Raw genomic sequence first — 72,089 nt, 5'->3', positions numbered from 1 at the left:
CTCATTGTCAGTGTTGCAATTATTGTTGCAATTATTTGAGCCCATTTTAACAAATAAAACCTTCAATAATGAGTCTAGCTGCCTGATAAGCTCTGTGTCTTAAAATAGTTTGGAGAAAAAAATTGAGTAAGGGATATTTTAGAAGTTTGGTCAATTTTTTTTACAGATATATACCTTACACATTTTTTGGGTTTTATGACCTGAAAAAGGACATTCATGGGGTTTGTATTGCTAACAGGTTTTGGATACAGAGCCTCAAAAATAAAGCTTTCTTACTCTGGTTCTTCCAGCTTTCAAGGCTTCCCCCTCTATCCCAAACACTGGCCAGATGGCCGGAAAGTTGACTTTATTTAAATCTGGTAATTCCGGCTCTTTTCCTACCCCCCCCCCCCTCCCCACAAGGCCCTTCTCCCACCCCACCTCACTCCTTCGCTTCGCTATCTTCTCTCTAAAGATCACGGCAGTGGTGTGCCAGCGGGTAACAGCCTCAGCTTAGAGTGGACATGTGAGAATGACACAGTGATGACATGCTCCTGCAGAAGAGATTAGAGGGTCACAGAGAGAGAGAGAGATGTGAAAGAAGTGAAAAATTGAAAACAACAATTGATTCACATAGTTAGAGTTATTTGTTAAATGATGAACATTTGTTGTTTTCTGCATAGGAATTCCAATGTACATGTTTTGGCCATGTTAGAGGAGGATGATTATATTTTCCCAGTGTGAAGAAGTAAACTGCATCTTGAAACTGCAAAAAGATCTGAAACAGAAACAAAAATATGTATTTATCATAGTGTAAACAACTTGTTTAAGGCTTCTTTGCCTACTGTGCTACTGTGTCTGTTACATATCATCACTGCACCTGCCTCATTGTCTATTTAAACTGTCATCCCACCTGCAACTTACACTTGAATAGGTACCTTTAATCTTGCCATCCTCCTTTGAGCGAGACCCCACACTGACAGAGTAATGTCCCCTATTAAAGCCCTCATTAAAATAAAGGTCATGGGTCAGCCAGCAGGCCACAGGACATCAGGCTATCATTAGGGCTAATTGTTGGCTTGTGATCATCCTCCTTCCTCTGACAAAAAATACTTTTCAGTATTTTATACCCTGTAGTAATTTTTGTTTTTTATTTTACTTCACATATTCAACACCTGTAACCTGTAGCAAATTGTTGTTAAAAGGCTTGAGGTCTGCTAAATGAAATGGAAAATCCAAATTTACAACAACACCTCTGACATCACTGCTGTGTGCCGTAAGAACCCCTTGTGCTAATCATATATCCCAGTTCTTCCTCTTCTATCCTCTCACAACACTCCCACCTTAGAAGATCTGTCTTTTAAGCGACCCCTTTATTGAAACGAGAGTAGTCCACTTCAGTAGTCTTCCACTGTGTGGCCATCTGAGAAGGAAACTGAATATAAATCCCTAACAATAGGCAGGGTGCTAGGGGAATAGGCCGAAACGGCCATTTAGCAGGTGCACCTTCATGGCCTCCACACAGTTCCCACACATATCACCGAGACTGGTGGCCTGCCCTAGAGAGTACCCCTGAATCACCATCCAAGATCAAGTAGCGATCAATTAATGGGAGAACAACGCGTCCGCTGGGGGGATGTCCAGTGTCCCACCCTCCCCTGCTTTGACTCATAGAAGTGCCCATTTGCAACTCTATCTGTGTGGCTGCTCCATGTCAATGAGTGTGGGGCTGGGAGGACGAAGATATTATCGGGGTGACTGTGAGAACCGGCACTGGCATTTTCACTGGGCCGACCTTTTGTTTTGCGTGAGTGAGGGCCGATCCACGATGCTGTGATGAGGTCACCTGGCAAAGCAGCAGGGGGTCCCATGTCTATTGTTAACCTGAGACACAAGGATGAGAACTGGGGTGGGTGACAAATAGACTCTGCGGCTTGGTAAACCCATATCAGACAGGTAACTTCATGAAGGTTTTTTGGTCAGACTACATGGGAAATAATTAATATTCTCCTCTTACGTAACAGCACTCCAACATATGCAGCCAACTATTTGGACATCAGGTAGTATTTGACATTCCTTTCCTATCTGTTCAAAAGAAAAACCTGTTTGCTCATGGTTGACTGCTAGTGATATGCCAGCATTGATCAGTGTGACTCTGCTAATTGCATTCTTGTCGAGAGGCAAATAGACTTCATCCTGAACACTGATAAGGTCATGAAGCTAAATTATACCAGGAAACACTGTCTGCTAGGTTACGTTACTGCTGCCCTGATACCAACTGATAAATCATGATGGTTAAGACTTGATTATCTGAAACAGTTACTACAGATACAGTGTGCCTGCTAACATGTTTTCTTCCTGTGTAAAAGTAATGCTTGGTTCCTATTGGTTTTGCCGTTAACTCTCCAGAACACATGCTGATAAGTTTGTGTCTATATTGTGAGTTTTCTTTATAAGGCTGTGATTGTGGTAAAAGGGTATTCATAGGTTTTCCAACTCAGGCAGCTCCCCATTGGCAATATAGCCACCTCTGAGAGCCCCAGCAGTGAAGAAAGCCATTAGTTATAAACAGCCTTATATAACTTCACACCCTCAAATATCATTGGAACATTTTCTTTACCTTTAGGTAACCAGTGAGCCTCGTTAATGCAATGATTGATGGCCAAAATGTTCTCTTAAGGATACTTTTTTTAGACTGGGAGTAAAATCACAGTGATTCTGCCCGTATAGAAAAAAATATAAGGATACACATATTGATTGTTCTGTAAGGATTGGTGGTTCATTTTACTATCTAAAAGCAACACATAATCCTTCACAGCAAGGTGAGGAGCCCGTTCATGGAATTTGACCCAGTTGATTCAATGGATCCTTTTTAGTTCTTTGTGCTCTCCTTTCCCTTCACCACCGGCAGACCACGGAGTGATGGGCAACTAACCAGCAATTATTGTGACCAGACAACCCCAACAAACTAGCCTATAATCACTATCAACCAAAGCGGGAAGGGGGAAAAAGGTCCTGAGTGGAAGAACCCCACCCCCTTTGCCCATCACTACTAAGACCAAAAGGTATCCTGCATCAGTAAACACAGGAGGTCTTTAGGGGGCTTCCCTCTCTTTTCCGTAGAATCACATTGTTAGGAGCTCGTGTAAGCTCTACCCATGGCTGACAGCAAGGTAGATACTCAAACCACCTGTGACACCTAGCCCAAACACAACCTTTTAACCTAAGGTCATATCCACTGTACCGTGCTGAGACCATGACATCAGCCTCTTTATATTAATAAATCATAGAAATCATGACATGCAATCTAATAATAGTCCTGATGAATAATTTCAAGTGCAATGAACTTCCCTTAAAATGTAACTTGGTATGCAAATCAGATTTGAGATATATTAGATACATTTTGTGCCTTTACATAACACCACAAATCCCAATACTTTGGGTGTGGGAAACACACCCAAAGTATTAATCCATGGATAGATCTTTACAGTCACATGCCTAATGTATTAAGCTTTCTGTTTTTCTTTGGAGAGCAAACTTGATTCCTTGGTTCATTTAAATTTACAAGAGTCAAGCAAATGGAATATACATATATGTACTTTTTTGGAAAGGGTAGTTTTATGGCAACAAAAACAGAATCTGTGGTCTCAACAGTCCAGGTTTGATGCAAAAGCCTGTGGAACCTTTTATGCAACCCGGCGTCCAGGAGATTTATACAAATATTTTGCTTTCCACCCTTTTTGAGCCTTTTAGCCCTTGCTAAAGGAAAAGCTAGCTCCAAAAAAACCACACAGAAGAACAAAAAGTCCACAGGTTCGAATGTCCTGAGTGGGCCATTTGCCAGGTCTGTTCCACGTGCAGGATGCTCACACACACAGACTGGCTCCAGCCTCCCAATCCTGCTGAAACATATGAAAACAGAAACAAATCCCACCACGAGAGCCAGCACCAGTGGTCAATGAGAGTATAAGAGGCTGTTTTAGTGCAGTAACACCGTAGATCACCCAAGAAGATTAGCCTCAGTGCTACAGGGCCTTGTGTAAATCTCCTTCTAATTGGCAAGGGAATTTGATTTGACTCATGCACTGTTAGAGGCCAGTGCTCATTATTGCTGCCCAGTTAATGCATAAACAGAGGTCTCAGCAGGTCCCCACTAAGTGGTACCAATGATCAGATAGCAGCCTCTTGGTCTGAGAGGCGGCCTTGAAGGAACTTAATTGTTCTTATTGCAATAAGCTCAATCTTTTAGAACTAATTTTTTGTTAAATAAGGTCAAAGTTAATCCCCTCAGAAAGCACTACATTTTAATGTGGGTCAATTACAGTGATGATAAACAAAATATACAATTTAAATAACATCAAATATTTAAATTTGTTGGATAAGGTATATAAAAAGCTATGATAGAGTATTTAAGGTATAATTTAATCTGCTACACATGTCTGTATATATAGGTACTACAGCTATAAAAGTGAATGTGTCATAATCAAACTGTAATTTCTTTTTTCTTTACCTCTTCATGTGCACATCAATACTCATTAACTGATAATAATTATATTTTGCACGACATTATCTTGCCTTTTCTTTCTACATGAAATGATTGAGAATTTTAGACAATATGATTACAACAGCTTCCTTCCAGTCTTAGGCTGAAAGAGTGTTATATGTGGGACGAGTGTGAGTGCTTTTGTTCCTCTCCATCCCCCTTTATTGGGAAAAACAGGTCCGTCATTGCTCTCAGTGGGATTATGGGTGCTTCCAAAGAACAAGAATTAAGATTGGTTACTAATTTGACTCAATTGAGGCCAGTAAGTAGCATGACACAGCAGGGTCTGACTCTCTAGTTATTAGCTATCATGCTGAGACTGCCTGCAGGCAACAGTAAGGGTCACAAGGAAAGACGTAGGCAGCTCCTGGAGACTGTAACGGAGCCAACCACCCACCTGTGCGCTCTGCGGGGTGGAGGAACAAGGGCAGAATAATCCAGGATCCATTAAAGTGTGACTGATGCCATTCCTTTTGGGTCTTATGACTGGACATCTTGCTTATGGCAGCCTGGGGATAGCTGTCTTATAATGTGGGATAGACAGACCCACAGCAGGCTGCTAGCGATCCAGATCCTGGTCCTCAGACACTGACCTCACAGTGGAATCTATTTTAATGCCGAATTAATTTTTCCATTTCACTAATGGGTGATCTCAGTGTGTAGCAATAACATATTTAATGTGACAGCTTGTCAGGATAGAAAATGAAAGTCAAACTTGGAAGCTCAATCAATGTGTGTGTGTGTGTGTGTGTGTGTGTGTGTGTGTGTGTGTGTGTGTGTGTGTGTGTGTGTGTGTGTTATGTTCATTTGTACATTCCTTGAATACATTATCTGGAATTAACTGTTCCTAAATACCATTACAACATGCAATTTATTTTAATAGTGTAAACAAACTTTGCTGGAAGTGCTGCTTGTGGTATGAACAGCTCATGATTAAATCTGTAACTAACAGTGGGTGGTATATCCAACCTTTCATCACTGGCCAATATTCTATGCCTGTCCCCAGATTTGCCCCAAGATGAGGGGTGACAGGAATTAGGATAAGACTTGCTGACCACTAGACTGAGAACAACGTCCCGCAGAGCCAAATGACCTTTTTGGAAACCAAACCCTGGCTCCTCTTTTCTCCTTGTAAAAAAAGCCATTTGAATAATAAGTGGTTGGAAACTATTAAATTATCTAAAGTACTTGGAAGAGATGCAGGACTTTGACACTATTTGTATGTGCATTATGGTATTCTTTGTCATTAAAAGTGTGAAAGCATTATTTATTCATGTCTCAGTGTGACTTATTGGAGCAAAACTAGTGTGCACTAATACCGTACATCTTTCTCAATAGACATTATAACAGTTTATAATACAATGAAATTTGTTGCATAATGCAACATTAAATTGATGTCTTTACTTTTATGAGAATTCCTCCCAGCAGGATCACAACTCAGAGGTCTGCTTAAGCAGCTATGTGGTCTTATCCTTGTAAGCCCTGATAAAGGGGTTTCTCTCCACAAATCCTGTTAAAACAAAGCTGTGCTGAGTTGCCCCAGATGATCATTTCAAGCCCAGAGGAAGCTGACAGGTCTGCTCAGCAGAAGTGTCTCTTTAATAGTTAATGTGATCACCTGTGGTGCCCCTGCATGAGTCAATTGTTTAGGTCCTGGTCATATTGAGTGGTTATCTGGTGGGAAGAGCTGCTCTAGGCTATGGCTGCTGCACAGGCTTGTGATCCTTTTTACTAGAGGTGTGACACCCCACTGATCCAAGGCTAACTGGCTTTAACCTATAAAGCACAGACATTGATAGATTGAATTATGCATCACATGGAAGTCAGTCAAACTAGTGATTTATGCAACTCTCCTGTGCTGGTACTAGAAAATGAGGATAACATGGTATGATATGGACTGTGAAAGAGAGACTTCTGTTGAGATAGTTCTGATACTTGCAGGGGTAACTCTAGTAGTCTGATCACATCATTAGGTCTTGACCCTCCTGACCCCAGACTTTGGGAGACTGAGCTGTAACCAAGGGAACTGATGCAATGATGAGAACCTGAGGGGACCCAGTCTGAGAGCTGAAGCTACTGGTGTAGATAATGCTAATGAACAGGCATGCAGTGAAACAAAATGGCTTAATTGTACTGGACTCATCTCGTGCTGAGCCACAAAGGCTAGGGGGAGGTTACGCTTCCAAACATAGATTATTGTAATCCTCCAATAATTACTGAGCCACATCTTCTCATGGGAGCAGTGGGGCACATGAGAGGAGTGGACTCTGCATTCTTATTCATTATGGCACCCACTGATGACAAACCAAAAAGCTGCACAAATCACATTTCGTGTCACTCAGACAATGCATATGTATGTGGTCCAAAGAGAGCCGGCTGAGGAGAAACGCAACTGTGAAAGTCCATGTCAATGGAGCTGAAAGCACTGACTTGTTGTATTACGGAAATTTAGAGCTATAATGTGTTTTTATAATGCTTGCCTGTGTCACAATGGCCTTCGTTTTAGGCCTTTTCAATGCCTTGAAAATGTTACGCTTCTATTCTCCCTATGAAGCCACAGAAAGCACACTTGGCCGGGCCTGCCCTTTCTGGCTTTTGACGGGAAGCTCATGATTTTAAATGTACGGCTCATGCATAATGAATGAGACTGCACAGGATGTGAGGGCAGTGCATCCAGAGAGCACCTGGGCCAAACAAAGATGCCCTTTCTGCCATGGGATTTGTGCCCTGGTACCCGCTGTCACCATCGCCCGGCTCGCACCCAGCTGCGAAGCATTCAAGCTCACCACGCACATTCATCTCATCAAAGTTGACTCAAAAAAGTGACACTGTCCACTCAGACATAAAGACCTCTTTATGGGGTTATTAATGATAGGCTGAAAGCTGTGGACAAATGTTTTGGGAACAAGTTTGTTACTGTGGCGGAGCATCGCTTTGTTTTAACCCTTGGCAGTTCATTCGGGTGCATTCCACTGCTATGGTGGCGCGGTCTTCTGGGTGTTGAATATGTCAGAGGTTAGGAAGCAAATCTGATTGTCACAGAGTTGCAGTATGTGTAGTATCTTTTTTGTCTCTTTTTCAAAAGTCATCGTCCGAACAACCTTATCTCAACAACTGCAGAGTTGCAAGAACAAGGAATAACTTGTAATTATTCAGGCTGCTGACCTTTAGTGACAGATGATCATCAAAATGAGTCTTGGAGTTGACCCCTGCACATGACACAATCTTGTCTGGTCCTTTTCTGTAGACAATGACAATGAGACTGAAAGGAATAATTAGCATCGTCTGTGCTTTCATTTAGCCTCAGACTGAACAGATGATAAATGATTAATATATGCATCCCACAAGACAAAAAAACAAAAACGCCTTGGTAGCTACAAACAACCCCACACAACAACAATTTATTTGTGAGCATGTGCGTGCATGTCTGTGTATGTGCAGACCCAGCCGACTTGGCATAGAATGACCCATTGGCATTGTTGCAGTGTTTGCAGCCTCAAGCATGGCAGGATTTATGCCGATGGGGGTGTGTTGGAATCCAGTCTCTCTCCTCCAGCCCAGCTGCATAGAGAACAAAACCAAAGGCCCAGCTGCAGATATTAGCATGGGCAGTCTCTCTCTCTCTCTCTCTCCCTCTCTCTCTCTCTCTCTCCCTCCCAGTCCATGTACCCCCATGCCACAACTCTGTCACATGCCGTAGGGCTTTTGTGCCTGACTCTGTTGTTATGGTAATGACTCAGCCCACAAGAGAGAAGAAAAAAGAGAGATGTTAAAAGTTGATTGCAGACAAAATTGAAAGAAAGAAAACCAATAGGAAACAAAGAGGGGACAAAATATAAAAGAATTCTTAATTAATTATTGAGTTCCGCTTAGAAAGTCAAGTCAGTGTTGCCGAACAAAAGCACTAGCATACTAGCATTAACACACAAACACACACGTACACACGCAAACACACACGCACACACACACACACACATGCACAGATAAAGCCCCACATGAAATACAAACAACCCTTTGTTGCTGGCTGGACCTGTTTTAAATGTAAATAGTATGAAATGTGAATATGTTATTGCGCAGGTATGCTCATTTTCTTTTATTTCTCTACAAAGCTCTTGTCCGCCTACCTGGCCGTGTTCTTTAGATCTATAGTACAAATTATATGTGACACTGACCATATGGCATCAGTTACCTGAGAAAAAGCAAAAAGAACCAAAACAAAAATGTATTCAATTTTCTTTGTTTTTTTCCAGAGCTTTGTCAGCTGTGACAAAGTGAAGTGTGTAGCAATAAAACACATGATCTGTAACAGGAGCAAAAAAGTTTAGTATCAATTTAGCAAAACTGCCAAAGTAGTGCAAAGTAAATGAAATACACTCCCGCTATTATTATCATTCCCACCTTTTCACAGTGTTTTTGTCTAGCCTCAAAGACCATGATTCCAATGGTGCTTTACATGGTGAGACCTGCCACAGACTTGGCATGTGTGTGTGCATGTTTGAGGGTAACAGGCAAGGTCTCCGTTAGGTCTGGAAGCTATCACTGCAGATCTCCACACTCTGTGGTCTAACACATAATGTTCTGCTTTGCTGGAGAGCAGGTAACTAAGATCTCTCTGACCTAGCTCCTTTATATAACACACTCTAGGCCCTAGGTAATGCTTTCTTTTGGCAGCATAAGCAATATAGTGCTACCAACCTAACCAATCATGGGTTTAAGCTTGACTCTGTCTATCCACACACACTCAAACACAGAGAGTAACTGCTTTTTCCACTGCCCTATCAGCCGCTGATAGTTGGCAGGTTGGACAACTCACTTGTGCCACTGCAGCCCTGCTGTATTACAACGATCAGACAGATGGCTGTATAAAAGGGGTCTCCCTCTGTGTGGCCTACCAAAATCCTGGCCAACTTCTAGATGCCATGATGATGAAGGGATTGTTTTCAGTCTCCTGACCTCACTTATAGTAAATGTATGCAAAGTTTCACATGAATGTGATGTATATGCACTTTTGCCCAGACATGAGGAAAGATTTCCCATTTGTTCAGTCTGACCTTTTCACCAGAATGAGTGTATTTGAATGTGTGTTCGTACTCCTGAGGACATTTTTTTTATATGAGCATGCTATGTTGCATGCTATGTATGTATGTGGCACAGGCACATAAACACACTCATGCACCAATGCTTGCTTGCATGCACTCATACTGTACGTATTTCCCCTATATAATGTGTCAATGATTAAGTGTTTTGACAGCAGTGTGGACCTTTATTTTTTGTTCTCTTCCTCCTGTTTCTATCTGTTTTCTTTCTTTCTCTGATTTGGGAATTCCCAGCCATTTTCTTTTGTAAATAAACACTGACACGTTTTTAGCTAACCTCTTAGCCTTAATGTACAGTAGTCAGACATTTAAAGCAACACAATTAAATTAAGCAATTACATGTGTCACTCATTGACTGTTTATTGACCTTAGATAGGCCACAGGGATAAGGAGAAATCCATGTTTTAAAAGCATACCTTGGCTAAATTCAATCCATTTCCTAATTCAGAGGTATTTATCTGTTGGCGTCAGCCAGGGACACTTAAGTCTTGTAGGGCAACGTTTGTCAAAATAAATTTCCCCATACATGGCTAGTGGAGAGTGACAAGTGTGTATTTAATAAACCCTGATTTGTTTACCGGCTGAGCACTTAAGACCATAGGCTCCCTGAGCAATGACAGCTCGGACAACAGTCAAATCCATGTTGGGATGCAATGTTACTCCCCGTGTGTACATTGGAGTAATGAGACAGTCTTGAACATTCATTTTATTCTGTGCAATGTTTAGATGTGGGGGTGAATGCAGCTCCAGTGGTACCTCATCAATAAATTATAAAAGCTGATGCAAGAGACCTAGCATATTTGGTTAAGTGCTAGAAGTTACAATGTTGGTTTCGTATTTACAGTCACTTCCCCTCTTCCTTTGTTTTTCAGTGATACATTTTTGACTTTGGACTTTTTTCTCACACTGTTGTTGTTCTTTAGACTCTCAGGCCATAGCACATATATCTTTCAATACTACAATCACTGATAAGAGAACATACCATAGAAGTGTCCCATCATTTATTTCCCTGTAAAAAATCATCTGGTGGGTGAATATTACATGTCTGAATACACAATCTTAGTGGTAGGTCTATTTCTTTAAGACCTTTACTTGGTCTGTTTAATTAACTGAAGCATGTTTTTGGTTTTCCCCCCAAGCATTTTCATGACACTACCTGCTGTGATTCAACAGTTCTCCTCTCTCTTGGAAACTAAATCAATGCCTCTTATTATTACCAGATTGAGCCCATCGGATGAAAGAGAATAGGATGTCTGCCGACTGCTTCTCTGCTGCATCAATAGGATACATGCAGGACTATGTAGTTTAAAAAAAAGTTGTATCATGTTCTAAAGCTATGTTAACAGGCTCGTTGTGACTTCCTAAAGGGCAGCATTTGGTTGTCAGTCCTACAGCCTGCTGAGGCATTAGGAAATAGATGCTAGAATAGTTTTTATTGACATTTTAAACTTTTTACCTAAATAGCACAGCTAAGTGAAAAAAAATGTTTTTTACCAATTATTAACCTGCACATTTAAATAGTTCTAGTCATCCACTTAAAAAAAGTAAATTACAGTTCCAGCACTTGAAATGTTCTATGTATGTATGTATATATATACATATATATATATATATATACACACACACTAGTGTTGGCCTAGTTAAAGACAGATACTATTCAGCAACATATGGAGGGCTGACCATTAAGCTGTCCTTTCACTCAGGAGGACAGACAAACAGGAGGAAATTTACTGCTCTAATCAAAGCCCTGCCGGCTGCTGGAAATTGAGCGTGAATGACGTCATCAACCTGTCCTCACAATGATGATTTGATTGGTAAAGTATGCAGGATGCTTGAGCAATGAAAAAAGAAGCACTCCCCCTTCCAAGTCCTACAAAGAATGGGCAGTGTGAGAATTTTGATCTTGTGTTTGGTTTTTGTGCTGTCGTACATTAGGTATGGGGATTCTTAGCTGAATTTCTCTTATTTTAGTAAGACAAAGGAAGAAGGGTTTTAGCAGAGAGGTATACAAACTTAGCAGCACCTTATTTATTTGCTCTTATTTTATGCAAGACAAAGACAATTACAAGTTCATCCTGGAATAATGGAATTAGACATTTGTGGTAACAGACTGAATACACAGCTCATTAGCTTGTACAAGACATGCTCTTATTGATGGAGATTTCATACACTTTTGGTCAAAATGCCAAGAGGTGTTGTAATATTTTTGTAGCATGGTTTTTCTACGTTTGAGGTTAAGCAAGTAGGGTTGTATGTGCCCTGTATGTGATGATGATGGTGTTTACATGGTGTCTGTGCAAAATCAAACACAGGCTCTCCGAACACCTTTATCCCCTCTGAGCATAAAGTAAGTCAACTGTCTTCAAGTCCCTGGGTGGAAGAAGACTAATTTGGTTACTTGCTTCAGGATGATGGATGGATTGTGTTTAGTTTGCAAAAACAGTCATGCTTTGGATTTTAATAAACAACTTGGACCCTGGAGGATATTCCAGAGAAAAAACTTGAGAAGTGTAAGATGTGATGAGGCCCCCTTTTGCCTGATGCAAGCACGTTCTTGGATTCTAAGAATTTCAAATTGACCTTAAAACTATTACTGTAAAATTAATGGTATATTGCATCCTAAATTATGCACCATGAAGTAAACTCGCACTAATTATAAAATGCTCTCAGATTGAAAATGTGCATTTCCAAACATTTGGAGCAATAGTCAAAGATGTCCTGAGGTGGTAATGAATGGAATGTAAATGGATTTTATGGGACTGTAGTGGTGTTGGACTTAGAGCAAACTAAATACTGGCCAAGTTTTCCTGGCAGGAACCTTTTATTGGTATTCAATGATAATTAAAAACTCAGACTTATGCAGAGGCTTACTTTGTTTTTTAGAGAGAAACATATTCCAAGTGTAAACAAAGAGAAATTAATTAAATGTTAGACAGTTTAGTGTGGCGCCATGGAAAGAGTACACAATTTCAAAACATGCCAAATTCTCGATGAATCAAGTCAGGTGATTTGTCAAATATTGCCTCGTTTTGACAGAACATATACAGTTTCAGTGACGGGGCTGAGCAATTGAGAGAAATTGGACATAGTTCACTAAGTAAACACAGGACAGTCCCAGGACAGTTTTTGTTTTTGTTTTTAAATTGCTGCATTGCAAAGTAGGTTGACTTGTATTTTCTGTAAACAAATGGTTTCATGTTAGAGTACTGCTTTTAAAAGAGGAAGTCTTAGCAATGAAGCAAACCATCACGGTGCCTTACTACACATCAGGTCAGTTCAGCACTGAAGAAACATTAGATAACAAATTATAGAGAATACACTATTTAGAATGAGCTTTTTACTGTTTTTTTAGCTCCTCTTATTGTTTACTTTAAATTGTTTTTTAGCCTCATACACTGTTGAGTAGCATTGGTATGTCCCACGAGACAGGTACAATAACTGCTACCAGAGTTTTTTCAATTATAAATTGTTGTATATTGTAAAGAAGATTTTTAAATTTGTTACATAGGACATGCAATTAAACATACACAATCAGGTATAGACAATTAATGATGAGCTCAAATAAATGGCAATTTCTGGCAATGTTATAACAAAGTCTGTGAAAATGAATGAAATGGATCATATTTAAAATTGTCCCATTACCCTCAGAAGTGTAAAAGAGAGAGGTAAAAGGGCTTGTGGCTAGAAGTGTCTGATTGGGCCCTCAACAATGATTGTGGTCTAAATGGCTTCACAAAGCCCAGAGCCAGTTTGTTTAAACCAAACTAATCCAAGCGTGGAGGCAGGACACTGAAATTGCAGGCCTCCTGAAAGGTGATCTGGCAGCAGAGCTATGGTCCAAGGGCTAAAGTTTACATAGGATAATAAAAATAATGAAAAACAAAACTGGTTGCCCAGTAACCATAGATTTATCTATGTTTTATCTATGCTATTTTGTTATTGTGCATTTATCTGCTGTTGCTAGTACACCTACAGTGTACATACTTGTGAATAATAATTTTAAATCTAAAAAAAAATTTTTTTAAATATTTTATTGATAAAAAATAGAAAATAACCATTCAAGTTTTGAGAGACCAAATATAACCATAGTAGGCATTCTTTAAAAAAAAAAGATGTCGACTGCATACCAATAGTGGCAAATTAATGAAAGGCTGAAAGAAATAAAACTCTCTAGGAATTTTTCATTATCGGGGTGAATTCACTCTCTGTCCATTAGGCGATTAGACCTGACAACCTTGTCCTGCACGTCTGCACCAGCAGTGTGGTAATCAGCAGTGTCTGTGCAAACCACAGTATGGATTTCAACCATGGACTGCTGAGGACTTCCATTGCGCACATGTGGCGCAGAACACCTCTGCCAGGCCTGTCAGTTCATGTTCCAGGCCACTGCTGCCTAAATGGATCCTGATTGGCTATTTGGACAAGGAATTGTGCAAAAGGTTGACATATGAATCAATGTCGCTCCCCTATTTTACACTGTAAAGAGAAACATTAGGGGAAATAAATGATATCCATGTAAGCTACATGAAATCCAATATGCTGTTTTCTTCATGTGTAATCAGTACTCATAAATTAGACTATAAATCATTATTTCTATCATGGATTATTATGAGATTTTGACACAATCAATGCTACTGAGAGCCTGGAAATTGGGTTGTTTTGTCTGAATGTTTTGTACTGTTAAGTCTGGTACATGATGGATGAGTTTTGGCATAATGCCTTCAACCTTCCCAAAGTTTTGTCTTCCTGGCATGCAAACTCCTGACATACAACAGTCATCAAACCACACATGTTCAGGAGCAATTTCTGTATGAGCAATCTGCAAATGATGACTATAGCTGTAACAACAACGAGGGGATATGTGACTCTGACGCAACCCAATAGACTTGTTGTAAGTTGTCTGCACTGCATGATCGCAAATTCACAAACTAATCTCAATCCCAGGTTACAGTGAAAGGCCCAAACAACCTAGTTACCCAATGTCTGTTGGTGCAATGTTTTGTTAGAGTCATTTTCAGCCCTAACCACCCTACCCTAACCTATTGTTGAAAGAAGTTTGACCCACAACCTCATACACCTTCCAAATAGCATCGCCTATGCAATGAGCTGCCAGTGAGCTACGGCAATGACTGACAACCCAGCAATGAACAAGGAGAACCAAACACATAGATGGCAATTACAGTATTAGCCTGCAGAAGCAATGCAATGGAAAAAACAGCCTTGTTGCATCTCCTCCCAGAGTCCAGTTTTTGTGCAGGTGGAGCATCATTTGGATAGGCGTGTTGGTCATTGTACAGACTCATTGTGTGTCTGGTCATGTTTGTAGGAGCCAGAGGAGAGATGATAGTACTGGAACATTGTCACCTTAAATGCTGGTATCCTGTTGCAAGGGAAGGAATGTAGAAATACATGTTTGGTGTCTACGAATTTCATTCATTTGCCAACAGACATATTCCTATAGTTGTTACGTGATCAGAATGTAGAACTGCCACTCTGAGGTGTGACAGTGTGGAACATAAACTGTCAGGTACATGCTTTGTGATTTCTTTTCTTTTTTAAAGATTATTTTTTGGGGATTTTACCTTTATCATAGTGACAGTGGATAGACATGAAAGGGTGAGAGAGATGGGGGTGGACATGCAACAAAGGGCCGCAGGTCGGATTCAAACCCCGGCCGCTGGAGGAGTCAGCCAGTATGGAGCGAACGCTCTTACTGGGTGGTTAGAGGCCACCCCATTCTCTGTGATTTCTAGATAAAAGGAAGTAAGGAAAATGATGTGTGTCCCAAGTCCCTCTGATGGCGCCAATCCTCAGAAAACAAGTTATTGCCTTGTATAAGCGGTCAACAACAGCTGCACTGATGGTGGGGTTGAGGAAAAAAGAAAAGAAAAAAATCTAAAGCCAAATCACTTACCCCAAGGGAGAGTGACAGACTGTTTTAATTGTATTGGCACAGGAAGTGGGTGGCCAGTGATGGCAAGCTGAGGCAGACAAAAAAAAAACCTTGCCTGTCATGTCTACCACTACATGTCAGCAGAGCATGGTGAGTCATACTTGTGAGAGAGAAAATGCATGGTTGGCATATGCAAGGCAAAATTCTCTCCCACCACTGCAAAGACCCTGTACTGGGTTGGTTGACTCGACTGGCAGCGTTGGGTGGAAAGCTGGTGAGTCAGTATGTTAAAAGCACCCCTCATTGGTGTTAAAATTCATGTGAGGTAAATGATTGACAAAATGTTCTCTCAAGTAGATTTTTTTAGTAGATCTTTCTCAGGAGTTTTCTCCAGTATAACCAGCCTCCCCTACCTGTGTACAGTCACCAACATGGTTCCTGACAAGCTTGCCTTGCAGACATGCAAAGGTCAGGTCCCCATTTAGGGCAAATAAGCTGCTTTACTGTAATGGCATTGTTCATTCTTCCCAAAGGCTTGTTTCTGAAAAAAATCAACATCATTGTTCTCTCGAATTCACATTTCACGAGGAACTGACTGGCAGGGTGAGAGTACACATCGTGAGAGTTCTGTTTTTAAATGTCAAAAACAGTTTATCATTGTTTAGAGGCTTATTGGCCAGCAGCTGGAGATATTACAATGTTGCATTTTCTACTCTGAACATAGCCAAGGTCAAGGGAGTGAAACAGGAGCAGAAAATGAAACTATGTTATAAAAAGTGATAAAGAGGGAATCCTCGGTTTTTCAAAATGTTTAGAGCATTTTGTATTCATTAAACCAAATATTTTACTACATATTGCATTTTTTGACGATTACTTACACACTGAAATCAAAAGTATTACACAATTAGCAAAGCCTCACTTTCAAGGAGCAAAACATTGGCTCCAGATGTGCACTACTACAAGCCCAATGTCAGCCTCACGCTTTTTGCAAAACAATACACACCTCTAAGTCTCCAAAAGTCCAAACACATATTCTGCTTTACACACATTTTGCAATTCAAAATGGCACTTTTTAAATGCACTGAACACAGTTCTATGCAACAGATAACAATCTGACATAAAGTTACATTTGCCAGCAATTCAAAATAACACTACATGAGCTAATTTGGGCAATACATGGCCGTACACTTTGTTACCACTTCAATCCGGAAGTAAGCACTACAAAAAGACCACAGGTGAGCACTTTTTTTTCAACAACAATGGAATATGTTGCAAAGAGAGGAAGAGAAAGAGGGAAGGTGAGAATGAGAGGGGGAGGAAGAGTGAGAAGTTGGGGTAGGAGTAGAGCTAATAGAAAAGTTTATGGCCATAGAAGACAACAACTTTCTTATGAAATCAGAGAAACCATAGTTAATCATGTCATCAACTGACAATGCGAGAGGCTGGACAGAGAATGCAGCCCAACTTGAGCCGTTTTACTGTCGCCTGTGTCATCTGGACATTTAGACTGGAGTACAGGTGTGTAACCAAAATTTCTTTCACACTATGTAGTGCACCTCATGTCACAGTGTATCAATTAGGACACCTGTTTAGTTTATGAATGGCTGATGTCACACACTAACTGTACAAGTTTCCTGTACTATTTACTCTACTGTGGGAGAAATTTCTGTGGGGTGCATTGTCCATTTGTCCATATATCTTAGCAAAGACCAGAAGAAGGGGGAGAAGCATCATTGGCAACAGAGCCATTAAAGATGTTCCTGGTCAATGTGGTGGGAACATCACAATGTGTACTGTCATCTCCAATATGCATGGTGTCCTCCACGTTCATGCCAACCTTGGACCATACAACACAGTCCATAATCTCACATTTCTGGACAGACTCCACAACATTCTCATACCACCAGAGTGTGTGAATGATGCAGACCATCAAAGAAACCTGTACGTTGTAGTATGGGACAACATGTGCTTTCATCATGCAGCCCCAGTCCAAAACTGGTTTGCTGACCACCCACCATTTCTTGTGCAACACCTCCCACCATACTCAGCCTTTCTGAACCCCATAGAAGAGTTCTTTCGGCAAGGCGGTGGAAGGTATACGGTTGGCAGCCCTTTGTGCATATGCCTCTCGTGCAGGCTATGGAAGAGGCATGTGATGAGATTGATGTGGCAAGGGAAGATATTGCCTGGGATGTGGACAAGGCGTTGTGGCCACACTCAGTTGTGCGGCAAGATGCTTTCTAATTATTTTTCTTGTTTCTTTTTTTCTATATATTTTACTGTATCTGCAATTTTGTTTTGAGTTTATTGTTTTTTTGTGAGCATTTTGTTGTTCAGTCTAGTGTAAATATATCTGCTGTGCATATGTTGCACTGACTTGTTTGGTGAAAAAAAAAAAAAAAATGTTTTAACAGCATGTGTGTATCTCCAAATGTTTCTGTGCATGTGAACAATCTAAAGAATTTTCTACAATTTGAACTATTTTAGTTTTACGGCAAGTATTATAATTAGTATTATGCTTTTCATTATGCCCAACAGTGTGTAGTTGGTTAGACAAAAATCTGGTAATATGAATGAAGTGGGTTCCATTTGGTGCAAAAGTTTGATTTTGATAATGCTAGTTGTAGTGCTTCATTTTGTATGTGGTATTTTGCATAAACCCAGCCTAGTTTGCAAAATTGTGTTTTAGCAATTGGAAAAAAAAACTGTATGCACTATACAAATGCAGCAGGTAATTTCAGTTTTTTGTTGTTGTTTTTTACGGCAATTGTAACCTGTAGTTGATACAGTATTGTTTGTCTGTTGTTTGCTGAGTACTACTACTGTAGTACTGTAGCATGAAAACTGGGACATGTTTTGTTGTAATTCTACATGTTGACTGATGTTGGTATATGGAAAGAAATAAATTATACTTTCCTGTCTGCAGCACTGGTCTTGTGTACTGTTTGGTGAACTTATTGTATATTTTTCTCTATGTACTTCATATTCTGCACAATACTCTAGTCACTGAGAAGTAGAATTGCCTAAAATGTTTTCGGTTAGCAACAGCAGTGTGTAATTGGTTCAAACTGAATTAAGTCATGTGAAATGTTTCATATGGTAACAATATATCTTTTTTTTAATTATAAATGGTATAGTTGTTGAAAGAGTGTTTCATTTTGCAAAGGATCTGATAGGTTCTGCTAATTCGATGTGTGGTTGTGCTAATGGTTTGCAGTGTTTTAAAAAAAACGGTCCCTGTTTTTAAAAAAACTGTATGGGCAATTTTTTGTCAGTTTAATGTCACATGATACAAGTATGACTTGCAGTAATGTTGCTTGTTTTTTTCAGTGCAATGCCTTACTACCGCATGTGTACAGAGTGATTTGTGGGTCCACTCTCACACCAATCAGGGAGCATATTCATTAATTTGTATATTTACGGTAGGCAAACCGAAAGGGTGCCCCATGTTAATTAGTCACTTACAACAACATTGCTTTTTAATGAAGCATGCATCCACCAGTGTTCTTCAGGCTACTGTTTATTTAATTTCTTCATTGTAATGAAACTCAGATGCCCCGTGTTTACACCAGCAGAAGTCAGTGAATGCTTTTCTAATTTGCTTCAGCTAGAGGTCAGGTGAACCATATATTTTCGTACTGTTGTTCTACTGGAATAAGTAAGACTTATTACTATAATTAGGCTGAACAATTAAGTTTGCAATTATGTCATGTCCACTTAATGTACAGTAAAGGCCACATTGCTTCTAGGGGTGATGGCAGTGACATCTAATTGTAAATAGAAGTAGTCAGTGAGTTGCTGACATTTTAATCAGTGTGGCCTTGTGAACAAATGTAAAGCAGCATTGCAGATTTCTATTCTTTGCAAGTTAAATACATTGAATATACAGTGGGAGTGTGGAAGGGAAATACATTTGATGTTATGCTACAATATAGATGTTAGAGGTTGGGATTTATTTGCTCTATTCTTTGTAAGTAGATTCCAGGGACCTTTCAGACTTCCTGCCACCAACGCTGGTCGGGTTACGCCAAGGGGCGTATGAAGATTGTTATCATCCGGTAATCCATCAGAGTAAATAGGACATCTTCTATACACAGGAAATGCATGCATTCCACACAACTGAATGGTCAAAACGTCCAGGACAGCTGAAGATAAGTGGTTCATTCTATGAATGGAGAAATGAGGGAAAGTGAATAAGTATTGTTTGGTCTGCAATCTGTCTTCGAGAGAGACAATGCCCCTTTGATTGTAGTCTCCGTGGCCCCAAGATTCAAGTTCAATGCCAAGGAATCAATAGGCTATGGCGCAGGGGCCCCAGTTGTCAGAGGTCAAATGAGTGGGATGGTGCATTGTGCGTGAGGGGGAAAATGGGAAGTAGATGTGTTTTAAGGTCAGACGGAGAGATTTCCCATTGATAAAAGAACACCACAAAGCAACTGAACGGTGTCTTTTCTGACCTTTGACCCCAATCATGAAACATGCTTGTGACCATATCAGTTTTGACCGCTGTTTAAATTAGCTTCAATAATTATCACATTCAGGTGCCGTTCTGCCCAATGGATTAACTGTGTAGTAGCTTGACACATTGACTTTTTGCTTCATTATCAAAGCACACCCTTAATTATTTCAAATGACATTGTGGCACCCCTTTATGTTACCTTGAATTCTCACTGGCATTGTTTCTGCCTTTTTTGTTGTCTTTTCTTCCTTTCTGCTCCTTGTTTAGTATTTTATTAATGTGCACACATATTCACATGGCCCTTTGCACAGATTACATTATGCAGCAACGGTTTCATTGGATATTGTGTGCTGACGTCTGTCTTGCCAGGTGTTCTCTATCAGTCTCACTCACTGTAACAGTAGGCTACTCGTCTAATCTAGAAGTCAGGAAGATTACTTTGTGTAATTTATTGTGCTCCACATGACAAATGTTTCAGAAAGCATAACAAAAAAAACAATGTTAAGTTTTCATGGCCTGTTTAATTGTAATTATGTGCATTATTTATGTAAAAAGATGCTCCATACACCATAGCTTCTGTGGGATGAATCACTTGTGGTCTGCAGGATGTATCGTCTGAGTATTAGCTGAGACAGCAGCCTGATACTGTCTGTGTCTGAGATTGTTGGCCTCCTGCCCACTGTCCTACTGTCTGGAGGACAAATATCAGAAAGAAAAAATTTAACATTTGAAAACTGTGTGTAGGTGTGCATCTGTCTGTGTCTGTAATCCTGAATATGTCTTATTTTACGCTGCATAATTTTTCTTTACCTTTTATGTTATATACTGTATAAATATACAGTATGATTTCATATGTAATCGTGCTTAATAAAAGACGAAATGAAGATAACCACAAATTCAAAATAATGTAATCAGATTTTTCACAGTTAATTGTACAAAAAGAGAAAAAGACAGCACATACATTTTGAAAGGCTTTAAATTGTTAATTGTTTATAAAACCCTTTAATCAAAAAATTCTGATTGGATTAAAAAATAATGAATCTCTTCCATGAACGGTGTTTTCCCTGATAATCAAAGTTGACAGGTGAGAGATCTAATTGCACTTACTTACTGTACAGACAAAGGTATGTGAAAGGGTGGGTACATTCATAACACAGGTTTAATTATAGTGTATGTGTAATAGTATGTCTATTGAGTCACATGCAGTGTAAATGCAAGGATTGGCCTACGGGGAAATTAGTTATTTTTTCAACATGATGTGTGATGTGTGACAGGAAGGATTTGCGGCAGGAAGCTGCCAGTGGATTAAATTTGTGCTGGGTAAAAATACAGGGTGCATTTTATATTTTCCCCTAAACATGGTGTTGCCACAAAGGAAGCCACAGTATAGCCTCAGCACACCCACCTTGTAACTTAACGCCGGGTCAGACTGTAAGTCTCCACAGAGGCAATGTCTGGTTCAAAGGCTGAATCTGTTGATGTTACAGCACAAAGACATAAACCTGCATACATGTCCAATTGAGTCATGACACTCACAGTGGATCAGCAGCCTATCAGCTGAGAATGGCAAATATTTGACTACCATTGGCTGTGTTTATTTTCCTACATTAACAATGAAATGAATGTTACAGCAAATACATGTGTTTGTCATACTTTTGCTTTGGTTTACAGTTGTTTAGAGTCATTCTTGTCACCTTTCTATATGGCAAGCACTCTTAGCTTTTCTGTTCTCTGATCAGCAGATACTCAGATAATAGGTTAAGCCTCCAAACCACACTTGGATAAACTTTGTGGGACTTGCGGAGGAATGCTTCATTGCACTGTCATCCAAAAGAGGAAATGTTAAACACATGAAACATGAAAAGGCTGTAATTATTGTCTGAGAGCTGTGGTGAGGTTGAGGGAGGTACACTTTGCAGTAGTGGTGAAGAATAGTGTATTTACTGAGCTCTCTGTAGATTCACTGGTTCAATTACGGAATTAACATTGTAATTTGTTTTTCTAAATGAACTGAAACATATGTCTTATTGTAAAACAAATTTTGATCTTTGTGACTAATAGTTTTTGCATTGCATAACATGTTATTAACTTTTCCATAAAATAACATTGTAACATTAACATTACATTGTATTTTCTCTTACTTTCTCTCTCTAACAAAGTAGATTAATGGCCTAGCCCATGTGCTGACATGTTAATTATACCAAAAGGAAAACACAACTTGTGCTGGCACCAAATGTGGAGAAAGTTGTGAGTTGCTAAGCAGGAAAGTCAATTCATGGACTTCCTAGATCAACATGTATTCCTACTGAGTGATAGATGATAGACGGGATAGCAGTATAATTACTATTTTGTAAACTTTTAAAATGGTGCAACATTTCCTTTTTATGTGTAATTTAATTTTATAGTGCATTCTGGGCGAAGTGAAAGCTCTATCAATGAGAGCTTGAACTTACCCTAACTATGAAGAATATGTTTGTCAAACAGCCATTTGAGGCTTCAAATGAATGAAAAGAGCAGTACCAAAAGTCATAATAATAAAGGACAATTATTATTAAGCACTGACATGGCACTATGTCTTACAGCAATCTGCATCCCTTGACTGAGTGACTGAAGAGAAAACCGGCATGTGCCTCATAATTTTTCTTTATCTGACTCACCCTCGCCCAGGAATGCAAGAGCCATTTCGTCAGAGGCGGTGGAGACCAAAAGCTTTCTGAGGTTCATGAGAAGGAGCTCTGTTAGTGAGAATCTGTGCACCAAAGGTTATTTGATGGAGCCCATACTGTGGTGTCAGACAGGAAATGGGTTGTATCTTTTATCATGTATAGTATGTAAAGTGCAGTCACTTCAATGGGAACCTGTTATTACAGAATGTGGATCATCAAATTATAAACCACACTCTGTTCAGACACCACTCTCATAATGATATGTCCATTTTTTTTTCAGCTTTTATTGATCTAGAGTTATTACAGCTCAGTTCCACCATGCATTATCAGCTGTTGATCAACAGGGTCACAACTACTGCAGCAAATGAAGTAAAGAGAACAGTTATGACAGCATGGTCTCACAGGAGGGGCCAGTAAAGTAAAGCCAATAGATGGAGGGAATTCAAGACCTAATGGGTTACTTCAGTGCATAGTTCAGTGCACAGCCAGCACAGCGCTTTGTTTTGAGGTCACTTAGATGGCATTACTTTTACAAAGGAATGTGCCTCATAAAAAAACATTACTGATTGCTCAGTTTTGTCACAGGACATTTACTTTACTGTAGAAGTAATCTTGTAAAATGGTACTTGTAAGTTGTAAGTAGTTGTAATCCTTTGATTCTGGCGATTATGTGTATAGTTATTGTGTTTGATCAGGTTTGTACTAGTTTGTAGTTCCATTATTAATATTACTGTTGTTCTACTGTCTACTACCTTTTTTGATAAATTTAGGTAGAGAACATAGACTTTGCTATCGCTATAATATATAAGGGTAATAATTATTTTTAATTTTTTTTTTAGGATTTTAACATGTGCAAAACAACTTTAAACTCTACTGCAACTTTAGGGATTATTTTGTTTGGGTGTATTTATTTTTTGTTTTTGATGTGAGTCAAAAGTCATCCTGTTATGGGGTGAAGGGTCTAGCACCAAATAAAACACTATCATTAATATTATAATTGTTCATTGCACCTAAGTATTAAGCTTGTTATTATAGTTTTCAATTATGAAAACCAACTTTTGCAATTAAGGTCTAGAAAGAAATATTATCTCTACAGGGATAGGCTACTTTTACTTATGCATAGCTGGTATAGTATTTCAAATTGTTTAATCCTTGCTAAGGATCCATGCAGGTGATACGATCTGCATATCATGACAGATAGGGAATATATCAATAGGATCTGAGGGGCCCCTTGGCTCAAAGAAGAGCAGATGAGCCATAATCCAGGGATCAAAGAGGCACATTCCAGGACAGCCAGACATGTCTACAGACACACTCTCTGACCAAGTAGCCTATCCACCTGCCAGCCCTGTGTGTCACCACTTTGTGTGAGCTCTAGTATAAATATGCATGACATGAAGGGTAAACAGTGATATCTGTGGTACTGTATCTACATCGCTGTGCAAAGTCTTATGTGTTGATATTTTCTTTTGTGATTAGCACAGAAAGCCTTTAAGGCCTGGTGGCTGCCATGGTTTAATCATATACTGGTTTTTGGAGATTGAAATGTGACATGAATCATTTGCTGCATTGCTCTCTGTCTCCCAGTGTGCAGTGTTTTTATCTCTACCCATTAAAGGTTTTTATTTATTTATTTTATTTTTTAAAAAGGGGGCTATAAACTAATAGAAATCTAAAACAGAAAGATAAAAAACTCATGTTAAAATCATAATGACGACGACTAACTTTGATGAGCCATGTTTTGGTATTCATTGGAAAGCTATACAAAATTACAAAGAATACACCTTTACTTGAATACTTACTTTCCCTTGAAACATAGCCAGTAATTCCTTTGTTCCATTTGTAAAAATAAATATTAAAAACTCATCACAGCTGATGCTGAAGAGTACACAAATTGTAAAAACACAGTTATAAAAACACAGGTGCAGAGAAATGCCTGTTGACTGTTGTTCGCCTCTGCTGGTTTAAATAAGCAAATCAGTATATTCATATCCTGAGCTAGAGCTCAAAGTTAACCATAGTAATATATTTGCTTAGCTATAAATCAAATAAGGATGTTATCTGTGTTTGCACTGTCCTGGGTCTTTTCACACCTTGTGTTTCCTTGTTTCAGAGAAACCACTGAGTCTTTTCCTAAAAACCATTCAAATCCAATGTTATTCAGTTCATCATGTATGTAAATCAGGTATGATAACTTTTAGGAAGTTAACCATACAAAACATAAATTGTGTTTGCAACTTTAAAATAAAAATCATTAATACATCACTGTTTAAAGATTAGAATAAGTGATTACATGTGAAAGCTGAAATATTAACAAAGCTTTAACACTTTTCCATAGCTGAGAAAAACAGGCATGCCAAACGAACATAAGTATATTTACATAGACAAATGCGGGGGACAAACAAATCATGCACCTGTTTCTACATTCTCTTACTGACTCTCCAAAACGATCAGGAAAAGTAATAGCCTTTCATACTCTGACTGGTTTCTAGTTTAATTTAATATCTACACAGTCAAAGAATTATGAGCTCTTGAAGCTGATGATCAGTCCTGCAGGTCATCAGTCATTCTTGTTGTACAAGATAAGTAGACCCTGGAGAGCGAGAAGCAGGCTGCAAGGTGAAAGTCAACACTAAAAACATTTTGGAGGGAGGGAACCTGAAAGTCACCTGACACAAAAGTGGAGCAAAACTCCTCATTTATCCTTCTGACCCGGCTGCCCTCGCTGAAGATGATAAAAGCCTTTAGGCTGTAATGCTTTGCAACCTCTAATCTATAAGCCAGTTATGGAACTCTGTTTTTTGTTTTCTTCTTAATATCTCATCCCTTTCGACCAATGAAAAATCATCAGTGACATGGTGGTGTTATTCTAGCACATTTCTCTTTTCCCTAATGTGGCATAAAAGGCTCTCCTGCCTGAGCACTCACTGCTGGTGAAAGATGAGCTTCTTTTAACTTGAGATTTACCTGACAATAAATATGTTTACAGGAAGTTTTTTATTATCATTCCCATTATGACTGTCTAACTAGTCTTCTAGAGTAAATAGATAGCACAGTCTCACAAAGTCAGTTTGTAATATGTCATCACATTATTTTATGGGACCCTTTTAAAAATATTTGAAAAAGAGGCTTTTCTGGTTAAATGGAGGTTAAATAATACAAAAAGTAAATGCAAAAAAGAAAAAGGATTTTGCAAAAATAGATGATGTGTTTTTTTTATTAAATTAAGATTTTAATTAATTTGTATAAACCATTTACTCTTACAGTGATCTGATTTGGTATTATAATCCAACCAGACCACAGAAACAAATCTGCATACATATAGTGTACACACAGCTTTTCATTTAAACTCATGTACTCTGTGTTCATACAGGTGGGGGAAGAACATGCAGAAAGCATGTAGCATGGTAGTCTATCAAGGTGACTTTATGTATGATGAACTCAACACAGATCCATTCATGTAGTTAAACACATATAAATATACTACAAATTACTGTCCAGGCTGATATTGATATTTAGATGTATAAAAACAAGTACATTTTTTAAAATTGTATTTTAAATGAAGTATTGTGATGAAGAGTGGGACAATTTACAGTTGACAAATTTGTAAGTACTCTCTAGATAACAAACAAGGTGTTTCTAAATCACCACACATTTGTTTTGTCATTTCTTTCTGCAATTTCTTTTCAATATCTGCTAATTTCAGCTGATCTATCGACCTAACAGATTTATTGGCCTAGATCTAAAACAAACACATACACACTATACGCACAGAGGGCCTTTGTTTTACACTAACATACAGTTTTACAGCAGCTCCCATCTGGGTCCGAGACAAAGGTTTTAAGGATTCAGGGATTTGCTGCTGTTGCTCACCCAGTGTGACTTGTATTTCAACTCTTACACAAAGATCCTTTCTCAGCTCATCCTAAAAACATGCTGTGTTCACAGCTGTTCTGAACTGTTTACACTCTAACAGTTCCATTCTTATGCTTTAGTCATTTTAACATCTACTCATCTCATTTGCTCACAAAGTCAACAGATCTTGAAGATAGCAGTTTTCATCTGTGTTTGGTGGTTGTGTATTAATGTTGACCTGTCATTCTGTGACCATTATGCAAATGTTTCTATGACAGACAAGGGGGATTCACCTTATTTCACACCGAACAAACAGAGTTCTTTCACACCGTTGGGCAATAACCTCCTGTGTTACTTTAGCTTCCATGAACCAGCTGGGCTATACAGTAGTATCATCAAAATCATTTTATCAAATTACATTTACACTGTCAAATTCACTGGCTATTATAAATGTGTTACTATGTATTTCTTGGCAACCGTGCAGTCATTTGCACTTCCAAAAATGCATCCTAAGTAACATCTGGCATCAGTCCAGACATAAATTGATTTCTCTCATCAGCCTGCTTTTCCTGTTCATTAAATCTGAAGTTGGGTTTGTTTGTTTAAAACTGGTGAGAAAACACACGCAGCTTGGCAACTCCCTCCAAGCTATGAGAGCAAGATGCAGTATGCCCCGACCCATTTAAAAGGTCTTTTGAATCATGACTGTCGTTTTTGATCTCTCTCATTCCTTCTCCTAATATTTAGATGGATTTGCAGAGATGCTGCATAATGCACATTTGACGTAAGCTTTAGTGCAAAGGGCACGTCTGAAGGCACACCAGTAAAGCCAGTCTGACCACACGTTCAATATACAGTAAGTCAATAGTCATCTGGAGGGCATGATGGCAGCCCAATTAATGTCAGCTGACAGGGATATTATTTTGTGCTCCGTAACATAGAGCTCTTTCTGATCCTCGACCATGGACTCAAGTGCAGGGGATATTCTTATTCCCATTTTTATTTTGGCACAACTGCTGATAATGAAAAAAGCAGGAAACATACCACAACACCCTGCCTACATGTGTAGGTCCCTATCCCCCAGCTCTGACCGGGGTTGTAAATCTCGGCAAGTGAGACTGCTTGCTGTAGGAAAAAACAGACAGGATGACTCTGTGCTCCGAGTCTGTTTGCAAAGATGTTTTAAGTCTGCAAAGCTCCTGTCAGGATGAACTCGAAAAACTCTGCTTCAGTGACTAAATGGTGCCGTGGGCTTTAAACCAATAAAGTGTTTAAAACACTCCAAGCAGAAAAGTTTGTTCCTGTCAAAAGTTGCTATGATGATCGAAAAAGAAAAAGTACAGCAAACAGTTTCACAGGAACCAAAAGATACCTGTTTGCACTATAATAAATATTTTCAGTGGCAGTTTAAATTGAGTTGAGATATTTGCATCCTACAGGAATTGTTAGCTTTGTAGCTGCAGTACCTAACAGGCATGAGAAATGAGGCTGTGGCCCCTGGGCGTTAAGATTTAGAAGAGGTGTTGTGGTCCCGCCTGTCAGCTGGCATCTGTCACCGAGTGGTCAGCTACTGTACAGCTTGGCCATTATATACACGCGGCTCTAACCCGCAGAGGCCTGCAAAGTACACATTGTCGTACAGTACAAACAGCCCACTTCCTACAGCACGTCACCTACTGCATTACTGTGCCATCCACTATGATTTACAGCAGTGCTGTTTAGGATATTATGTAACGGTTACTGTATACCAGTTACTTTGTCTCTAATATTTTTTAATTCAGCCTTCATCTCTAAAGGCCCAGATTATTATGTTGATTTCGTCCTGATGGACAACAGCAGTTTTCACCTTGGAGGGCATAAAGTAGTTTAATTTAATTTAGAGAATCTTTGAGAAAATAATGTATAAACTGCTGCATTTCAGACATATTAATTAAATAACCTATGTATTCACACATGAGGTACTATTACTTGAGGATCTCACAGTAAATCCAATTAGTTATAAATTAAAATTATGTCAGATTTAAAAGATATATTATATATATTATTATATATTATATTAAACTGGAACCTAAAAAAAATGTAAAAAATGGTAAAGCTTTAATATTATTATTACCAATCTAGCTCGGGTGTCAGAGGTCTCTGAAAAGAATATTTTTATTTGGTGCATTTTTAATATTTATCTGTATTATCATATTTGCTGTAAGATAGTTGTTTACAGTACATAAGTAATAGCAGTAAAGACAAGGGTGAAACTGACCTGAATTTTGAAATATGATCATATGATTAACAACATTCTTGTTTCTTTTATAACTCAAACCTTTCAATTATGTAAATGTGTCTTTTATTGGTGAGCTCAAAAAATTACAGAACTAATGATGAGGCCTTTAAGCCCAATCACGTGTGTGTGTTCCTTCACACATGCTCCTGCACTGAGCTGTTCACTCAAACATTGGGAGTGTGTGTGTGTGGTCCATTCCATTGGTGTTTACAGTCTTTGGTCAGAGTGGAGGATGTCAGTGGTGAAGAGTGTGCAGCATGGCACTGGGTGTGGGCTCAAAGGAGGCCAGTGCCACGGGCCAGAATTGGTGCCACGAGACATGACTTTGTGCCAACCACAGTCACACAAGAATCCACAGTGCACCCTGGGAAGGAAAACTTATTCAGCTAATCTAAGCAGAAAGAAAGAAAGCCCAGAAAGCCGGTGACATATTTCTGCGCCTGATGCTACAGCAATATTTATGTACTTCCTTGTCATGTCTGCACGTATTCAGGAAGCAGAAAATTTGTTTATCATCAGACACAGCTTTGTGAGACAAACACCACTTGGGAGAAGTACATGACATTAGAGAAGAGGACAGAAAGGGTGCTTGGCCCTTCTTGTTGGTGTCCAGAGCCCAGGCAGTGCCTGTCTCCATGTATTGTGTGGCAGGACAGAGTGTTTCCTGGCAGCAGAGCCAGTACATGCTTTCAGGCAGCTGACCTGTTCATGCTGCAAACTATTATGATCCTCTGCTGCACTTGTTGTTTGAGTTTAGAGGGTGGACAAACAAGAAAGGGAGTGTATGATGGGGTGGGGTGCAAGGGGTTGTCAAATAATCTCTGATAATTGCCGGAGTGTCCACAGGTCCTGCCTAAGTGTACTCAGCTAAGGAACCATTTGACCGGTTTTATATTTAAAAGAGCAAATATGGGGAGGGGGTTAGTGAAGCAGCAGTTGTCTTCATCAGAATAAACACCTGTGTTTAAACAGTTCCATCAAAAGGACATTTGTCTTCAGGTGAGACTTGGTGCAAACCTCTGGAAAAACACTGTTGGTACTGTTCATTCAAAGACAGATCAGTACAATGATAAAGATTTTGTAATAAATATACAGAGAACTATGCACTCTGTTAAGCATATATTCAAATGATATATGATGGTAAACTAATGTGGCAGACCTCGTAAACAGAAGCATTTAGTTGTGAATGACTACTTTGCCATATTAAATATCTCTCTGCTTCACTGGTGATGGTTACTTAAACACATTACAGATCAATTCACCATATTATGACAAAATTATTTAGAATTAAGATCATGAACGACAGGAGCATTTTTTAATTGTGAGCAGATGTTTAAGCTGAGGTCCATTTTGTTATCTAACTGACTGAGCTATAACGTGCCATTTTGAGTTTGGTCTACTATTTCATAACTTACAGTCTCCAGTGGGTTTAATAAGTCAAGTCACCTGAGGAAAGATGCTTGTTTTGCCACCTCCATAAAATTGGTAGGGGATTTTGCTGTTTTTCCAAGCCTCTCTCAGGCCAGTTCAATACTTTGGGGAGACCTAAGCTACTATTACTACCACTTTTACACATTTGCTTTGCAAGTGATGTGGCTTGAATTAAATTGCAACATTATAGCTTCAACTCAGGGCATAGCTTATATAATGGGGAGCCCGTTACTGGCATTTTCAGGCTCCTCAATCAGAGTAATAAATTGAGTCTGATGGCTAATTTTAGCTGAAATCCAATCCTCGACAATAAGTTACGAGCCTTGCGGGACCTTTTAGTCAGAATGTGTCTGGCACAGCCACAGTTGAAAAGAGCCTTTTAAATAAATGTCTTTCCCAAAAGTTGCATGTTTTCAAAGCAGTGCTCACTCCAGATACAGGGGTCACACAAATAAAGTGAAGTTTACCATGTCTAACACCTATGTTGATTTGTGCATTTTGGGTCACGTCATTCTAAAACTCATTCACTACACTTCTGTTTAATTTCACATTTAATGAATTTTTATTCGTTATCACAGCGTAGTTCTTGAGTCAACCTGTCTGTGCCGACCCCCTCCTCACGAGGAGACAAGCGTCTAGCTCAGTGTGATTTCACTGTATGGGCCTCAGTCAGTGCACTAGCAGTGACGTGATCATGATTAATGTTAATCATGCTGGATTTACTGTGTGTTTATTTTATGGTGCAGTTGGCAGAGTGGAGCTCAACCCATCTACGAGAACTCCTGCTGGCAGCCCAAGGAGGTGGACTGGGGGATTTGGACGATGTTTGCCACGATACTTGGCTGTGACGTTGGCTTGTCTGAGGACCTTGCGGCTGAACAGAGGTTGTGTTGTCAGTCATGAGTGAATGCAAACATTTCCTGCCTCCTAAAAAACTCAGTGATTTCTCTACAGAGGCTATCTGCTTTGACAGGAGAAGTGATTACATCTCATATGATTAAGCACACTTGCCAGTTTCTGAAATCAAACAATTGTGTATTGTCTGTGCTTCTATAATCTGCAGCACAATTAAGCTGACATGTGCAGAACACTGTGCATCATGATTTGGTCAAATCAGCCTGTTGATCCACATGGCTGCTTCATAATGAGCAGCACTGTCTCCAGCTGCTTGGTACTGGGTGGCACCGAGGGCTTGAGTTGTCCGTAAGACAGTGCAATACTGCCACCATGTTGAACGTGTGTACTACATTGTCACAACAACTCCACCTTTCCTAAGCATCACAGCCTTTTTGCACCACATTTTAAGAAGCAAATGATTTATATTTTGCTGTGAAGAGACAACAGTTTGACTGAAGAAGATGAAATTGAGAAATTAAGTATAAACTCTTCACCCTAATGCATGTCAATCCAATATCTCTAAAGATCCAATTCTAGCCCTGAGTGGGTCTTATGTTTAGTGAAGCCGTAATTGAGAAAAACACAGGTATGTATGGGCAGTTGAAGACTCTGCGTCAAACGGCCTGTAATTCATCTCACCAACATCTTTAACACACGTACACTCCAATATTTGCTCCAGCCCTGCCCTTAAAAAACATAGAATAACAGAAAAGGCTCAGATAAAATCCCAGTGTGCATTGTATCTGCCTTGTTTACATTGACGGATTCCCTTACCACTTGTGTTAAATGTAGCCCTCCGTGTTATTCTACCAAGCAAGAAAGAAAACAATTACTGAAAATGAGGCTGAGTTGAGAAGAGGCCTGTGTGTAAAATAACAAAGACGTGCGACTGTTTGGATCTGATAAGCCCTGTCGAGTGTTTCCTCTAATGCCTCTGAAAATAAACAGCTGGGTTAATGAGATGAATGGAGGCTTGGTTTGGCTCCTAACCGCTGCCGCGGCCAGGGAGCTTGTTTTAGGGGCTGGACCAGCCAGGAGTAGTAAAGGGCCCCCATCAGTGGCCAAGGCGCCGAGTGAGTTAAACAGGTTAGTGTGTTGGCCATCTGAACCTGCTGTGACACACACTCTTTTGCAGAAATGGTATATTGGCAGGACACCCAGACACACATAGAAACACATGTACATGCAGATTTCAATTTCCTTGCAGGAGTCATCCCAAAAGGATTAATAAAGAGAAGTCTAAGTCTATATAACAAAAACACAGAGCAGCATCCACAGAGCTCCCAGCTGTTGACTGTGCAGTCTACAGTGTCATCAACAAGGGGCTTTAGATGCCCGGCCATGCTCATCATGTTCACATCATTCCTGTAGACATATCTGAAATGTTCTGTCTGTCAAACCTGACTGACATATCTGTTCATTAAGATCACTGACAAACCTATTGGAATAAATCCAAAAATTAAAGACCAACTCAAATTAAATCATATATTTATATATGTTCTGTAATCGCTTGTCCTTTGCGCTCAACACATTTTGTATTATAAAAATAATGTCTAAATCTGATTTCAGTTGGACTTTAAAGCCTCAACAAAAGTGTATTTACCCATTATAATACCTTAAAACCTAAGGAAGTTTTCATAGTTGCATGGTTTTGTTTAGATTCCATTTTCCTCCCTAAACATTTTTATATTCTCATGGCTTGACAAACACATCAAGTGCATTTATCTTTAAACCCTTTGTATTATGTGTGTGATAAAAAAGTGATATCCTGGAAAAGCCAGTAAGTGGACCTTGAGTTTAAACTGTTTCACCTATGAACAAGGTTGCCTATGAACAATAAACTTGTAAAAAACAACACAGCTTTTAGCATTTAAAGTAAAAAATCATGCAATGGTGTTTGTCTGGTCTTTCCTCAACATGTGAGCTGACCCGCCATAGCTTCACAAGGTAGTGCCACTGAATAAGCCTGAGGTGTGTGTTGAGTTTAACGCAGCAAATTCTGAACCTCATCCTCACTTTAAATGGTTCTAAAATTTGTGTTTTAACATGTCTGCACACCCATGCCTTCTTTGATTGCCACACAGAGCTGATGTCATACCTGTTTTGTCACACACATGATGACAAAAAAATCATATCCCTTTAAACCCACTTGAGCTACGTTTGTTAAAAACTGTGTCAAATAATTTATACAGTTGAATTGTAGCATTTAGGTTTTTTCTGACACAACAAATGACAGCAGACAATTTTGAGGAACCAGTGTTGTCAATTTTTTAATTACATTGCCCACTATAGGATCTTGTTGTGAAGACTAAATAAAAAGACATCCTTGATCCAACTTCCTCGACATTATCTGCTCATCAGAGCGAGTGATGCATGCAAGGCAGATAGAATGTGGGAATTTCACCGTCAAACAGGTAGTGACAAGCCAGGCTGCCAGCATACAGGAACATGAATTAATTCATAAAAACCACAGAAAGCAAAAACATGCTTTATCTTCCAGACATGTTGTATCTCTCAACCTCTTCTGATGACTCTGCCTTTATTCCCAATGCACCGGCTTCTGAAGTCTTAATAACAATAATCAGGATGAATTAAAAGAGTTATGTTATTTTGTATACATGCATAAACTATTGTGTATATACACAGATCTACAGCCAGGATAGCAAATCAGAACAATGAAATGAGGCCACTGTAGACGTCTGGATTGAGGCCAAGAGATAGAATGTCCCAGATCTGTCTGTTTAGAGGAAAAAACTACTAGGACAAGACATTGCCATAATTGTGCCTAATTCATTTGTGAGTATGTGCTACAGTAATAATATAAGAGTATTTAGTACACTGGGGTATATTTTAGGTTTTGGCAAAAACTATGGAAGTATTGCCTTGCTCACAAACAAATTATGGCAATAAGTATTACTGTATATCAATGAAATACACCAATGTCTGTAACTTACGTGGATCATCAAGTAAAGTATGATGTGCAGCAAAGGCGGAGTTTGACATTCAAGCCATTGGGGGCAACAAAAAAAAGACAATTTTTTGCAGCGGAGACCTGGCATTCTACTTGGGGAACACAGCATGAGCACATTTGGACAAAACAAACATGTTAATCCATAAAAGAAAAAAACAGTAGGTTTACAACAATACAGTCATATTACATTTGTAAACAGGTAGAAGCCCCTTGACTTGCAGCATCTTTCAACATGATGAAAGCAGTGACATGTGGACGACTTTTAGTTTTGCACTTTAAAAGTATTCTCTTCAACCAAAACAAAAAGATTTAAGTTTTTCTTTCCTTTTCTCAAAACGTTTTTGAGAGAGATTAAAAAAAGGTTTAATTTCGCATTTTGTTATTGTTTATTCATTAATAAACATTTAAAACATTTTGTGAGACACAAGGAAAAGCGAAAAAAGAGGCCATGTGACAGGCTACAGTATGCATTGCATAGATAGAGATTTGCCTTTCTCTTGCTTTAAAGTCTGACAAGACAGAACCTTTTCAACTGACACACACTCATGCAAAAGATTATTTCATCAGTGGACCCCCCGTCCCTCAAAAGATATATTGAAAGGAGTGTTTTGAGCTTCCCCAGCTTAAAATAGTTATTTGGCAGAGGGAATAACACTTACAGACCTAGACATTGTCCAGGCTAGTGCATCCTGCATACGCATCAACAATTGTCTCAGGTGAGAGCATGGCCGTAATGTTGTTTTTGATGTTAAGGATTAAAAGAGAAGGAAACCTAGCAGCTCCCATCGTCAACCGCAGCCAGTTCCTTATCCTCCTCATCTCAGAAAAGCTTCTCTCAGGGGTAGATGACCCAATCGGCAGTGTGAGAGCTAAAAGTTTATAGAGGTTTGGGTAGGTTGTTTTTTTACAGCTTTTTTATCATGCTCCACTGAGATTGGTAGCAGAGGTTTTGACAAGCTTCATCTCGGCTGCAACAAGAAGGGGGATACCCTTTAGTGCCGGGGTGTATTTTTTTAATAGTGGATCAATTCCATTTTTGTTGCATGTCAAAACTGCGGCACACGCACGTGCAAGCTCCATGGACTCTCCAGAGAACCTCTTTTCCAGATCATTGATGAGAGTGTCCAACACGGGAAAATATAGTTTCTGCTGATAGCCAGGACTCGCTGCTGTTTCTTTGTGGGTTGTTTCCCTTTGCCCGTAAGTACTGGGAATCAACAAACCATCAAGGGAGGTGGGCATCTTTGAAACACGTTTTATTTTGGATGCGGGGGGGCCTGCGGAAACGTGAATCTGACGCTCAGTGTTTTCTTCGGGCACGGCAATGTTGTTGTCCAGGCACAACTGTTTGACTGACTTCCACACATCACTCCAGAAGTCTGCCTGTCTTTTAGACACAAAGTGTGCTTTTAGGCTGTCAGTAAGGGTCTCAGCTTTGGACAGTGTGCAGTTGGAGGACTGTAGGGCCTTGTGTGTAACGTGGATCACACGCAGTATCTCCTCAGGCTTGTAATAAAGGACATTCTTGACATGACATAAAATAAAGGCCATAAAAGCCATTCTTCAAAAACACAAACCTAAACAGGCTCCTTTCGACGCAAAGGAGCAATGTTGAAGAGGCATGTCAACCAAGACAGCCCCTCCACACCTAGAGCTTTCAGCATTTCTGGACAGCTCTCATCAATCCTTGTGGCTTTGCCACTGTGGAGTTGCTTAACTGCCTCAGCGACTTCCAATAGGGAAATTGACGACAATCCCCCATCATCCTCCAGCTCTGCCTCTATGATAGAGGGTGTAATTTACCCGCACTACCTATTTGGGCTTACCAGGTCTGTCCAGAGTCTTCCCCCATCCTCTGACCGAACTCACCACCAGATGGTTGTCAGTTGACAGCTCCGCCCCTCTCCTCACCGGAGTTTACAAAACATACAGCCTCAGATCAGATGAAACAATCATAAAATCGACCATTGACCTTCGGTCTAGGGTTCTCTGGTACCATGTACACTTATGAGCATCCCTATGCTTAAACATGGTGTTTGTTATCGACAATCCATGACTAGCACAGAAGTCCAACAACAGACAACAACTCTGGCTTAAATCAGGAAGGCTGTTCCTTCCAATCACACCTCTCTAAGTATCTCCATCATTGCCCCTGTGTGCATTGAAATCTCCCAGCAGAACTATGGAGTCCCCCACTGGAGCCCCATGCAGGACTCCATTTAAGGTCTCCAAGAAGGCAGAGTACTCCAATCTCTTGTTTGATGCATAGTATGCACAAACAACCATCAGAGTCCCTCCCCCCCACCACCACCCGAAAGGCATATGGAGACGGCCCTCTCATCCACTGGGGTAAATTCCAACGCAGTCTCTAGCCTCTGCCACCGGGTCTGGTCCTTCAAGGCCCCTGACCTTCACCGTCACCCATGTGGCAGTGTACCTGCCCCCAGTGGTTACCTACCACAAGTGGTGGACCCATGGGACAGAGAGATATGCGCCACGTGGCTTTTTAGGGCTGTGCCTGGCAAGGCCCCGTGGCAAACCCGTTGCATAGATATCTTCTGTTCTTTTCGACTATAGCTTTATGGCTTTCAGAAAGTTTAGCTGCAATAGATCCATTTTGAGGATGAGCTGGCTTGGAAGTTATTCCAATTAATCATACAGATGGGCCTGGCTTTTTCCATGTTTCTCTAGTTTACTGCTTAGTTTTTTTCCAGTTACTCATGCCCTTCTTAAATGTGTCGCAGCTTTCAGTCTGGAAATGGCGACAAGCAAAGCAGTAGACTGCATCTTTTCTGACGAAATACTCAAGCCAGGGGTAATTCTTGTAGAAGTAAATGGAAAATGATCGCTTTGTACTTCCAAAACATTTTTGAGGAGAATTTGGGCAAAACAGATTGCTTAGGACAGCCGTGGTTTTCTCCAAGATCATCTGTGTTACCTAGTCCGGCTAGTGCATCTGTGGGGTGAAGGTCAGGACTGCTAGCAGTTGCTGCTGATCCAGAGCTCCGAGTTCATTGTCTGTTTGCCTATTGTCATCATCAGTTGTTACTGTTTGTATTGTATCCTTGTTAGATCCCGATGGCTGACTATTTGTGTCGTTTAGAGCTGACGTTTTAAAAATCTCCTTATGTCCTATTTTCGTGTAATGTAACGGGTCCGACAGATAACTACGTTATTACATGCTAGCTGAGAATCGCTGGATTTATGCTGTGTTCTATCATCCTCAATAATCTGACTCAGATACTCGGTGTCCTCAAGGTTGTCATGTTGGTGCGTGTTGCTAGGCAACGTCTGATGCTGCGTTCTATTATCCTCAACATCCGACTTACATAAATGGTTGTTGTTGTTTACGTCAGCCTGTCACTTGTCACATGACCCAGATCCCTGAGTTTTTTTCTTTCTTTTTTTACTAAAGCAGTATATAAAATCAGATGTATTACCTACCACCATTTAGTTGTTTTGTGTTATTTCAAATATTTATAAAATATCTGGTCATACCAGATGTAATTATTCCACTCCAATCATTCCACTCAAACTCTGCGCATGTTGACAGTAGAGAAATGATGATAGTCGGTCAGTGAGTCTCTTCAGTGCTTCCAGCAGCATGATTTTGAGGAAGTTTGGAGCCTTGGTTTGGCTCTGATTGCTCATTTAAGTTCAGGGGCTTAAATAAAGACACTTAATCACAAGTGCTCAGTAGAGTTTTTCCCGGACTGTGCAGGACTTTGCCAAGACCTCAGGCAGTCACATCTCTGGATTGGAGGAAATATATTTCCCTCAGATTACTGCATGACTCACAAAAACAACTGCCTTGAGAGAAATATAGTACACATATCATTTAGATTTCAACACAAAATGGCATAGATGCCAGATTTTAGTCAAGCACGTCACCTTACTAAAGTGTTATAGGCACAATCAGAAATTTTACAACCATGTAAAGTAGATAAATATACAAATTAATGCACATTTTACTCCACTACTGCTATGCGAAGATTTGGAGGACACAATAATCAGTTGGTGGCAGTGCCACAGTTCCCAGTGCCACTATCTGCTTCGCTGCTAGAATTTGTGCCACTGTGGTACAAATGCTACAGTGAGGTGAAATTCCAACATTGCAAAAGAAGAGGGTACAGCGAGTTGGTGTAACGTAAATGGAACCAGTCAAATCTCAACGAAAAAAATTATGTATAAAATGGAAATGTGGCATTTATGTTTGTTTCTATTAATTTAAGTCTTCTTATTTGCCCACACATATCTGAGCCGAGTGGAAGCTACAGTGAACGTTTAAGTCATGTCCTTCACGAACAGTACGCCATTATCGATGCGCTAAGTCTGTTTCTATTGCACTTTGTTGCTTTATTTGTTTATGACAGATTACATAAAAGTCAACTTGTAGTGTTTAGTTTTGGTCTAATCAAATAGTTGCCAGATTTATTAAAACAAACATTAAATTAAGAGCCAAAAAACAAGGGGATCAACGTGACAGTACTGACACATTTCCAACAGCAACATGTATTTCCATGACAGCCCACATTAAATGGCTGATCAGCACTCACAAAGCTGATTTTCTTATGAATAGAAGTCAATTAAATCTCACAACAAATTTTTTGGTGGTCCTTTTTTATTGTCCTGACACATTCTACATAACTGTTTACAGGGTGGGCAAGGCTGTCTGCCCACACCATATAAAAACAGCTTAACACACCTGGAAAATAAAATGCCGCTGGAAACGCTTGTCTTCCAGGGCAACATAAAATCCACCACTGCTACTCAGGACTAATTGGCTGTTAACACTGTTTGAACAAACCTGAGCTCTAGCGTAACACTGATGTGCAAATAAGGCATAATTGGTAGAAACGTCAAACCAGTGTTGGCAAAATGGAAGTCAGTTGTCAGTGAAGTATGGGTGTGGATCTGTATTTATTTTATAATGACATACGCTTAGCACTCAGGATGGCACTCAAAATAAGATCTCTGCTAGTTATTTTTCATAGATGGTTATCTGTACATGTTCACACATCTATATCTATACAGTATGTTCAGGTGTATCCTATCATAGGTGTTGCAGTTCCAATTATTTCACAGTGGGTATTAGATTGCAACAAACATGGAAATGTACTAGATAGGTCAGTTAAAGCTTCTTTGAAAAAAGTTAAAAATAAAAAAGTTCTCAACGTCATCGTTATAAAATCAAGGAGAGGGGTAATGTTTCCTGCTAAAGATTTTCCACGTGGCCAGGAAAACACAGGGGAGACACTTTTATTCTCCCACTATGACTCTAGAGCTACTCACTTCTCCCTTGCTCTATAACAGACACACACGCACACACACACACACACATAGGCTTGACGCAAACACCAGCGCAAGTATAGACATCAGGCCACTTACATTAAAAGTTCCAAAATACTATTGGGTTATTTGTATCGTTCCACTAGACATAATATCTAAATACATGGCATTTGATTGGAGGCTAGTCTCACTTTGTCCCACAGCAACATTAAAATAGTTTATATGTGTGTACATTTCTGTTAATGTATTGTATTAAGTGTCCATTTCATTATAATACTCAGATTTACCATAAATATTTGACCATGCACATGTATTTTAAGTTCCATTAAAGGGGGGGGGGGCACATTTTCAAAATGTACTTGAAAGTAAAGCATTAGTTACTTTCTAAAGTAAGTAGTTATTTTTATAATTTGTAACTGAGTTTTTAATTTAGTTACTTTTTTGGAAGAAGTAACTAGTATCTGTAACTAATTACTTTTTAAAAGTAACTCACCCAACACTGCATATACCTATATATATTTTAATGTTTTTTATATCTTTGCTATAGAGTTCTCATTTACTCTTTACTTTCAAAAGAGCAGCCTTTAAGCAGCTATGTGTGTCAACATAGGCACAAATCTCTTACTGTCAACATGTGGGGTATTGGATGCACATGACCAGCTGTTTATAATATCAAATGTACTGTGTAATGGCAGCATGTACTGCTAAGTCTGGAAGAAAACAGGTCTCCCGAGTGCTGCTCGGCACTGTGCTGACGTGTCCGTTCCAGTCTAAATATATGCACAACTACTGTAATTGTTGCCTCCTCCAAATAATTTCAATATCTAGTGTTAAAAAAGAAACAAGGCAAATTAGACCCCACATAATGTTTATTTCCCAGAGGTTAACTTTTAGGTGTTTGTGACACACATCAAGTCATTAAGGTATTTGTTTTGTGTTAAGCTGTCATTCTACTTGTACACAGTGACAGAACAATGTCTAGGAAGAGAAACGTAAGTCGCATTCTTTGAAAGGGAACTCACCATGTACGCTACGGGAAGCTGGCCAACAGACAAGCTTCTTAGTTTTCGTCAAGGTGTCTAAAAAAGTGGTCCAACTGGTGGCTGTCTGCAGCTAACTTATTGTTCCACCCAGTCTAATATTACAAGGTAATTACAGGGCAAGAGGTTTGTTTTCTGCATTAAATATATTGCTTAATTATCTAACCATACCATACAATTTATCACATAGCCCTCTGTATAATGGCCCACATGTTCTAATTTAACCAAATGATAGATTATTATATTAAACACAATACATAATAATGTAACGTTTCTGAATGAGCTGGCCACTGTATGCAGAGTATTAACCTGCATTTCTGAATGTAAAAGGGATACTGTTGCAGTGTGTGGAGCAGGCGGGTTTCTTTTCTTCTTTTACCCCCTATGGGTCAGTGGGAGTGTAAATGTCACTCTGAATTGATGAACTGCCTTCTGAGTTGACTTGTCAAATAAAGATTTTCAGTTTCAGCAAAAAGACTAAATGATCCATGTGATTTGATGTGAAGCGTTAATACAAATGTCTTTCATTTCATGTCATTGGTAAATTGTTTTGAAAGCCATTTTCAGTTAAAGTTATTATTAACGTTAAATACACTTGTATGTAGTGACACATTTTTAACAGCTGGGAACAATGTTATCTTTTACTATGAAAAATATAAAACCAGTTGGTTAAAGCTTGTTGAGACAAAGGTCTTTATATACAAAGTGCAGGTGACAAACTCAAGTATTCAAGTCATGTGGCTGGCTGTCAGGTTACAACCTGAGGCCCGGCTGATTGTTAACACCCCACAGTGAGACCTGTTGCCCTGGGCTATTAGTCATCCTGACAAGCATGGCGTATGTGGCACTCTCTCTGGTCATGACACACTTGTTTCCACCATCTCCCCACGTTTACACACCGCTCCAGCTCTGATATATTCCTAATGTATAGTGGCAAGAGTGACACAACGTTACTGAACCAAAACAAGCACCTATCAATTACTGATGAAAGAGGCCTTATACTGATTTTTTACAACATGGTCAGACCCTGAAGTAAGGCATGGGACTTTGGAAAGTTTGATCAATTGAAATTTAGTAATGTGAAATCTAATAATTAAAACTGCATTCTTTATGCTTTAAAAGTAAGAAATATGATTTACAACACACAAAAGTGTTATGAATAGTTATGATACTATATAACTAGTAATAGGCAATACTAGAAACTAAAGATTTTGTTCCTAAACTAAACCCTTAGACGCACACATGATGTTCATTTTGTACTATGTTCACTTGTAATCTTCATTAGATCTCAAAATGCAGTTCATGGCAACAAATAATATACTATTACTTTTTTAATTATACACATTTTCCTTCCTTCTCAAATACCATGAGACAGATTCATATCTATTAAAATATGATAAAAGCTCTTTTAACATTTTGAAATAATGTAATACTTTAGCTTTACTCTAGTTACATTAGGTACTTTCACTGACCTGCCTACACAAAGGCCATTATGAGCATGTGGATTCATCTTTAACTTTGTGAGAGGAGGAGATGCCACTGTTAAAATTAAATCAATTTGATTTATGCTGCCATTGATACACTTCATTTGCAGATCCTAAGTCTTAAAACAGCCTTAGGACTATTGTTTTGTGTTCTTTGCATGTCATGCTTAAAAGGTTGCCCTCTGAAGGCCCACTACATTAAAGCAAAAAGAAATCCTGACCTTGGCATATTATTTGCAGTTTTATCATTGCTTGTTACTCAGGCTGAGGGTATGCAAGACTATAAATGTATCCATTCAGGCACACGTTGATGCACTATTGACAATTGACTTATTATGAGGTATAATCCATATTTTTGTTAGACATTGGTTTTTGACATCTATCTGAGTTGCCATTCAAGGATAAGGCAGCTGTAAGAAATACAAGCAATGATTTAATATTAGACCAGGCAGGGATTCAAAACGCTGTTAAAGCCATTAAGAGCTTTCTCTTCTCTTTCATCATGTCCACGATAGGAGGCCTCACATCGCCTGCTGCAAAGAGGAGACGGTGATCAGCGAATCAAATTTGGGGCCACAGATATTGTGTGTGGTTAATTTACAGTTTGGCGGTTTCTTAATCTAATTCGTACTGCACTGGTCCTGAGTTGACAAGGAAAGCTACATTCAAAAACTCGGAGGCGTAATCAGCAATCAGAAAAAGGAAGCGGGATGTCAGGCTTTTATAAATGGTTTCCTCAGAGGAGTTTGATTTACTGTCCCGAGCGCAGTTGAACTTACAGTGTAGTGTAGTGTAGCACGTGTGTGGGTGTGTGTGTGTGTGTGTGTGTATGTGTGTGTGTGTGTGTGTGTGTTTGTGCATGCGTGTGTGTGTGTGTGTGTGTGTGTGTGTGTGTGTGTGTGTGTGTGTGTGTGTGTGTGCGTGTGTGCATGCGTGTGTGTGTGTGTGTGTGTGTGTGAGTGATGAAGGGGAGCCATAGGGGATGCTTGAAGAGCTGGGTGAGCGCAGAACAACAAATTACATTTCAAAGAACAAAAACCCCAAATCAACTCAAATATTGTCTGAGGAATCCATTTATGCTGGTTTAGTTAGTACAAACCATCACAAGCACTGGAGGTCTTGCCCTTTGACCTTACTATCTCCATAATGACTGCAATGACTGCTAAAAAACCTTTATCTTCAGTAGACTTCACTACTGTAACGGTGTCTCTACAGGTCTCCCAAAAAAACTCAATCAGACAGCTGCAGCTGATTCAGAACGCTGCTGCTCGAGTTCTCACTAAGACCAAGAGACTGGATCACATCACTCCAGTTCGAAAGTCCTTACACTGGCTTCCTGTGCCTCAAAGAAATGATTTCAAATACTTTTGCTATTTTATAAATCACTAATTGGTTTACGGCCAAAATACATTTCTGATCCTCTACTACACTATGAACCACCCAGACCTCTCAGGTCATCTGGGGCAGGTCTGCTTTCTGTCCCCAGAGTTAGAACTAAACAGGGGGAAGCAGCGTTCAGTTTCTATGCTCCTCATATCTGGAACAAACTCCCAGAAAACTGCAGGTCCGCTGCAACTCTCAGTTCTTTTAATTCAAGGCTGAAGGCCTTTCTTTTGATGTTGCCTTTCTTTAAACGGTTGTTCATTTCTTTAATGTTTAACTTCTCTAACTGCACTGTAACTTTTCTTCTTGTGTTTCATCTGTTTTTATTTATTTAACTGTTTTTGTGTAAAGCACTTTGAATTGCCCTGTTGCTGAAATGTGCTATGCAAATAAAGCTGCCTTGCCTTGGGAGTGATGCGGAAATTAATTTTGTGAGCTGAAGTTTAAACATATAAAGCCAATTTAATTTTTATATTCATTTATACCCTGACAGCCACGTAAATAATTGCTCTCCTTTTATTTCATGATATTAAAATATAGTGTCTGTATTTCAATATTAAGCTTTTATCATTGAAGTGAATTTATCATTATTTCTCTCATTTTCTTACATTGAGTATTACCGAACGACACAAGAAATCAAGCTTCCAAATTAATTCCAAAACTTAGTGGGGAAGTGCTGAATTTAGTTTTTTTTTCGTTTAATACTTCCATAGGCCGTTAATAAACAAGATACATACAGTGTGGCTGACAAAGAGCTGTAAAAACCCTTTTAACCAGCAAAGAGCAATAAAATAGTAATAATGTGTACATTTTTGCTGTATAACCCATGTGTATGTGAAATAGTAAGCAGAAAATACCATAATTTATTATAGTGAAGCTATGAGCCATAGATACTGTATTTTTACTGTATTTATGCTGTTTTACTTCCTGTCTGTCCATGCAGTGATAAAAAGTTATTACTATCCCTCTCTTTCACTACCTCACAACACTGGCAAAAGCATTGGGTTTTATTAGGTTCTTTTGATTTTTGACAAGCTGTCCTCTGACCCATGTTGACCTTTCTGTAAGAATGTACTTGGGCCTAAAGCAGATATAAAACGGTTTACGGCCAAAACAGAGAAGATGAAATGGATGACAGCCTTAAATGAAATAGACCGTGACACCAGGATATAAAGTTTTATATGACTGTTTAGAGAAAACAATACTGGAAAGAAAGTATTACAAATGTAATAACTGAAGTTTGTGGAGACCTTAGTGGTTGCTCAATTTGCAGGCATTGTTTTCTTGTTTTCATTTGTCTTTATCCAATTCTGATGTGTGCTTATAACATAACTCTACCCATAAATACAATTTGCAAGTTTTGAAGATTTGATGATTTAGAGCGACTGATCATTAGAAATTGTTATTGCTGATCTAGCCCAGAATAATGCCTCGCAGAGTCTCCAAATGCTCACATGTGCCTATATGCTAGAGGTGATGGCTTAAACATAGCGTAGTTTTCAAGTATATGAGTTATTATTTCTGTAGCACACCCATTAATGTCTTATTTTTCATAAGGAAGCTATTACCAGTCAGGGGGTGAAATCTTGTCCTCATTTAAATGTTGGTCTTCACAACTAAACTGCAATAAACAAATCCCAGTATATCCAGAAACAAATTTGCAGATAACTTATTGGTCTGTGAATGTCACAGAGTATGCACTTATCCCCACATCCTCCCTGAGGGACCTACACCAAAGTGGAAAAGGGCCACATTACTCATATTTATGGAAATTATCTGGGAGAGCTCTCCCATGGCGCTCAGGCCTCTCAGCGGGTGCCATGCAAACGCAGACGATGATCTCTCCAGCAGCTGCCTAACCAGGACAGACCTGTGATTCCCATCAATAGGCCACTGTAGGGTTCCCAAAACAAAACACAGCAAACATAGTTTGATCATTTCTGTTGGGATTGGTGTTGAAGAAATGTGGCTTAATTGAAGGATAGGTTGATGTGTTTTTCCTCTGCAGCAGCAGCTACAGTATAGGTGCTTAGAGGTTAAAAGAAGGGCAGGGGCTTTATATTAGAGTCACTTTGGAGTTAATGTTCTCAGACCTTGGCCCTTATTTGACCTCAGGATGGTTCCTTTGTAAAAGTCATGTGACGTGTAATATGACCAGTCATTAAAGATCAGGATTTGAAAAAAACTGAAAAGTTGCTATTAAGACAGCCAAGTGCGTTTCACATTTTAGCTGGATGTTGTTAAAAATAGACTTTCTATCGATGAATAATGACTTTTTAGAGAAATTGTAGTTCCAAAAGATATCAGCACACATAGGCCTCTGAACTTGCTTAATATGGATGAGATCGTTCTCATTTATTAGTAGAAGTGTGTTTTAAGGTAAATTGCTCCCTACAAACTGGTGACACAATCAAGGGCTTCCATTTGCTGTAAAACATCAAATGTGAGCCATACAAGTTTACCTTTCACTTTCTCTGCTTTTCTCTTTTTAAAATTTTATTTCATGTCATAAGATCTTCTCAAGAATTACAAATAAAGAAAATGAGACAGCCATTATAACCTATTGTAAAACCTGAATGACTTAACAGTTTTCAGGATGTTTTCCAGACTAAGAACCTGTATATGGTCATTAAATGTATTTCAGTGTGTCAATACTATATCAAGTTTCTGTAGCAAGTAGCGTATCATACGTCAAGACAAAGGTGACTGATGTAGTTTTGTTTTAAGCCTTCTAATCGTGATTGATGCCTAGGTTTGTCTGCTGGGCTTCAAAGCCAGCAGAAACTGAATTGAGACTTTGTCTGCTGTCAGAATAATGTTTGGGTCTGTGGTTTAGCGGTGATTCCACAGAGTGACAACAATTTGCATAAGACTACACAGCTTTTAGACAAGCTTGAATAGAACACATCAGTAGAATACCTGCGGATAGTTCAGCTCAAGAAGCTGCATGCCAAATAGTTAAGTTAACCTTTTAGTTTAAAGTTTTAAGATGATAATACGTGAGTATAAGATTTGTTATATAACTGGTTGCTTCTCAAGATAAATTTCCAGAAAGAGAAGTGGTGTTTTTTTCTGTGAAATTTAAATGAATTAATGAAGCGAGGAAGGCCCAGACATGCCCAGACAGGCCCTATATGATGACGGCAGGTCAGCCTTACTCTGGAAAAGTCATACTGAGACGCAACCAAAAGACAAGAGCCAAAAAGAATATTTATACAAAGGCAGTTAATCACCATTTTGTGTGGGTTTGCCTGAGGCAAGTCACTCTTCTTGTGCTCAAATCACAAGCGCACACAATGAAATACGTATCCAACTCATGGGGTTTTTGACTATCAATACTGAGCGAGCCAACTGCAAGCATGTCACCAATATTGATCAGTTTTATTTATTCTCTTCTGCTACAGTGTTACAAAGGGATAATGTGTCCTGCTTGTGAGCACTTTAAGCTTTGAGTGCATTGGCCAAAGCACTGTAAGTATTTCAGAGTCCAGGGGGATTGTATTAGATGTCGCCATCGACTTACATTCCTACTGAACCAGATGGATCTGTTCTGCTTGTCTATAAGATTGAATTCACATTTCTGCCTTCTGAAGGCACCAATCCAGACTGAGGTGGCCTCTTACTTATTTTTGATGGCCTTGTGTGTGAAAGTGTATATATCTGCCATCTCACCTTTTTCAGGCTTGGCACGGACAACAGGCGCCAATGGAAATGCAGGGTAGGTGCCACTGACCGTCATGCCATAGTTTTCTAGCCTCTCTCCTTTACCAGCAGGCAGGCAGACAGGAAGGGTAAAAACTGGGCCCTCACTAATATGGACAAACACTTTTTCAGACTGTGTAACCTGAGCGCCAGGGGAAACGCTGTTTGGATGGCAGACATTTCATTGCTGTATGCATCTATTAATCACAGACTCACACTTCTCTCGTGTTCTGCTATTTCTCTGTTTACTCCTCTCCAAATGTATAAAAATCAGTTGGGAAAAAATGCTGCTCAACAGGGATTTAAAGTAAACTAAACAGTAATTAAAGAAAACTATCAAGCAAAGGAAGGAGATCCAGCTTCCCTTGCCATTTTACAGTGCTCTAGAAATTGCATGATGATTTTGGCAGGTTTTTCAGTTTGCTGTTTTCTTTTTTCTTTGGTTACATGCATGTTCGCAATGATCAGATTCTGGCAACCACAAACTCTTCCCAGTGGACATCTTCAGGTTGGATTCCATCCGATGTCCATCAAAACTCAGCAGAGAGCGGGCCAAATACCTGGCCAGGGACCACGCCTCACTAACCAGTAAGGCACACATGTGTGTTGTTTTTTCTATTGATTAAATAGAACAGAAAACTAACATTTTTAAACAAGTCCTAAAAGCAACCACCATGTGAAAATATAGGATGATACTAAATATATATCGGTTTTTACATTAAAATTATTTTTGTTTTAAAGGAATGAAACAAGAAGATACTCATTTATAATTCAAGCTGTTAACATATAACTTAGACTAACACTAAACATGAAAATTATGGGTACATGCAGTATATATAAATACTTTACTATTCAAATACCAAAAGTCCTGTTTACCAAATATAGTCCCAAAATGATTATCTAGAAAGTCTAGTCATTTAAAGTCATTATAACATTTTATTTAGGATTATGGCAATTGGTCATTTATTAAACAGGTCATAATGCTGCAGAAGTGGTTTTGACAATTATTTATTGTTTTTAACTTCCTCTTTGCTCATTTATACTCATTCGTGTTTTGACATTCACATTAAACCTGATTAAAATTAATGTGATGAGTGGTCCTGGGATTTTTTAATTTAAAGGAACTCTACTTTCTATGATAATATCTAGAAATTGTATCATGTCTGTCTGTTACAGCAGTGTCTGACTGTTACAATATCCAACAGTCTCATGTATCATGTCTTCTATGTCTGATCCCTATGGAGTTGCTCCCTCTAGTGGAGCAAGGCATGCTTGTTTAATCAGTCTGGGGATATTCGCACATTATCAATGTGTTTATCTGTTTATCAAACAGTGCTATAAACACACAAATGTTTGCAAAGCAATGGCATCCCCCACCCCTAAATAAAACACTGCAACTAAAAAATAAAACCTAAACCTTGTCAAAGCCTTCAAGTTGCTTGTGTGATTGCTCGCCATGAATGCCTGTGTTTATGTATATTATCATGTAAACATAAGAAATAAAAACATTACTGTGGAATAATACCGTCTGAGGCCTATTAAGTTAATTTCAATTTAATTGTTGCATCTGGGGAATCATTAATTAGTCAATCAATCGCCTGCTGCTGTGACAGGGCGCCTGGGCTATTGGGCGCAATGGAAACCACAGCTGGTCCTATGTAAATGTGAATTAATTAGCAAGCTTACGTTTCAGCGCCCGTATTTGGACTGAAAACATTCTCAGGAGTCCGAGCCAGGGCAGGAGAGTCTCCACCAGCCTGCTGTGGTCATATCCCATCTCTGTCGGACAGAATAATTTCACCTCATTACCTCTGCCATGTATAAATAGAAGTCTTTCCACCCACCAGCTCTTTAACGACATGTGCTCTTTAAACACCTACAATTAACCCCTTGTGACTAGGGCCTTGTGTCTACCCCCATGTAGGCTGGTACTCTCCAAGCTGAGCGTAGTCCCAGTGGATTACACCCCCCACTCAAGCTGAACCCATACACCCCATTCAGGCTCAGTGCAGTCCACTACACCTCCACCTCAGCTCACCATCATTAAACAGCCATATATCTTGTGTTGTGTTTTCCTTCCAGCTGGATTTATTGGGTGACTGATAGAGTTTACAATGTGTCTTGAGCAGCACGAAACACGTCATGACAATCCGTACACGCATCGTGCTTACCGTTTTTTTCTCCCCCGAAACATGCCACACGTATGTTGGCCCACCCTGACACCCACCACACATGCACATACTCACACAAAAAGATGTTACATGTCAAGTGTATGATATTCTAGTCTGCTGTAGCGTGTCATAAGGCAGTTCTGTCTGAAACGAGAGGGAAAAAAGAACCTCAAAGTTTGTGATACGGCTCCCTGGAGCCCACTTGGTAGAAGTTATTTGTGGCAGGTATCCAGCTGATGGACTGTAACATGCTTGACATTATGGCTCTTCAGATAGAAAGATATAGTTTTTCCAAACCCACAGGCGCACCCCACATCTCAATCCCTCCATCATGAAGATTTGCATGAGGGGTCTCTGCTGGTACACATGAGGTAAGCGCTACCATACACAATGGCTCCATTGGAGTGTGAATTATGGTTTATTTCCCCTTACAGGTCCCTTTGCAGTGAAGCAAAGTGAGTGACATCGAGAGTGTCGATCACCTCAAATCTTCCTATTCTTCAACTCTTACTTAACTCTTTAACTTACTTTAAAACTACAGATTTTAACAAATTAGTTAGTTAGTTAGTTGTATGTGCCGACTTATTCCAAAAACGTATTCTAATCAAACATATGAACATACTCTGAAAATGCATGATGATGCACATATGTGAATATACAGTATATCCTTAACACCCAGACCCATCCGCACTGCAGTATGGCTGAGTTATATGTAGCTCTTAGTAACAGACTGGGGATTCGCTCGCTTCCTCCCTATGGCAAATATTTCAGTCAGGCACTGCCTCAGAAAAGGTGAAGCTCACAATGGATTTCTCAGATATTCAGCACGAAAACCGCAGCTTTCCTCACCTAAAGCACCACCTATAATCACTGTGTCAGACTCTGGCTCTGCAGTGACCTCAGACAAGTTGTTCTTGGAAAGGTACCACACCAGTGGCGGGAGTCGCCCGTGCTAAAACTGACAGTGTAAAGGACTTTGCTAGAGACTGATGTAAAAAAAAGAACACCATAGCTATCAATTTTAACCAGTTATAATGACCTTTTTGGTCACTTACGTGTGCCCCATTTGTCATGTCTGTCACGTTAGCGAATGACTAGATAACTGTATGTAAGATGTGATGAAGACCTGTAAGTGAATGGTGGGTTAAAACCTGGTGACACTAACTGTTGTTCTCTGGAATGTTTCTACTTTTTTACTTTACACATCATCATTTTATAACAGTGAGCTATTTTTCTAAAATTCATTCATGCCACGTTACAATGGCTAGTGTTGTATGTTTACGATTGTTTAAACTTGCGCTTTTAGGGTAGGCATGATGGAGAGATGGTGCTATATTTTATGTTACTGTAAGACTACATATACATGAAGGTCATAGTTATGAGCTTTCAGACATATTTTGTATTGCTAGAGTTCCACTATTTTAATTATTGAAGAGTAAATAATTAGATTTATAAGCATGCATCTGATTATTGTTAATTTGATGTGTGAAACACCCACATGGTGCCATTGATTTAAAATGATATAACATATTAAATATTTCACAGATCACATACAGTAGTTTTTTTCCAAAAGCTATGCATTAAACATTTGTAGTGGCTACATTTGCTTTAAAGCCAAATTATTAATTCTTATATGAAAGCTGGTCTCAGTCAGAAATTTTGTTTAAATACTGTTCTTAGGTAGTTTCTTCTAATACACTAATTTTAATGCAGGACTCTGATGATGTGGCATGAGAGAAGTGGTCCAACCTCCTTATGATATAATAATTTCTACAAACGATCCAGTTTATTATGACAAGCCTGCTCAGGGGGTAGGAAGACCTTAACAGGAAATGTTGACGCAAGGCATGTGCTGAATATTTACATCGCAATTACTATTGCATGCAACATGTGACGCAATCACGGAAATCACTTTGGCCTGTGTTAATCGGAGAGTTACTGCTGTCCAGATTGGTGGCTGGTTAGACATAATTTGGCCACGACAGTCTGATCAATGTCAGCCCGCTGCATTCTAATCACAGCCAGAAATACACTCTCACACTGTACAGTCGTATGTGCCGAATTTTGAAGCTATTTTTTTGAATTTTTGGTGAGATTTATTTCTGCGACTGATAAATACCAGGTTTTACGATTTAAAACTGATAAGGGTTAGAAAAATACTGATCTACTGTACATGAAACCTGATGTGACCACCACAATTCTCATATATATTGAATTCCATATATTAGATTAGTGTTAACAACATCATATACTATGCATACTGTAAGTTGTTGAAGAAAAATCCTTTACCAGTATTTAACTTAAAGTGTTAGCCCCGTGAATATGAATAAAAGTTCATTTTTTAATATTGCATAAGGTAATAAGTTGGCTACCGTTTCTTAAAACCATCTCTTTCTTAAGTTTCCACAGTCTTGCATCCTGCCAGTCCTTCACTGCCTCTCAGTATTTCTTGTCAGACCATGACAATTTTAGCTGCAAAAGATGTTGTTGATTTAAAACATTTAAAGGAAGCACATAACCTTTGCAGCATTTGGCCTTGCCTTGAATAAATAAAAGGATATGGTTTCTGCAGCAGTGACATTCTCACATTATATATACTGTAAATGTGTCATCATGCCTGTGCCCCAGAATGATAGTTTACCTGAACTGATGGAAATTAATGGTGATGTGTCACTGTATCCAAGGGCCTTTTGGTTTATATATTTTGACTTCTGATTATGTCCTGCATAATCACAACCTTTTTCTGATTCCCTCCCTACCCGTAGCACGCGTTCATGTTGACTTTGTGGTTTTCCTAAATTGGACTCTGGCTCCAGTTGGCTAAGTTTCCATAGCAACCTTTAGCCTTATCTGCTACTGGTGAGGAGAAACAATGTGGTCTTTCACTTTCTCCACTCTCTCTTTATTTTTCCAAAACTTTAAGAAAAAAGGCTATTGATGTGACCCTGAGCTATATTTAAAATGCGCAAACAATATTTAATATTTTTGAAATACCGGACATCTCAAATATGGTGTAAATATGGAAGGTGGTGTTTAAAATTTGTATTATATTTACAGTGTATACCCTATATTATATCGTTGAACTGAAGTTTGTACCATAAACTCATAAAGTTCATTCATTAATGCCTTTCTCAGCCAGTGGTTGTAAAAAATTAACATTTCATCAAGCCTGTGTACTTTATTATTAACAGATAATCTGCAATGTCCAGGTAAAATGCCATGAAGCCATTCTTTAAAGCAAAATTTGATATAAAGTTCATTGAAAATCTACCACTTTGACCCAAGTGAAATGGCACACTGAGTTGTAAAGGTATTGTTTAAGACTCTTAACAGGTATTTGCGTATCCCTGATGACACTAAGTACTACTACTAGTAGTATTTACTAAATAAATGTAAAATTGTGAAACTTTAAAACGTAGGACAAGTTGTCATTAAACTTAATTATTGAAAGATAACAATAAAAAAGTTCTTAATCACTACTCACATTGTGGTTGCGACCAAATTTGACAAGAGACTAAAATTTTTGAAGCTAGAGTATGATGTTAATGATATACGGCTTTGCCAAGACTTGGTACGACATTACAGGGGAGAACATTCAGGGTAAACTGCCCTTTGACTTTATGAAGTCTATAGCTCACGTCCCCTTGGGAGTCATGCTAATACATTTGGTTAAACAGGTAACACACATGTCTATGTACACATATTTGTTACAACATGTGGTTTTTTTACTAATTTAAAAAAAAACAGGACAGGTGTAAAAAAAAAAAAAAAAAAAAACGTTTTTTTTTTTTTAACATCCACATTGACACCTACCTCTACCTGCCACATGTAACTGTGGTTCAGCCTTACTGGGTTCTTTAACATGCACTACAATGACAACTCTGAATATTGTTACAGAGGCAGTTAGGTGGAAATCTCAATGGTCAGTCTGTGTCAGCACAGCAGTGTGAAAACAAATTAGGGCTATGATTAATGAACAATTCGAACAACTGCCAGACTGACCACAGTGGTGGGACTCCCAGTAAAGACTACCTCCTGCCCTCAGAGCTGACGTTAACCCCTTCGGCATCAACACAGATGCTCCCTGGACTCTCATCAACCCAGTGCTGACAACTGTACAACTCATTCTACCCTATCAACACATTATAGGCCTCAACTTCCAGGGTGCCTGTCTGCTATAAGGCAATAAAAAGAAGAAGAAAAAGTAGAAAGAGTTATGTTATGAATTGCCTTATAGAAAGTATAAAAGAAAGATTTTTGCATCTTCTTAAAAGGATGTTATTAGTATGACTGGCACCGTCATGATTATTTTTCACTTTGTTGTTAACTGACCTCAACATGGTAACATGCTGACACATAAATAATCAGTGTCCACACATAAACATCCTCCAGCAGGATCCATATGTACCAATGCACAGCATTTATTGATATTATATCTCTGATGGTGATTATCCTTCAGCACTCAAATGCAATGAAATGGAATGTGTGTCAATATCAGCTAAAAGACATCTTTGTCTGCTCTATAGTTTTTTGTCTCTTGGTCGTCTCCGCTGATACTGTTCAATACCAGCAAGCAGTAGGAGAGAACTGGCTGGCAGGGATGGTGTGATCTGCGCTGACAGCCATGTTAGAGTTGATAGACATGAGGTGTCAGCACCAAGAGGGCCCTCAGAGAGGGATGACGGTGGCCTTTACATCGATGTTATTCTGCAAATAACTCACTGGGCAAATATACAAAAACTGCCCATTGCCTAGTAAGCTGGTTGTCCATCAGTGCTCAAAGTCCCTCTGTGCCAGTTTTGATAATTACAGAACTTAAAAGGCCCATTTGATATCAAAGAGACATGTTTTTATCTCATTGTACCTCGTGTGTTTTTGTCCATCTTTTATCACACGGGAGCATCCATCTAGGGACGGGAGATAGTAGTTGAATCCCTAGCTGGTCTGGTGTAAACTGCGGTCACACACCTGTTACACATCAAAACCTTTTTAAATTAAAACCATATGTCGATAATTAATTCATTGATTCAATCATTCAATGACACGGTTAGTACACCGAACACAAAAACCTAAACGAAAAACAAGAAGACTGTACTCTGAAGAAGGCTGTCTGTGCTAAATTTTCCATTATGAAATAGCCAGTAAAATGAAGGCTTTTTAAATAATTTTGAAGAAGAGCGCCTTAGATTTTCCTTTTTTCTACACTTAATTGAATTAATTGAATTCCCAACCTTCAAACATCTGACTCAACTTCCTGAGAACCCTGGACTATTTTGTCTTTCTAACAAGCAGACTGTATTAGAATTTTTTTTTTTTTAATATTTGTCTGTGAGTGTGAAATCCAAATCATGAAACAGTGTGAAGCGTTAGGGGGTGAAGTATATTGCTTACAATACAAGGTAATTACTCACATTCATCACTCTGGTTACAAATGGAAATCTTTTCCCTCCTCAAGGCAAGCTGTAAAATAATATAAACATTTACCCATAACCCAGCTACTTTATTAGTATAAAAAACACAATATTTGCTCAACCTGCAGCTCTTTTCCAAGCATGTATTATGCAGTAATCTCCCTATTTTACAGTAATAGGTTTTAAATGTAATAAAGAAACACCAAGGGCATGTTTTGCTGCATGGGAAAAGTCATAAATCACAGTGTGTCTGCAGAGTGACAAATTATTATTATGTCATCAACACTGCATGCCAAAAGCAGAATCTTAGCGTTGTGCACACTGTTAGTCTTACTGTGAAGGCTAACGCCGACTGCATGCTGGTAAAACTGTATGGTGCAAAAAGAGCCCTACCTAAAACGTAGGTATTGAAAACAGTTCCCATGGTTTTAAGCAGATAATGTACACATTTGTATTTGGTTATATAGAGGATTAGCCATTTTAAGTTTATGGCGTTAAAAAATAACGGTCCAACACAACAGTGTTGGGGACTAAACATGTTCGATTTAAGAAGAAAATTTATAAGGTCCTATATACAGTACAAGACTTGGATGGTAGACAAACATCTGTTCTAGTAATTCTTGATTTATGGGCTGCTTATGATATGGTTGATCACAAGGTTATGATTGACAGATGTTTTGACAGGTTAGAATTCTGTCCTATCTTGCGATTGAAAACACAGTGTTTCTATTATCACACAGTTCTACATTTCTGCTTTGACCGAAAATCTCCAACCTCAACAGAAACGATTGACTTTACCAGTGAAATAAGGATACTTTTTGATTTGATTTTACCTAGGATTCTCTAATAGACTTTTTATCACCTTTGTATAGCTGGTAATAGCATTGTTGTCAAATGTCTCTCTTAAGTTTCTTTATTTTGTATCTGTTGTCAGGCATTGGGATGTATAAATAATGTTATTATGTTTTTTTTTAATATATATATATATATATATATATATATATATATATATATATAACAAGAACATCCAAAATAACTTTTCTGTGGAGCATAAATTGCATAAATATATGAACAGTAATTAATAAACAGAGTACCCTCTGTTATTAATAATCAGTCAAAACCACTAGTAAAAGCAGAAATGCTCCTTATTTCGCCAACAGGCAAGGGAATATTATAATGAGCAATCCCACCCTGGTAGATGGTTACAAATGACGAAGAACCGCTGGAAAGATTTCCACTCAGCACTCTACCTGCATAAGTGTGACTACTGTACTGACCAGAAATTATACAGAGACAAAAGTAAACATCTCTAACCAATGTTTACATTACTGCACACCTCATTTACCATGAAAAAAGTTGATTGAATTCAGCAAAGACACGGTGAGAACAGGAAGTGGCGAAAGGGAAGGAAAGCTAAAACCAAGAGACGCAGGGCCAAGGAGAGATACTAAAGGTCATGTATTCATGCATGAATTAATATTTTAGGATTTATTTAAGAAATTGTCCAGCTGTATTACCTGGTAGTGGACTACATCACTAATACAGATGTGGAATCCGATTCTTTCAGATGCATGCTCAACCACGGCTCCTCTCTGACACAATGTTCAGATATGTTTATTTGGACTCATGCCATAAATCCAAAGCTTTCGGGGAGGTAGAGGTGGGCCTGGTTGTGGTGCAGGAGGCCTGTCCTGCTCCAATGATAATTTGTGGTTTGGTGCATGTTCGGTTGCCTACAAAGAGGCCTCAGACTGCCACTGGCTGCCTGCACCCAAGGCCACGTCCACTACAAATAGGCCAACGACCCTAACTGTGCAGAAGGAAATATTTGTATAATATAAAGTTATTTTCCTGAATTTACCTTCAGAGGTCTTGGGAAACTGTTTTAACTATAAAAGAGTATATATACACACTTCCAAGGAGAGGAAGAATAAGTTCAGTGAGAGTAGGAAGGCATGAAAAAAACTTGCTTAAAAAATAAGATCACGATAGCAATTTCTACATACCGCAGTTTTACAGAATAACAAAATTAAATTAAAGCTTTTACTGGGACTAGTTGGATAATGATTGGCTGTAAATTCATCCTATTCATGAATAATGTTCATGATAACCTCCCAAGCCTCCTTTGATTCATGTACCTCTTAACCTATGATCTCTTCCTGGTCAACACACTCTGGACAAAGTCAATTTCCTACCAACACTCCCTCATCCACTCGCAGTGTTTATAAACCTCACTCTATAGAAAAGGGCCGCAAATATAAAGCTATGCTTGTGTCACCTGGTGAACCTCAGGACCCCGATCGGAACTGTCATGGGTCAGAGGTGACTGTCTGGCCCCTAGCTTATCAAAGCTGTGTTTATTTAAAGTCTATGTGCAGCAATGGACGACAACAAACAGACGGACCACAGGCAATGGAGCAATTTGGAGGCACATCCTTCTTAAGAATACAGATAAGGTGTGCATGTTTCAAAGTATATAGCTGTTGAAATGTCAGCATTGTCACTCTCAATCCTGGTGACGATGGCTTGCTTTGCTCTGGAATACTGTAAGGTGAACACGCCTCTGCACCTTGTGACATACACAGAGAACCTGCAGGGAGGCTGGACTCGGGTGCATGTTTACAGGCTTTTCTTGGATAAACAATCTATCTTGATTGGCACTTACTTACGTACTTAGTACCCCTTCAAAATCTGACTTATATCTGATCCACAGGCATTTAAAACTGGAAAGTTAACAATGTTCAACCCTGCTAATACATGTATGGCCAAAATCTCTGTCAAAAAACTGTCAAGCTGTCCAGAATTGTCCAACTAGATGCCTAACATCATCCTATTGCACAATTTCCTAGATACATTTAACACTCCAGTTGCGCCTTTAATCCCACAGCAAATAATTATGGAAACACTTGTAATACTACAACATTAGCCTGGACATAAATACATCAGACAAATAACTTTAGGCTTTCTGGAGCCTGAAGGCCCTGCTTTTGGCATTTTGCAGTGAGAAACTGAACTAATTACCAAGGTGCTGAAAAAGCAAAAAGAAGTCTGACAGAATTCTCTGGTGACTGTCCAAAGAAAAAACGACAGCATCAGTCATTTGAGCAGGAGCCCCAAAACGACATGTGTTTACATCCAAGTGACAGAGCCCCACAGTGGCCATAGTCATTATGAGAGCATAGGAGGAAGTAAGTTGACGTTGTTCAACGCATTCTCATGAACAGGTTTTTATGATATTCTAGGAAACGTATGCACAAAAAGGTAACTGTGACTGTAACATGACAGGTTTAGGCACCAAAACTACTAGTTAAGATTTGCCAAACCTTTGTGGTTTGGGTTAAACAGTGGTCCCCTTAAGTAATACTTCCGGGACACAAACATCCTTTTCCTGCATGTGAGTCTTGTGTTTCTCCTACCTTCTTCCAGGACATGAAGTTTGCTTGAAAGTTTTGTGTTTTGGGGACCAATCTACCACTCCAACGTACTTCCTAGTCTGATTTTCCTTGGTCTTATATTAGTCATAATTACTACAGCCACTAGCAGTCACTGCCTTATTCACTTACTCGCGGTAATAACTACTTGGAAAATCTAAGAATTACAGTGCATTACTTTTTGTAGCTATACAGTTGCGCTCATAAGTTTACATGCCCATGCTTAAGTTGACTAAAAAAGGAATAAAAAAAAACGTGTTTTGGAAATTTATCTTAATGCCTTAATTAAAAAAATGAGGTAAAATCCAACCTTTAAAGACACCAATTTTCTTTGTGAATGAATAATGTATTGCAAATACATAAATGTTCTTCCTTAAAATACAGGGGGCATAGGTATACATACCACTATTTTAAATGTCCATAGAGGCAGGCAGATTTTATTTTTAAAGGCCAGTTATTTCATGGATTCAGGATACTATGCATTCTGATAAAGTTCCCTTGGCCTTTGGAATTAAAATAGCCCCACATCATCACATACCCTTCACCATACATAGAGATTGGCATGGGATACTTTCCATAAAATCCTCCCTCAATTCAAATCAAACCAGCAATTAGTCTAACTGATATAAAACCATGCCAATTTTTATGTATGGTGAAGGGTGTGTGATGATATGGGGCTATTTTAATTCCAAAGGCCAAGGGAACTTTATCAGGATGCATAGTATCCTGATCCATGAATCTGCCTGCCTCTATGGGAATTTAACATAGTGGTATGTAAACTTATGCCCCCTCTATTTTAAGGAAGAACATTTATTTATTATACATTATTCATTCACCAAGAAAATTGGTGTCTTTAAAGGATGGATTTTACCTCATTTTTTAATTAAGGTATTAAGATAAATTTCCAAAACATGATTTTTTATTTCTTTTTTTTAGTTAACTTAAGCATGGGCATGTAAACTTATGAGGACCACTGTATGTATGAATGGTTCAGGAGAATAGCCTGTGATGTTATAGAGCAACGAGTCACATAGGGAGGACAGGATGAATGGTTGGGTCAAGAAAACATCGAACAGATGGCATGGTTCGTTTTTAGTTTCCCGCATGACCATAACTGTCCTCCAGCTTCAACCAAATGTTTATTATTGTAACCATCACCAAGGTATCCTAACCTTAACTAATATCTTGTTTTAACCCAGCATGATCTTTCCCTACACCTTACCAAGTAGTTTGTGTGCCAAAACCTAACATTAACCATAGCATTGTTACTGAAAGTATTTTATCATTTAATTTGGAGGCAATATTTCACAGCTACAAACTTGCCAGATCATGTTGTAACAATAAAACAGCATGGCTTAGCCATGTGTCAATATTTTACAATCACAAATGATGCATTCTTTTTTGGTTAAATACTACACAAACCAGTCTGTGAAAACATGAGTATCCCTAAATTGACACTATTTTTTATTATCGGTACCACAAATCCCCATTTGCTTTAGTTGTTAAGTTATATCAAGACAAACACCCAATGGTACCAACTGGAGGGAAACTGTTGTTATAAAACATGTTCTGGGTCTCTGTACATTGATATCAAAGATCTATAATGTAATTTTGGTCAAGATCAATTGGGTCTATGACCTCACAGGGAAGTCATAAGATCAAGCTTTGGGGTACGCCACACACATCCCTGGCATTCTGACAAAAGGTGAGGCGTTAATCACGCTTGACCCAACTTTGTTTTCCCACCAGTCTGCACTGTACGTAGCCACACATGGTGTCAGGGATGGCTCCCCTGGTTTATTTACTTTCATCTCTGGATATCTGGGAGCTGTGTGTGGCCTCCATGCTCCTGTGTTGTTAAGGTACTGCCAGAGGAAACGTAACATTTTACAGTACTCTCTACTGCTGACAGATCCAACCAGGGATGTGCACAGACATATGGAGGGGCTATTGCTTGAAATACAGTTTATTAACCAATAGGGACAATAATTTATCATATTATAACAAATGAAGTTAAGTCAACTCATATCAGCTTTCAGCAACGTTACATCCGATTGTTGGTTTTAAATTTACGTAAAAAAAGACTGTCAACAATGTATATTCTAACATGATTCAAGAGCCCAAACCATCCCATTCCTTAGCCTCTCTCATCTCTACAGAGCGCACACTAATGTGATGGAGGACTTTACATAGCTACGTCAGCCTGCTGCTGCTACAGGCTGTCATTAGCTTTGGTTGATAACTCAGCATTATACGTTGATATTAGGCAACGATGCGCGACATGATGAAAATGTTACAAGCTGAAGCTGCACATTATTCAAAGCTCAAGGGGATTTTGTAAAAACTATTCGCAGGGCATTTGTCATTATTTCTATAACTTTAAAAACTCACGTTAAGCCAGACAAGCATTCCCTTCTCTTTGTGCAGTGCTCCGTGTGAGAATAGAAATAATGTCACGTGACTGGGGGCAGAGGTCATCGCTGAGGGCAAAATAAATGAACACTAGATATAAAGATATGGCGATTTAATTTGTTGCCACTGTACTAATGATGGGCTTATTGTATTGATGCAACTAAAACAGGAACTACAAAATAAAGAGAAGAAAGAAAAAGTTTCTATAGCCTACGCTCTTTCTCCAGAGGGGCAGCTGAGCCAATCAGGGCAAACGGGCTGTTGCCTGGGCAATAATGGCCAGTACCCGTGCACGTCCCTGAATCCATGGCTGCTGGAGCTCTGACACAATGAGATAGATGGGTTTCAGACTTCAACTGTGACTGCAGATTAGCGAGCTATCCACAGGTCAGGGCTGTATGTTCACCCATGGAAGTATTCTCTCTTAACCATAATGTTTTACAAATAGCAAAACGTGACTGTCAACTTAAAATTCACAACTGATATTTTATTATTATTTTAGATAAGCATATTATATTCCATATATAGGCCTACATGTCAAAAGTGCACTGTGTGAAACTTTAGCCTTTACCAGAAGTTTAACATTCCTTTTAATAATGAACAGATTCATGTGGAGCTCTGGTGCCCCAACACTATATGAGGGGTGTAAGAAAGTCACCTCCTTTGTGCGTCACTTAGGCCTACTGCCAGCAGTATCAGGTCACCCATCCACTGTTGGATTGATTTTAGATGATCTCTCCTTCCCGGCCTGCAGTGATTGTTTGGCAATGGAGGCAGGTTTTTAGTATGCAGCGGCAGGACCTGACTCTGTCTCATTATGAAGGGCAGGGGGGAAAGAAGGAGGGGAGGTAAGAGCAAGGGTGGGTAACTGGAAATAAGTTCCCCTTTGTGTACACACAAGGAGGTAAAAGGCAGACTGTATGTGGTGGCTAAGGGATCACTCGAGTGGCTCCACGGGTCCGGTCGCGTGGCCCTGAGGCTTTCCTTTGGTTAGCATGCTCAGGCAGCCCTCCCTGTTCACAGCATCAGAAATGTGCCACACTGTATGGCCACCCATTGCTCTGCCTCTCATTGACACACATACAACTGCTATGGAGAGTAGATAGAGAAATACCAGCTATTGTTAAATAATACCTAAATATAATTATGAAAGTGAGCATGTTTACCTTATTTGCACATTTTACTTTTAATTTTACATTTAACATTTTGCTACCTACAGTTACTGGGGTTAATCAGGTAATGGGAAGGTTATGGCAAGACCATGTCATCATGATTTATATGTTTTACATGCACAATGGTAATGCAGTAAGGTGAAATGTTTCTTATATATGGATATCTCTTATGACATAAAATGAATTGCTTGCTTTATTTGTGTTTATATCTTTTTAGATTGAACAGCAACAGATTCCAACGAGCTATGGTAGAACTCTGATCCTGGCTGAGATGAAACATTGATCAACTCATATGTAGAACATGAATAAGGGATACTAAAACATATTTAGCAAAAAAGCTATGAGGGACTTACTTCTGGCTATATAGAAGCAGCATGAGTGATCTTAATATTTAGTTCATCATTCTTTTCTTTATGATGTCGAAGAACCTCACAGGAGACAAGATGTGGAAATGTCTTGCAGAGCATTTGTCAATCACTGTTTTGCAGTTACAAGGCAGTTGTGTTTTACAACCTCAGCAGCTAAATATAATATGAGTTGGTAGTGAATCTGTTTCCTCACCCTGTTTTTCTCTCAATTCTACAACTGGAGAAACCCAATGTACTGTAAGTGTTTTGACGGACTGTGTTTTACGTTCACCTCTAACTGTCTCAGACATTCACCTCTTCCTATTCAGGAGGGCATGCATGGGCACATGTGGTCTAAATTAAGATGTTATATGATGCAAAAACATGTGGCACAGAGAATCAATGAGGTATGAAGCTTTGCCATGTCTACTTTCGGATCCCATTATTCAATCCAGGAAACTGGCCAAAATACAGCTTTTTTGTGTCCTTCTCAGCACAGAGAACTTCGTTTGACTGTAGGTGCTTAATGAGTTGTTAGATGCATATAATAACTGCAACTTGTGATCAAGGGTGACTGTTGTCCTTTAAAGAAGTTTACATCAGTGTCTGGCAAACAGAGCCAGAGAACTTCCGCATTGTCATTAATTGTGTGAGAACTTGAAGATGCAAAATTTCATGCAACAACATGGTCTTACCCCAAAGCAGCGGTCTGAGTCAATGGAGTGGTGATAACATACCTCACCTTTGTCTATGAGCTTCAGTATATGACGCCCAGCATGATAGTGGTGCTCCATACAGACCTGCCACCCTCAGCCTGCCTTTCAGCACCTTCTGGCCCACAGAAGGGCCTCTTTGTTCAGCCTTGTGCTTGTGACGTTCACTCAAGACCATGCTTCCATTAGCAACAGCCTGCCAAATAACCAGGGATTGTGATGGAGCCTAATACCCACTGCATATGTAGTATTTACTTAAGGAGGAATAGAAAAGTGTCCCTCCCATAGCGTCCAGACACAAGACTACTATTATAACTCTTCTCAGTCACAGTCGCTGGCTTTTACCGGGCTGATTGACTGATTGATTTCAAGGTTGCCCGCTTTACAGCAAAGTTGAGTACTTTTTGAATTATTGAAGAATTTTAGTTGAGCCAGCAGACTTTGCAATACACATTCAAGAATTTCATATTTTATTGGAGCAACCCAAAAGGTGTTTTATTGCACATGAAACACAATCCTATACAAACATAATGAAAAGTAAACTTAAATTTCCCTAAACTTAAGAAGTGACACCCTGGTTTGATTTTAGCTGCGGTATTTTTCCACGGGGCAGGCCTGATATTCCATGGCCATGTTCAAAAATAAAGTATGCCAGTCTTTCGCTTATTTTACTTGGATACGGTGACAGAGATTCTCTTATCACAGCTTTCCTTTTACTCACATTGTCCTCTTATAGACTCCTACAGTATGTGAATTGAATCCAGGCTCTTAATTCAAACATGTCTTTGAGACAGACTCACCTGCTGGGCCAAGTCTGCATTTATAAAAAATAAAACAATATTCAAACATCTATTTTAAAATAAACAGATCACTTTTGTCCACATTGCTGGCAAATGCTCTTCAACGCTGTCTCTATTTAAGGAAATTCAATACATATGTCTCTTTATATTTTCATGGATTATAATGATAGCCATGCAACATCAAATCATCATGTCATAAGAGCTATGAACTCACTGGTTTCTATTTAGAATAAAAAAAAATCCTATGCCTCTGCCCTCATGGTGTAGGTTTTTAGCTATAGGATGCAGTAAGCTTAACACACTTCCAATAAAGGCTGAAGATAGCAGTTGACTTTTGAGATTTTTATTGGAAAGAATTGTGAAAATAAGAATTAAATCCATATTGGACAAGCAAATTCATCGATAGTGATTACAAATCAGAAGAAGATTAGATACTATCAACAATAACAGAATTAATTAATAGAGTAACAGAGAATATCTCTTATCTCTTTACTCTATATTTTGTATTCATAATAGTATAGATCAGTCTTGTATATATTACATGAAAGAAATACTTGAGTCAAAAAAAGAAGAAGACTTTAAAGTTAAAGTCACCTTTTAGAATATCACTTAAGTCAAAGTCTTAAAGAATCTGATATTTCCTTTACTCAAGTATAAAAAGTAATTTTCTGATATTAAATGAAAGTAATAGAAGTAAAAGTAAATGGGAAAAAAAGTTCATTAACTTTATTGTGGCTTCCTTATAGTAAATTTAATATTCAGTGTTTCCACACCTTCTCACACATCAAATACAAGCTTTGATAAAAAACAATACCTACTGATAATGGTGGAGGAATACAAATCTGACAAAATTGCAAAATGTAACATTGTCAGTTAAGCATAACAAAAGGTAAAGGTCCCATGGCATGAAAATTTCACTTTATGAGTTTTTTTAACATTAATATGAGTTCCCCCAGCCTGCCTATGGTCCCCCAATGGCTAGAAATGGTGATAGGTGTAAACCGAGCCCTGGGTATCCTGCTCTGCCTTTGAAAAAATGAAAGCTCAGATTGGCCGATCTGGAATCTTGCCCCTTATGATGTCATAAAGGGGAAAGGTCACCTCATCTTTCACTCCTTTCCCCGCCCAGAGAATTTGGCCCACCCAGAGAGAGACATCATGGCTTTCAAACGGGCAAAGTGGCAGTTTGTCAAAGCCACACCCCCACCGTCCACCTTGCCCCCTCTCTCTGTTCCTCAAAAGCTACAGACTCAGAAATGGCCCATACTAAGGAAAGCTCATTGTGGGACTGGCTCTAGTGGCTGTAAGTCTGTTTCATTGTAAATGTTGACCTTCAATGTCTGATGATGCCAACTGTGTTTCTGACGGACATTTGCACATGTCAGGTGCTTTGTAGCCACAAATACTTGTCTTTTGATCTTTTGATTATCTGATCAGGTAATCCATGTACAGCATGCAATCCGTTAGTCCTTTTCATGATTTAAACTGTCCTGGTAAACACATACTAAAAAGGTGTATATTTGCACATATCAAGTGACAGAACCACCAAATGCTGTACCTGTCTACTAAATTGATGGCAACCAGCATGTGTGATAGAGCCACCCACTCATTTAGACATACTCTTTCCTGTTCAGAAACGCAGTATAAATTTAGGCATAGTTCAGTGAAATGTAAATGGTGGTAAAACATAAACTGCCTTATTCAAACCAAGGCAGGGCAGTCACCACAGAGAATACTTTGGTTCATTTTTAAGACCTTTTAAATTGTAATTTTTTTTTTTTTAAAGTGTGTGTTTGTTTATTGGTGGTAACTGGCTTAGTAAGCAACTGTCAGATGTTGAAATTAAGCCTTGTTTTACATGTTTTTTTTAAAAGTCTGACCACTTTGGTGAGTCCAACATACTTGGTTATAAATCTTGCAGGTACTGGAGAGAGATGCCATGCATGCATTAACTTTTCAGGCCCACCACATACCTTTCCACAGGCCTACACCAAAAAAACAAGGAGTGTGGTCAGTTTTTCCAGTCCGGCCTAATTAAAGGGGAGGAATATGAAACATGTGTCCTGTGCTTACAAAGGGCTGTGGCAACCAAATGCATCACCAAGATCAACACTTATTCCAACAACCAACAGCCATGTCATTGTTTACAGAGAAGCATATATTATAATGAAGAAAGGTAAGACTAGAAATACAAAATAGAAATTACGGTGGTGGGGGACATACAATTGATGTTTTTTTTTATTATTATTATTATTATGTATGAACACTGTTGATATTTTATTTCTAAAATATAGGTTACACTTTAATATTGATCTCAGAGTCATCACACCAGTCTAGTCTCTACCATTATGCTCTTTTATTAGCAAACATTAAGAACATTACAGTATGTTCAGCTGTCCTGTCAAATAAAGACCAAAAATAAAAATAAATAAATACTTTTTGGTTATTTAAAATAATCCTTCATGAGTGAGTTAAACTTGTTAATGTGTGTTCATTTTCAAACACCTTAATTTGAAAACACCTTCAAACACTATATGAAACGATAATTTGTATGCCATTTTCAAAAAGAATTCTGTAGTTTTGTGTGTACACACAGTAATATAATATAATTGTATTGCAATAAGCAAAAAGGAAGGCTGTATGTAGTGTCATTTGTGGCGTTTTCTTTGACCTGCAGTAATGGTGTGTATAATATGATTATTTACACAATAATTGCTAAATGTGAATACCTTGGGTAAACTAGTCAAGACGTATCAAAAACATCGGGTGGTCGCAGTAAATCCCTGCCTCTCCATGAGAAATTGGGAACAGAGGTGTCCAGTGAGAGTTTCAGTTCCTTCTGCCAGCAAACCCATCAGGACCTGGAAACCACACAGCTGACTAAAAAATAAGCACACCTTTCCTCACTTTGAAAAATAAGCAACGACTGAACAGTATCGTAAAAATGTTTGGCAAAATTGCAGGGATTAATTGTGAAGAGTTATCACTTTTGTACAGGGTCTGAGCCATGAGAGAGGCCAAAGCTATCCATCGATGAAGCATAGGGGAGACACAAGAAAATTGTAGGAGGAAAGAAGAAACAAGCAAATTTGTTTTGGGGGATGAGTCGTTCCTTCCTATGGTGTGTCACATGAATTTGTCATCTGTATGGGCTGAGTTGGCGACTGCTTTCAGTTGCAGGGCTTCCAGGAAGGCTGCTCTCGTGTATCCTCGCCTATAGCTCCTCGGTGATCCCTTTTCGTCTTGCTCCTTGGTCTATCGGGGTAGAAATAAGGGCTTTGAGACGGCCTTCACAAGGGAGGGACAGAACAACTTCTGGTTCAGCCGAGGACCGGGGAGCTATCAAATAAGAGACATGAGATGCAGCCATTGTGTGTAAGGCCAATAGATTGAAGAGCTCAATTATTCCTGTTACCATTGGTCTTATTAACACCTTGGAATATGGAATATGAATGTATCTTGTGTTGCGTAAGAACTGCTGTCTTTTATTTTCTGCTGGCTGTAGAAAGAATTGCCCCATTTGGGTATAAAAACGTTTAACTGACACGACTTGACTGTGACACACATCTGCACCAGAGGCTCTCTCCTCAGTGTAAAGTATAAATTCTAGTGCAATTAGGGCATAAGAGAAATGGCATTGTTTTAGAAGAACAACTTGAAATAATTTCAGGAGAATTGGAAGAGATTTTCTGTTTCCATAATTGAAATGGCTTGGCACTGAATACTGATTATGTGGAAACATTAATGCTCTTTTGAAGGCTTAGTCATATTGGGAGTGCCAGTTCCGTGTTTCCCCCTTGGAAAAAGGGTCAGATCATATTTGAAACCTGCTGTGAAGTGAGCAGTATCCCATACTCATGATGAATGAGGCTCCTAGCAAGATGATGGCAAGGAGGACAGCTCCAATGTTATCGCACAGCGCCTTGAAGCACTACACTTCTGAGGGCCCGCTCACCTGGGAGGGCCCAGCACATAAGGACCTTCATCAATCACAACTAGGCCTGTTTCCACATGCAGTAGCATGGACAGGCCTGACACAGCAGTAAACAGAGGACTGCTCCCAAAATATAACTGGCAACCTCATGTTCAGAACAGGGTCATCAGATGGAAAAAAGTTCTGTAAGCAAGAAACAAAAAAAATTGCATAGGCGTTGTTAATAATAATAATAATAATAATAATTATAATATTAATAATAAAGTTGCAAATGGAAAAAAGCAAGGGCGTTTGTATGAACAATGAAGAACAGTTACTGTCAATGCTAAATAAACACTTCCTAGTTTTGATAATATGGAGAATAATAGGAAACTCTATTTAAAAAAGACTTCTAAGAATTCAAATTGGAGAAATGTGGATTTTATACAAGGCACACCTTTAAACCTTTACAAACTTACTTGTCTGCACCATAATTAGTCTATGGGGACTCGCAATGCCTTTTCATAGAGTCATATTATCCCCTGCTGTTGCCGGACGTTTTCAAAGCTCGAGCAATCAATGCAGAGTTAATGAACCCAGTCCTGGGGCTCCTGTAGCTAACTGGAGGCACACGTTTAGAGGCCCCTATACCTGAAAGATCCATTTAAGGGTGAGATATTCCAAGCGGAAAAGCCTATTGGTAGCCAGGCCACAGTTTATAGGGGTCAGAACAATTGGGAGAAAAGCACACCCAATCTTTCAGGGGTCCACATGCGCAGTAACACTGTCAACACACAAAGGAGAGCAGGACCCCTGAGGGCTGGTCATGGGGCAGAGCCTATGCCAGAGCCTCTCACCTTCTCTCATAAATCCTTACAATCTGAACTCCCACTGAATGTTGTGGGAAGGTCAGGTGTTTGGTGCTCTCTCTGGAGAGGCCAGAGTTGTCCTATGCACACCTAGTAAGACCCTTCAAACTCTTGACCTCTTCAACTGCATGCTACTGGTTTCATTTGATACTTGCAATGGAGATTGCTGCTGAAGGGCTGTTTCAGTAAATACACTGAAGTTGAATACATGACCGAACTACCAAATACAGAATGCCCATGGAAGAAAATATGCACTGATAGTCATTTATTTCATTTTTCCTTCATTTAAGACAATTATGAATCAATTCATATTTACTATTACAACGAATTATGTTAAAAACTGACTGGACAGCTATTGTTAAACAGATTTGTTTTGTTTGTTTGTCTGTTTGTTTTTATGCCTGCTTTGGATTTATTTCAATTTGATTGAATGCAAAATTGATGTAATTTAACTTAATAAAACAATTTGGATGGCCCCAAAAAAACAATGAACTGCCTTTTCTAAATAACAGCTTAAATGACCAAAGCTGCGCAATGAGGCTTCCTGCACACTGTGGTACATTGTGGTAGCCTACACTGCTATGTCTGTGAGCAAGGTGTACTGTGGTATCTGGCCTCTGTTTTTTATAAGAGGTTGAGCATGCCTGTCTGCTGGTCTGGCTCTGAGGCTGTAGGAGAATAGGAAGGTAAGCATGCAGCTATTTGGGTAAGCAGCTATTTGGCTTGGCCCAGACAGAATACGTGTACTGGACTACAACTCGCTGGATAGGTGGATGTGGGCACTGGAAGTTGGCATGGTGCATACATTATGACAAGCGCACACGCAAATGTCCACACACAGGCTACACCACACACAGACAGACAGACACACCCTCTGGTGGATCCATTCCCAGAATATTTTGGAACTAAACCAGCTGCATGTACTGTATAGAGTGTATGCAGGTTGGCTGGTTGGTTTGGCATTGCCAATAGACTGGAAACATGTCATGTGACTTCTGGAAAAAAGGGGTTCCCACCAGCCTTATGTCTACATGCCAAACTGAGACATGGACGATAGAATGTGGCACAGGCTGCGCCTGTTAAGCTCCAAAACAAGGTAATTCAAGATACCTGCTGACAGTAAGTGGTGGGCCTATGTTAATTTATAATTCTAGCAAACAAGTTTTTCTTACTTCTTTATTAACCTTTGTGTTACCTCTAGACAATGACTGTTCAATTATCATATTATATAAACTGTTAGCCCTCCAGCTTGCGTGAATTAAAATTGGTCAGACTATGGAGAAACATGGTGCTAACTGGCCAACAGCACTTAGGAAACCCAGCAAGGTGGCAGTTCACCTGAGCCGATAAACAGGTCCACAGAAACACAAGTCTTTAGAGGGATTTAAAACAGCAGACTTGGAGGGGCCTACACTGACACTGACAGCTTTATAGAAGCATGACACTGGCAGGACTGAAGCAGTAAAAACACTAAGACAACATACACCTTTGGAAATAATGATTCCACCAGCAAGTACGGTAAGTTTGTTGTGTGTGTGTGTGTGTGTGTGTGTGTGTGTGTGTGTGTGTGTGTGTGTGTGTGTGTGTGTGTGTGTGTGTGTATATAGTGTATGCATAGTGTACTGTGTGAGAGACATTATTTGGCATATATACACACAAATCTCCATGTCCACATGCTTGTGTTCATGCAAATGTAAACCACTTGGCGTGGAGAAAGCAACTCCTCTGTTCACGCAAGTTCAAGTGAGCAAATAATTATAGGAGGTGGCCTTCTCTGGAGTCTGTTTATAACTCTAGTAGTGTAAGGCAGAATGTCAGTCACAAAAAAATGTCATGCTTGCTTCATATATACAATGCCACCTTGCCTTTCTGAAGTGAGCTAAGAGCAGGGCAAACCTATAAGTGACTTGCATGCTTCTACAGAAGAACACACACCCACACAGAGAGCCATAGCTGAACAAGACCAACTATCTACATCTAAACCAGTCAACACAAACAAGAGGCATGTACACATGAAAATAAAAACATTGGGGTAAAAAAAAGGCTCATGTCAGAGTCACCGGCATATTTGGGCTGACACCTTCTCGTTGACACACTGCTGTTCGCAGGCCAGAGCGGCAGTGTTGTACGGTACCACATCCACAGTGGACAAAGACAGCCTTCATGTGGTGTTCACTCAGCCCTCGAGACTACTTCTGGTTTTGTGTGTCTGGAAATGAGAATGTGAGGTGGCAGTGAGACCACATTGACCCAAAATCAAGCATAGAAGTTATTTACACACTTGACATTTACTGGAGTTTATGTTGTCTTTCTTTCCCACTGCTGGTCCAGCATACATATACATTTCCTATCTTTTCAATTTGGGATGGGATAATTGCAAAGGAGGAAAGGTACAGTGTTTGATTTCCCTCAGTGGGACATGGTTTCAGTTTTCACTAAATTCTATAATGACAAAGACAAGGCCATCACCAAGGTAACTCTCAATTTCACTGCATTTTCTGATACAGAAAACCTCTCTCCGTCTCGAACACCACTGAGGAGAAAATATTAGTTCCTTAATAAAATATAATTTTGTCTGGAGGCTGAGCCTGGAGGCCCTACAACAACAGATGTTGTCTTGTCATGTTAGCAATACGACGCATAAGGCCCGGGATCTATTTCATTCTGTTTTCATAATGAGAGGATTTCTCCCTCTCTGTCTGCTGTCTCTCACTTCAGTTTATCTTGAAAATGGAGCCGCATTCCACACACACTGTCACCATAATTTGCCAGTCTGATTTGAGGCCTGTTCTTGAGATGACAATATTAATTAAGGGTTAATTAAAGTTATGCAAACAAAAGCTCATATTCATATTTTCTCTGCAAAGGTAACCGTATTAAATCAGATGAAGGCAAGGGGTGGCCCCGTAGGCAGACAGGAGCCGTAAGCTGTACGTAATTAAATAACATGACACTTCTCGGCCTGCTAGCTCACTATAGGAAACCCTCCACAACATGAGCCACATTCCAACGCATGCGTTTATGTGTCTTGGACTCAGTCAGCCCTCATTGTTAAAGCGTGACCAGGCCACCAAAGTAGGGGAGGAATAATACAAATGTCAAAACATATGACGTGACTGACAGGGGGGAATCTCCCGCATACAGTAAAGGATGCAAATTAATTAATATTAAAGAAAACTGTATCACCTCATTTTCTGACTCTCAAGTATTGGTGGAAGTATGCAAGATTGCTGTAGCCACAGAGTAGACTCAATCTATTTTGTTACTGGACTCGGATGAGAGAGAATCAATGCCTTTTCATTTCTGAGACTGGGCACCTTGGAGTAAACATGGCATCATGTATTTTTTCAAAGTGGGCAACAAGTCAACATTCAAAGGCTAAAACCAAATCTAATAAAGTCTTGTTAATGTTTGTGAAGAATGACACAAAGGGCAGAGCTGTGGTAAAAAACAGATAAAGGCAAACGGTTTGAAGATTCTCTGTCAAAGTGTTTTTTAACCCTTAAGACACTGAATTGCATTGACTTGACCATAGGGGCTGTCTTTTGCAGCTATTGTTGCAGGTCTGTCTTTGAAAGAGTAGTTTGAGACCCGTCAAAGCTCTTCCGCTTTTCTTTGATGTAAGTCCAGCTGAGACGTTTATCTTTCTCTCTCCGGAAGTGATGGGGGGGGGGAGACCTGCTGGCCTGACTGCAGCAGAGACAGGCTCCTTGGTGTTGAATTGTCGTCTGAGCAAGTGCAGGGCTCAACTCTGGAAACACCAAGTGTACTAAATAAAGACAAGTTACAGGCCTCTGGCTGTCCACCCACGCACCTCAGTACAGGATGCACCAGGGACAGGCATAGGAACAATTTAGAGTGATAGTCATATCAGTATAAACAGC

General features: G+C 39.2%; 1 long non-coding RNA gene across 1 annotated transcript; it reads left to right on the top strand.

The window, feature by feature from the left end:
* The first annotated feature begins 53,033 nt into the window (after positions 1-53,033).
* LOC116669430 (uncharacterized) lies at positions 53,034-66,796 on the top strand. The gene is made up of 3 exons (XR_004326779.1): positions 53,034-53,044; positions 60,019-60,022; positions 66,604-66,796. It is a non-coding gene; the product is annotated as an uncharacterized LOC116669430 (long non-coding RNA).
* Positions 66,797-72,089: the final 5,293 nt, after the last annotated feature.

This window comes from Etheostoma spectabile, chromosome 19 (assembly GCF_008692095.1).
Source record: "Etheostoma spectabile isolate EspeVRDwgs_2016 chromosome 19, UIUC_Espe_1.0, whole genome shotgun sequence".
Classification (NCBI taxonomy): Eukaryota; Metazoa; Chordata; class Actinopteri; order Perciformes; family Percidae; genus Etheostoma; species Etheostoma spectabile.
The sequence above is the reverse complement of the archived record's forward strand: the minus strand, read 5'-3'. Positions and strand labels throughout refer to the sequence as shown.